General features: G+C 40.0%; 6 protein-coding genes and 1 long non-coding RNA gene across 27 annotated transcripts in view; 1 reads left to right on the top strand and 6 right to left on the bottom strand.

The window, feature by feature from the left end:
• shank3a (SH3 and multiple ankyrin repeat domains 3a) overlaps window positions 1-6,783 on the top strand; it is a 272,857-nt gene extending 266,074 nt beyond the window's left edge. For 13 of the 17 annotated variants that reach the window (XM_077515775.1, XM_077515776.1, XM_077515782.1 and 10 more), the window contains one exon: window positions 3,868-6,783. In XM_077515775.1, the coding sequence (XP_077371901.1) occupies window positions 3,868-4,420 (553 nt within the window). In that variant the 3' untranslated portion in view covers window positions 4,421-6,783. Of the gene's footprint in view, window positions 1-920; window positions 956-3,867 lie in introns of all 17 variants that reach the window. The other 4 variants (XR_013282775.1, XM_077515784.1, XM_077515786.1 and 1 more) reach the window with 4 other exon arrangements.
• A 9,469-nt stretch (window positions 6,784-16,252) lies between these two features.
• Window positions 16,253-26,712, bottom strand: rabl2 (RAB, member of RAS oncogene family-like 2). The gene is made up of 8 exons (XM_077515772.1): window positions 26,115-26,712; window positions 26,002-26,031; window positions 21,502-21,581; window positions 21,334-21,413; window positions 19,710-19,821; window positions 19,527-19,624; window positions 18,697-18,780; window positions 16,253-18,273 (listed from the first exon to the last, which is right to left on the bottom strand). The coding sequence occupies exons 1-8, from the start codon at window positions 26,222-26,224 to the stop codon at window positions 18,190-18,192; spliced, it is 678 nt and encodes a 225-aa protein (XP_077371898.1). The 5' UTR covers window positions 26,225-26,712; the 3' UTR covers window positions 16,253-18,189.
• LOC144015624 (uncharacterized) lies at window positions 21,844-25,954 on the bottom strand. Its single transcript, XR_013282774.1, has 3 exons — window positions 25,518-25,954; window positions 24,873-25,103; window positions 21,844-24,600 (listed from the first exon to the last, which is right to left on the bottom strand). It is a non-coding gene; the product is annotated as an uncharacterized LOC144015624 (long non-coding RNA).
• Window positions 26,713-27,628: 916 nt separating the features above from the next.
• On the bottom strand, window positions 27,629-31,076 carry LOC144015517 (ciliary microtubule associated protein 1B-like). The gene is made up of 7 exons (XM_077515573.1): window positions 31,006-31,076; window positions 30,198-30,273; window positions 29,609-29,812; window positions 29,394-29,501; window positions 28,505-28,626; window positions 28,292-28,432; window positions 27,629-27,745 (listed from the first exon to the last, which is right to left on the bottom strand). Exons 2-7 carry the CDS (start codon window positions 30,268-30,270, stop codon window positions 27,629-27,631), a joined length of 765 nt encoding a protein of 254 aa, XP_077371699.1. The 5' UTR covers window positions 30,271-30,273; window positions 31,006-31,076.
• Window positions 31,077-39,080: 8,004 nt separating this feature from the next.
• Window positions 39,081-45,765, bottom strand: cimap1b (ciliary microtubule associated protein 1B). Of its 4 annotated transcripts, none has more exons than XM_077515768.1 (7): window positions 45,619-45,765; window positions 43,578-43,692; window positions 43,275-43,481; window positions 43,078-43,185; window positions 42,579-42,700; window positions 41,265-41,405; window positions 39,081-39,946 (listed from the first exon to the last, which is right to left on the bottom strand). In XM_077515768.1, exons 1-7 carry the CDS (start codon window positions 45,640-45,642, stop codon window positions 39,830-39,832), a joined length of 834 nt encoding a protein of 277 aa, XP_077371894.1. In that variant the 5' UTR covers window positions 45,643-45,765; the 3' UTR covers window positions 39,081-39,829. The 4 variants fall into 4 exon arrangements, with proteins under 4 accessions (XP_077371894.1, XP_077371895.1, XP_077371896.1 ...); XM_077515769.1 differs by lacking the exon at window positions 45,619-45,765 and adding an exon at window positions 45,283-45,599; XM_077515770.1 differs by lacking the exon at window positions 45,619-45,765 and adding an exon at window positions 44,898-45,083.
• A 591-nt stretch (window positions 45,766-46,356) lies between these two features.
• On the bottom strand, window positions 46,357-55,547 carry LOC144015619 (protein tyrosine phosphatase domain-containing protein 1). Of its 2 annotated transcripts, none has more exons than XM_077515767.1 (13): window positions 55,399-55,547; window positions 55,126-55,262; window positions 54,967-55,047; window positions 54,762-54,880; window positions 50,334-50,471; window positions 49,984-50,255; window positions 49,610-49,906; window positions 48,988-49,185; window positions 48,803-48,919; window positions 48,637-48,738; window positions 48,462-48,542; window positions 47,849-47,959; window positions 46,357-47,763 (listed from the first exon to the last, which is right to left on the bottom strand). In XM_077515767.1, exons 1-13 carry the CDS (start codon window positions 55,435-55,437, stop codon window positions 47,641-47,643), a joined length of 1,815 nt encoding a protein of 604 aa, XP_077371893.1. In that variant the 5' UTR covers window positions 55,438-55,547; the 3' UTR covers window positions 46,357-47,640. The 2 variants fall into 2 exon arrangements, with proteins under 2 accessions (XP_077371893.1, XP_077371892.1); XM_077515766.1 differs by having other exon boundaries at window positions 46,360-47,763; window positions 55,126-55,305.
• A 481-nt stretch (window positions 55,548-56,028) lies between these two features.
• Window positions 56,029-68,066, bottom strand: LOC144015618 (ADP-ribosylation factor 5-like). The gene is made up of 6 exons (XM_077515765.1): window positions 67,835-68,066; window positions 64,909-64,989; window positions 64,720-64,829; window positions 59,038-59,109; window positions 57,002-57,127; window positions 56,029-56,900 (listed from the first exon to the last, which is right to left on the bottom strand). The coding sequence occupies exons 1-6, from the start codon at window positions 67,899-67,901 to the stop codon at window positions 56,817-56,819; spliced, it is 540 nt and encodes a 179-aa protein (XP_077371891.1). The 5' UTR covers window positions 67,902-68,066; the 3' UTR covers window positions 56,029-56,816.
• Between the last annotated feature and the right edge of the window lie 2,597 nt (window positions 68,067-70,663).

The raw sequence follows: 70,663 nt of genomic DNA, 5'->3' as shown, positions 1-70,663 counted from the left end.
TAGATTGAGATAACAAATTAAGATTATTTAAAAAATACCAAATACTAGAGTAATTTTACTTTTAAGATAATAATAATAATAATAATAATGCATCGGTTTTATATAGCGCTTTTCTAGACACTTAGTGACACTTTACAATGGAATGCAGACATTATTCATGCACTCACACATTCACACTCTGGGGGCGGTAAACTACTTTAGTAGTCACAGCTGCCCAGGGGCAGGCTGATGGAAGCATGGCTGCCAGTGTCCGACCACCACCACCAACATAAAGTAGTGCATTCTCACTTTTAATTTACCTACAACAAACTAAGCACTTTACTAAAATAACAAGTCTAAATGTGGACAAGTTTCAAGTTTTGTTTTGTTTTGTTTTGTTTTTACTAATAGGTTTTTATTTATTATTACAATAAATATTAGTTACAATAAATCAATAAACCAGTCACTGAGTTGCATGAATAAAAATAATAAAAATGAATGCATGTATAGTCAGTTCATTTTAATCAAATAATGTATTCTCATTTACATATTATCATTGAAAATTCATTTAATGTAATAAACCATTTTTCAATGATCACTGACACAAACAGGCCTACTAAGCTTTTTTTTTTTTTAAACATCTAAATGAATGTAATAAATATAACCGAATTGAAAAACATGGCTGAAGTTAACCCAACCTACCAAGCAGCTCACTTATAACTGCAAACTATAGCAACATAAACCTAAACATGTTTATTAACCACGGTTCCTCAACACGCGCACATATCATGTCAAAGACAGCAGAGGAGGTGTCCGAGGCCGTGGACGTGTCTGCTTAGCGGGCCGCATCCCATGCGAGCGATGCTAACATTCTCTCCCATTGCTCTCTCTTTGCTCGCCTTGCATGTTCCGCCATTGCTGCTCTGATCTGATTGGTCTAGAACTGACTGTGCGCCCAGGAGGGCAGGACCACTGTGTAAGTGCGCATGGAGCTCATCTCATGTCCGTCGGCCCCCTAGTCTGATCCTTTTGATTTTGTTCGTTTTTTAATTCCGCCTTGGTTCCAGTGCACCCCTAGTAGCAGTGTTTCCCACCCTGATTGAGCCAAAGCACATATTTTATACGACAAAAGTCACAGCATGCCACCAAACAAAAACGTCACAAAATAATTGTGTGAAATCTGGGGCGGCTCATTTGACTACAAACTATTATTCTGGTGTTGTATAAACTGCAACAACATTCTACCTTTATCCATCTTGTGAAAGAGCATTTCATTATAAATATAAAAGTGAAAGTGGATAATGCGTGCGTGTCACACCTGATGATCACACTAATGGCACAGTGGTTGGGAATCACTGCCTTCATCTCACCCACCTTGTTGCTGGCCAATGAAAAGATGTATCCTCCAGTAAATTGTTGCCGACTATTATTTGTGTTTAAAGCGGAGATACATGATTTTCATTGGTGCGGTGAAGCTATGCATGCCAGAAACATCAGCACATGTAGTATGTCCACTCTGCTCCTCCCTGCTTGCAACAATCCAGATGAAAGCTTTCACACGACGACGGAACTGACAATTATTCAGTTCCAATCTGCCATCTTTCCATGTTCTACTTCATTTGTAGCATAATGGTGACATAACAGCCGTTAATCAACGCTAGTGTAACGTTAGGGCCTGATATGAAAAAGTATGCTTCCTTATACTGCAGATTGTATAGCTGAAGTGGGAGAGTGGTAATTATTTGAAACCACGTGACACATTTAATTACATGCACTGCTAATGTATACTGCATTCCAGAAAATAGGAAATTTATGAAAGGTTTCCGAGTAGAAGAATTTCCAGATTTACGAGGTACGAATTTAGAGACAGTTGATTATGATTACGATATCCACCACGGCTTCACCAGAGTGCATAATTAAAATATTAGCAAGACATTTACCTGTATTTATTTTTTTTTTCAGAGGGCGCCCGCACAAAAAATATAGATAAGTCATTTTTATTACTGTTGATTTTATACAGTAAATTCTGTGTAAATTTGACTTCATTTATAGTGGGATTCAATCGACTCACTTTTAGTGTAATATTTGCACTTGGAAGAGAGTAAAATAAAGAATTTGAAAAAAAATGGAAGTGACTCAAGGGCAGGGTTGCCAACTCTCCCGTATTATCGGGACGCCCCGTATTTTGGGCTACATTGTTTTGTCCCGTCCGAGACCTCAAAAGTCCCATAAAATAATTCTCAATTCTTACACGCAATGCAGCAAACGGCATCTTAGCCATTTTTGGACCACAGGAGCTCCCGTAGGTTGACAAGTAACAAGCAAGTTGTTCATAGCCAATAAAATGAGTCGCTGGGTGTGACGTTATGTGGAGATCTTGCAAGGTAAGAGAGGCAACTAGAGGCACTTCCTGGTTTTGTCTACACTCTAAACGCCGATCTTAATACGTTCGCTGCGAACGTATCAGCGGGAGCAATGCAAGATGTATTCTCGTACTATTCATGAACAAATACTGCGAGAATTTAGCTTTCTGGCAAGTTTCGCAATCAGAGCTTAACACAGCAAAATGCACTCTACAGGTCCTAGATCAGCAAAAACGGCAATGTCACGAAGCACGCCACCTGTCCGCCAATCACAGGCATCAGGCATCGTCACGTGCATTTGTTGTTGCGGCTTATAATGCTAAAGTGGCTAGAAAATAATAATAATAATAATAATAATAATAATAATAATAATAATAATAATAATAATAATAATAATAATAACGTGTCGTGTTATCCGGCCGGTTAGGAAGAGAGAATGGATAAAGCTGTAAGAAAGAAAAGAAAGAAATGTCTCCATGGAAAAGTAAATTTGGTGAGTCATGCTCCTCTTTTGCATTTTTTATTTTTTTTATTTTATTTATTTATTTATTTATTCTTTTTTTTTCTTTTTTTCTTTTTTTTAAAGAGGCAAATTGTGGTTTCTTTGAGGTTTTGTATGAGGTTACATAATGATGGCCTGCAGTAAGGATTAAAGGGAATGTACAAATTTTGTGCATTTCGAATCTAATCAGAATATACACTGATTTCACACATCATGCTCACACCACCATGGCACCGTGCCGTGCACCTGTCCCTTATTTCGGGATGAGAAAGTTGGTAACCCTACTCAAGGGTAGAGGAACAAACTCACGACCTTCAGCTTGAGTGACAGCCAATATTCTCCCTGAGCCACGCAGCTCCTGCTTTCTGTTCGCTCGTGTCAGCTGCAGCTGATTCCATGATTGCGTGGAATCTTCCTAACTCCAAGAGACCAAAAACGATGTCTTTGGAGATAAGTAAACAGTAGGAGGGGCATAGCTCAGGTGGTAGTGTGGCTCTCCCAAGCTGAAGGTCGTGAGTTCGTTCCTCAATCCTTGAGTGACTTTTCTTCTTTAAAAAATAAATAAATAAATAAATAAAGTACTCTCTTCCTACTGTAAATCTTATACTCCTGTAAAACTGAGTCTATTTGGCCCCTCTCAAAATAGAGTCAAATTTACTCTACAGAATTTACTGTGTACCTGGTGAAGTTCAAGTGGGGATTTTCTTGACTTTCGAACAGTCTGGAATGTAGCATACGTCACCTTCCGCTTTCACACTTGGATTAAACCAAGTGCAGTAAAAGCACTTGCAGTAAATCAGATTCTTCTTAAACGCTTAAGTGGTGCAATCAACCAAGTCAGCACTTTTTTTCTGTCAGGTTAAAGCTCAAGACTGAGTTTGATCGCTTTATAGGACTACTGTGATTTTCCCACAGTTCACCTCTGCCTTTGCACTAATCTCAATTTTTCCTGATGTAAAGATCAAGTTTGCACCAAGTGGTCCAATTTCTGCTTTTATGTCTGCTTCTGCTGGTCTCCTTCAGACTTTTCAGCAGCCTAGGTGAACTCCACACCATTTCTCAGAGAAGCTACGGCACCACGTACACCATCCGCCCCGGCAGCCGCTACCCCGTCATGCGGCGCACCCCCAGCCCGGGCTCCCCCGACCGGGCCGACCCCCTGGGACGCTACTTGGGCTACTCGCCGACCACGCCCCCTCAGACCATCCTCAAATCGTCCAGCCTCAGCCTACCGCAGGAGCCCAAGGAGGTCCGCTTCGTGATGCGGAGCTCCAGCGCCCGCTCCCGCTCGCGCTCGCCGTCCCCGTCGCCCTCGCACTCGCCCGGCCTGGGCTCGCCGCTGCTGGCGCTCAGACCTTTCCACCAGAAGCCCCTGCACCTGTGGAACAAGTACGACGTGGGGGACTGGCTGGAGAGCATCAACCTGGGCGAGCACCGCGCCGGCTTCCAGGAGCACGAGATCGAGGGCTCCCACCTGCCGGCGCTGACCAAGGACGACTTCGCCGAGCTGGGCGTGACGCGGGTGGGCCACCGCATGAACATCGAGCGGGCGCTCAAGCAGCTGCTGGAGAGCTGACCCCCGCCCTGAGACCACACCCACGACGGCAGCCGAGTGGATGGAAAAAGCAACAGTTCCTCTTTTACTCGCGGGGCGCCCGTGTTTGGCGTCGTGCACTGAAGAAGAGGAGCCGGCACCTTCGTCCACATTGGGCTCCACCGCATTACGTTAATCCGTGTATCATTCACGCTTTCCATTTTCAATTGGCAATCAAAAACTGGAAAAGTGGCTAATTTTGTTTTTTCATCAAACACAATGAACAAAAAAATGCCTGATAGTTCATATTTTTATTGGAAGCTCAGATCTAAAAGAGCAAAGTGCAAAATCAAACCACAAGACCGAATTCAAATTTAGTAATTGATCGGTCCAGTTTTCATGCTGAGTTTGGTAAGGAACATTAAGATACATTAGCTTGTTAGCAGACCACTATCCTTCAAAAAGTAATGAAATTAGGAATATATTACTTTGTTTATACAAAATTATCTCTGCAAGTACACAGGGATGTAACGATATCCAAATATCACGATACGATATCACAATATTGTGGGGAGGTATTGTATTGTAAAAAAAATGAGCTCATACTAAAAAAAAAAAAAAAAAGCACAATATTGTGCTTTTGTACATAACAGCAATACATATAAACAACCTACAATCTCTAATAACACTTCATATTGAGGCACTTACTCACCTAATGTAAGCCCACATTGAGTTCCTCCACATATTGACTCGCATGTTACGACGATCATCTAACGATTAGCATAGATTTTAAACACAGAAGGGCCAAAACATCCCTAATGAAAATTAAACTGTACTAAAAAAAACTAGCCGCCAGAGGGTGCTAGAACTGCACAAATGGAAAACAACCCGACTTTTTTAACAGATGTGTTGCATTTAAATATCGTGAACATGACGATGATGATATTGTGACAGTTTTAATATCATGATATTGCCATTATCGTTACATCCCTACAAGTACAGCAGAAAATTTTGACCTGGTAAAATAGCTAGCCTCAAAAACTCCCAACTGATGGGTTTATCCCATTTTACACAAGTTATTTTAACCTAAACTTACTAAATAGTAAATGTCTGGGTTACATAAATCTAACTAATTGGATACTAAAATCAAATTCCACTAAAATACCATCATTCTACAGGTAGTATAAATACACTCATTTTAGGACATCAATCTGGCTTTTTGAGACTAGCTATGTTTACTGGTCATGAGAAATCTAACCAAGTCAAGTTATCTTGATCTAGTTAGATATTTTTCCTTAAATGAAGTCATACTGTAATGTTTTATAACAGTTTTTCCAATGCATTAATGGATTATGATTGTGATCTGGACTGATTGCTAACAAGCCAATGTGTCGTTTCGTAAAGCTCCATACCAAAGTTGCAGTCATATAAACACGATTAAATATTCAAATAAAATTCATTCTTGTGGCCCTTTCTTCAATTTCCTGATTTTGATCAGAGACTAAAATTGAGAAAATTCTCACCATTTTTGTGTATGATTAAAAAAATAATAATAATCAAGGAGTCACTTTTTTTTTTCTTCGATTTATGATTTTCCAATTCAAAATGGAAAGAATCACACGGGTTGGCCTCCTCCCCTCTCTACCTCTAACCCCGCCATCCACCAGGCCAAGCCTTTTTGCGGTTTTCGAGTAAAGGAGGAACGAGTTCTCGCTCTAATCAAGAAAAAAAAAAAAGCTCAGTTGCCTTTCGACAATATTTCTACAGCGATCGACGACGGCGGCGGTGAACACAACAGACAACCACAACGTGTCTGCTCTGTATCTGCTGTTGTTTTTAAAGAAAGCCCCAACAGGCGCAGCTCCACAGACCACAGGAGAAGCCTTGCTATACCCAGACTGTGCTATCCAATCCTTTTGGAGAATGTTTAACCAACACTCGTGGCTTTTTTCATAATTATTTTGGTTTTCCAAAGGGAATATTTTATATATACAGTGGATATAAAAAGTCTACACACCCCTGTTCAAATGGCAAGTTTTTCTGATGTAAAAAAAATACAATAAATGAGACCAAGATAAATTACTTCAAGATATTTTCCACCATTAATGTGACCTATAACCTATACAACACAATTGAAAGAATAAAAATAGACAACTGAGGTAGCGGTAGTGCAAGTGTTTTATAACTAGGGATGTGACTGTGTTCAAAATTATTACATTCAAGATGGAAGCTATATTTCATCCTACCAAAAAAAAAAAAAAATGACCACTTATTTCTCATATCTTGGAAAAATGTGTTAAAGTCCAATGAACCCATGGCAGCAGCATCACCTTAGTCAAGGTGGGAGCAATTATTATCCAAATAGTCCGTGTTAGCAAACCTTCAGGTATCTGTTATAAATGGGGGGGGGGGGGGGGGGGGGGGGGGATCGAAATCAGGTAAAGCCTACTAGCACACCTGAAATTTATTTGCGGTAAATCAGAGGCACTTTAAATGGTGGCATGTGCTGACTCCCATTTTAACCTGATGTGTTGGTTAATTCAGAACAAAGCCACATCGTCACATTGTTAGAAAAAGTTTTGAAAAAATGTATCTTTGTTTTATATTTTTCTAAAAATGGCATTTGAAGAGGGGTGTGTAGACTTTTTAAGATCCAATGCATATATAAATAAGTATTATATAACAATATGAATATATGTCTATCTAATTATAGTTTTCAAAAGACAATTGTGGAAAGGGGAAATTGAATCTGCACCTGTTTTTTGGTTTTTACTATTGAAAACAGAGAAAATCTATTTCACCAATAGTTTACTCATTTCTCCCAAACACGTATATATTTAAAAGGGGAAGATAGTATATAAATATGGACATGATATTTGGGGGGAGGTTACCTCCTTATGTTCACATTTTTCTCAAACTGTAGCATGACGTCACATCATGGCTTGTGTTGTATTATTGATATTCTTTTCTTAATGTCTTCCTTTATACTAAAGGGCATCCCAAAATGTGAGGCAGAGAACACCCCCAAACCCCAGCAGCATCAACCCTGCCGCAACAGACGAAAAAAAAAAAAAAATCAATACAAGAGGTTATTGTACGATTGATTTTTAGAGCACAAGGTGGATTAATTAGCACTAGGGCTCACAATGGGATAATTTTTACAACGGTGGTCTTAGTCGACTATATGCACCACCCCACAACTGATTTGAAATGAAACGTGTTTGAATTGAGCAGCTCCATTGGGCATTTCTTAATATCAAGAACGCGGAGTACGATCTTGTGAACTCGCCTGTTATAGGGAGTCCTCGAGTTACGTCGGAGTTATGTACATTCCTACATTAGTGATGTAACCCGAATTTCCACTTAAGTCGAATTTCCCCATTAAAGTCAATATTTACCGTATTTTCCGCACTACAAGGCACACCTAAGAGCCTTCAATTTTTTCAAAAGCTGACCATGCACCTTATAATCCAGTGCGCCATATATATGGATCATTATTGAGCCGCAACAGGTCTCGCTGTCAAGACGCTATCGGTGACCCTGCACGATCGGTGACGCGCATGCGCAGAAGATCCCGCCATCTTGGATCGCTAGCTAATACTAATACTTTACCTCAGAGAAAATAACAAAACAGCTGTTTATTCATTTTAGGAGTGAATGGGGTTGTCAGAAAGCTGGTTTGTAATCTATTAATAAAGTTTGACTGACTTATCTGGCTGTTTTGTTGACATTCCCTTTAGCGCAGCACCATCTAATGGATGCATAACATAACCCCAGCCTCTACTGTAGCGCCTTACATATGGAAAAAGTTTTAAAATATGTCATTCATTGAAGGTGCGCCTTATAGTGTGGAAAAAGTTTTGAAATATGTTATTCACTGAAGGTGCGCCTTATAATGCGGTGCGCTTATAGTGCGGAAAATACGGTATGTCAAAATAATTGCTTTTCTTTTGGCTGGACAAATATTGATAGAAGTTGTAGCGTTCTTCTTCTTTGGGCCTTGATGTGGAAAAAAAAAAAAGAGAGAGGGTGAAAATGCCAAAGATACTCCCACAAGTGCACAGGTACTAGCATTAGCTAAGAGCTAAATAACGGACGAGGGGAAAAGACTGCGAGCTATATGGCGGATGAGGAGTCAAAATGGCGGACCGGGCGTAAGCGCTGTAAAGCCGAAATGCCTTAGGTCGAGTTCGCCTTAACTCGAGGACTCCCTGTATAGTCTTTCTGAAGTTGGAACAGTACTGCGACTGGTGATGTTTATTGAGATCACAAAGACATATAAGAATGGACAATAACGCAAAATGAGAAACAGACAAATTGTTTACAATTGAGGCATGGCAGCCATTTTAAGATTTTGCATGATATAAGAACCAAAGATTATTAGACTGGTAGCTAGCTAGCTACATGGCAATTTTTCAGTTACCAAGCACGAACCTTATTCGATAGCAGATATAAGTCAGTGACATTATCACTGGTATGTAAAATTCTATGAGGACATTTTTTGACAACTTACCTTTTGTGTTTTACACAATTTTAGCTACAGTATGAGAACCCTCAAAGATCCCTAATGATTTGCAACGGACTGATACCGAATATCTAATTCAAACAGCTGGTATGTTAGTGTTTTTTCCAAAATTGTGTTGCAACCAGTGACATCTCGTAAGCCCGATGCTCTTTGACGCGCTCCAGTGAAACTTCCATCTCAGATCGCCAATGCTGTGCCTCGCACCAGGCACATTTTTCCAATCTAAGCTCAATGAGCCAAACGCTGCGGGGACAGACGGGATGGTCTCTGCGAGGTCTTGATGAACAACCTGGCGGGCTTGAAGCATCGCAACTCGTCTGTATGTATCGCTGTTATCTACTTGGTAAGCGGGACACCGTAGTCAACTTTGATGGGTGACGAGAGCCAGGTTGTCCACAGAGACAAGGTTACAATCACGCTGAGGAACAGTGAGCCCGTTTGTTTTTGTTTGTTTGTTTTGTATGTGCCCACTCAAAAAGCATCTAAAACCGATACTTTTTTGTCCCCCATTCTCATTTAAAAAGCGTTTGTGGGTTGTAAGAGTAGCTAGCGCTCACTGTGACCTCACTCGCACTCAGTTTGAACAGCTTGTTATTTTTTCCTTCTTTGACACTGTGGCTAGATTTTTGTAGTATTTGAAACGATGAGAACAAAAAAACAAGACAAAAAGACATTTCCTGTCCATTCTAAACATTCAATACTTGTACAAACAAAAAAGAAAAAAAATGTGTTATTTTAATTCAGAAGCAATGTATATAGGATAGATTTCATATAAATTTTTTGGAAGAAAAACAATATATATAGATATATAGAGAGAGATATATATATATATATATATATATATATATATATGAATGTTTGGCATACAGTATATGCATAGTTAACCACCTGTGAAAAAGGTGAGCAGATTTTATTCTTTCTATGATCTTTTGAACTATGAACTTTAGGGGATGATTTGCACAAAACATAAAAGGTGACAAGGTGCTAACATAGAAGCCACCCATCGTCCAAGCGCATGCGTGCATCTGGAGCCCAACCCCTCAGACCCCCAACTTTGCGTGTCCGTGAGAGAGTGCAAATGTTTGCTTGCTGTTTACATCCATCGTTACAAAAAGTCCACTACAGCCTTACTGTATTCCCATCAGAGATTCCCACTGTATGGCTTCATTATTAGGAGTTGCTGTATTTGCTCAAAAAAAGACAAATGATGACTGCATTATATGGACAAATGTACTGGGACAAGAGGACACAAATTCTTAATATGCTTCAATTTGATTTCCCCTAATTATTATTATTATTATTTAATTACATTTGATCTTGCAGTTGTCACATAAAAATGCCACCGCTGGCATATTTGTTGAACGTGCATTTTGCATTCTCACAATCTTAAAATCCCTCATTTGAAATTTGAATGTGATAAACTAAATGTTCGAGGCTAACAAAATTAAATTGGTTAATGTTGGGGGGGGGGGGGGGGTTCAATTGGTAATAACGTAAACACAATTCATCTTTTCCTTTGTCTTCACGGAGCTCTGCATAGTGGCTGTGTGAAAAGACGTAGCTCTAGATTTCGGGCAAAAGGGCCGGGGAATAAAGAGCCCTTCCATTACGGTGACCAGGACAAAAAGCAGATTAACCCACTAAAGGGAGCTAATTACAACTCGATTACTACACATCAGACAGGAATCCTCGCTGGTAACAGTTGTCTTGGCAACCAACATCGTCACTCTAGTCCATAACAAAAGGTGCTTGAAAAACATTCATCATTTCAGTTATGGACGTTGCTTTGCGAATGCAAGAAAAAGCCCAAATTGTCCAAAACATGCCAAAGTGTGTCTCAAGACTTTGTCCAAATAGTGTGCCTGTGAGTATTGAGAACAAACATTAACACATCGTGAATATAATTCACCTTTTAGCTGATGGGTTTCACTGCTTTGTTCACCAGTTCCACTTCCTGTGTGCCCTTTATAACACCTCCGCTTTGAGTTGATCTGATATGGGACAAAAACAAAACAAAAATGTGCCAAAAAAAAAAAAGAGTATATTTGTCTTTAGGACTTAGTTGCAGCATTTTTGGAGCTGTTCAGACTCAATAATATGGTGCCATCTCCTGAAAATCTTGAGAACTGCATTTGACATTTGATAGCTCGCTCACTTCTTAACCACCTCACAGGACATGCAGTCATGACTGTCTGTCACTTATACGAAGTACAGATGCAGGCTTTATAACATCTGTGTGTATGTATATACATAAGTCCGGGCCTGTGTTTTATCTACCTTTTGACCTTTGCTTTTTTTTATTATTACTATTAAGTATTATCTGCAGTTTATAAACATGGAATTGTTTTGAGAACACATTTATGACACATCATTTGGGGCGAATCAGTTGAAGTGAGGGGGTTATCGTCGTCTTCTTTTCTAATCAACAAAGCACAATCTACATCGAGAAGGTGCGCTGTGACCTTTTTAAAAGCCCGTCGGAGATCGGGTCACCCACTGATTTATCATGGAAGGGTTTTCATTTTCTTTTCACCGTTGGGTTTTTTGTTGTTGTTTTTTTGTTTTTTTCTTCCTTTCCTTGTTTGCACTGTGAAGTTTTTCAATGGTAGGCGATATCCCTTGCAACATCTCAGCCTTGTCGCGTGGCACTGTTGATAACACATCAGCCCCGTGCGACAATAAGACAAATAAGCGGACACACGGCGAAGAGGGGCCGCGACGATTCCGAGACGCTGCAGGGGATATTGCCGCCGCAGACGTTTGTTATATTATGTAATACATTTATAATTAAAACATGAACTGCTAAGTCAGCGCCTCAGTACATTTATTCACACTTATCAACACTGACACTGTTGAAATAAAAAAGGGTTACATTCCTTGTCTTGCAGTATGAAAATGACAATGTTGATGACCGGTCCCGTCGCCATGGGCGGGCCTTGGGGGTCCGTGCCCGCCCTGTCAGTCAGCCGTGCCCGCCCTAGCAGGGATGACTCACCAACTATTCGTCCTATCAGTCACGTAAACTTGCGCCTTCTGGTTCAAGTAAAGTATGGCGTGCCAGCCAACCACATACCTCCTTTCAAGTTTGGCTTTGATTGACAACTAAGGCTAGCCAATTACAATCCGGATCACAAGGGCTGGGGTGGGGTGGGGGGGATGACGCGCGCTCTGCAGACGTGCCTTAGCCAAATCTACTTCCGGGTAGATAGTGCGCATTTGCCGGCTGGCGCTGGCATAAAGACTGAGCAGTGAGCACGTCGTGCGGCTTTAATGGGAGCTACCAAACGCCAAACCTTGATCCAGGATGACACAGTTGACATCATTGGGAATCCCGAGTCCACTGCTTACGTTTACAAGTGAGTGGCAAACTTTTATTTTAATTAGTCAAGCCACACAGCACGGATGAATACACAGTAATACACAATACACAGTATGCTGTTAACAGACCCAAGCAGTCACACATACACAACAACTAAGGAGCATAAAATTATTTATCACTAAAGCAGTTGCAGTACAATGTGAGTTGAATTCTCATTTTTTATTGCAAAGTTTGTTCATGTTGATGACTGTCACTAAGTTCTAATTTAAAAAAAACAGCACAATAACGCAAGATGTTCTTGTGTTTCAAGTACATGGGCCAGACATGGCCGTCAAAGAGGCCAGGGGGGTCTGGTGTAGTTCCTCGAGCCTATACAGTGGCATGAAAAAGTATCTGAACCTTTTGGAATTTCTCACATTTCTGCCTAAAATCACCATCAAACGTGATCTGATCTTTGTCAAAATCACACAGATGAAACAACAGTGTCTGCTTTAACTAAAACCACCCAAACATTTACAGGTTTTCATATTTTAACAAGGATAGCATGCAAACAATGACAGAAGGGGGGAAGAATAAGTAACTGAACCATCACATTTAATATTTTGTGGCCCCCCTTTGGCAGCAATAACTTCAACCGGACGCTTCCTGTAGCTGCAGATCAGTCTGGCACATCGATCAGGACTGATCTTGGCCCATTCTTCTTTACAAAACTGCTGTAGTTCAGTCAGATTCCTGGGATGTCTGGCATTTATCGCTGTCTTGAGGTCATGCCACAGCATCTCAATGGGGTTCAAGTCTGGACTTTGACTTGGCCACTCCAGAACCTGTATTTTGTTCTTCTGAAACCATTTTGAAGTCGATTTGCTTCTGTGTTTTGGATCATTGTCTTGTTGCAGCATCCATCCTCTTTTTAGCTTCAACTGTCTGACAGACGGCCTCAGGTTTTCCTGCAAAACATCCTGATAAACTTTTGAATTCATTTTTCCATTAATGATTGCAAGTTGTCCAGGCCCTGAGGAAGCAAAACAGCCCCAAACCATGATGCACCCTCCACCATGCTTCACGGTGGGGATGAGGTGTTGATGTTGGTGAGCTGTTCCATTTTTCCTCCACACATGACGTTGTGTGTTCCTCCCAAACAATTCAACTTTGGCTTCATCAGTCCACAAAATATTTTGCCAAAACTTCTGTAGAGTGCCCAAGTGCCTTTTTGCGAACATTAAACGAGCCACAATGTTTTTTTTAGACAGCAGTGGCTTCCTCCGTGGAGTCCTCCCATGAACACCATTCTTGGCCAATGTTTTACATATAGTTGATGCATGCACAGCGATATTGGACTGTGCCAGTGATTTCTGTAAGTCTTTAGCAGACACTCTAGGGTTCTTTTTTACCTCTCTGAGTGGTCTGCGCTGAACTCTTGGCGTCATCTTTGGTGGGCGGACACTCCTTGGGAGGGAAGCAACAGTGCCAAACTCTCTCCATTTGTACACAACTTCGCTGACTGTTGATTGATGAACATCCAGACTTTTAGAGATGGTTTTGTATCCTTTGCCAGTTTTATACAAACCAACAATTCTTGATAGCAGGTCTTCCGACAGCTCTTTTGAGTGAGTCATGGTGCACATCAGACAATGCTTCTCATCAAGACAATTCTGACCAGGTGTGTGTTTTATAGTGGGCAGGGCAGCTTTAAGCCACTCATCAGTGATTGGGCACACACCTGACTTAAATTGTTTGGTAAAAATTGGTTTCAATTGCTCTTTAAGTATCCTTAGGCAGAGGGTTCAATTACTTATTCCTCCCCCTTCTGTCATTGTTTGCATGCTATCCTCATTAAATTATGAAAACCTGTAAATGTTTGGGTGGTTTTAGTTAAAGCAGACACTGTTGTTTCATCTGTGTGTTTTTGACAAAGATCAGATCACGTTTGATGCTGATTTTATGCAGAAATGTGAGAAATTCCAAAAGGTTCAGATACTTTTTCATACCACTGTATATCAATATCAATATCCTTTTGGATAGATATTCTGCTTAGTTTTTTACTGAACCCATATGTTGTTTCTGTATATCATCGACATAACTCAATCTTATTTCTAAATCACTTTAAAACATCAATTGCTGCATACAAAGTGCTGTGCATGGAATAGAAATTAGTCTTTTAGTAGACACAAGTGAAATAAAATAACACAAAATAAAATTAATTAGAGTAAATCTAAGTAGATAAGTATACACGCAAATAAAATTAATACTAAAAAAGAAATCTGTATAAGTATAGAAATAAAATAACACAAAATACAGAAGGCACCATAAAAAAAGTAAAATGATGTGAAGTCTCATGCTGAGTCAAAGATCAAAGAATAGAGATGTCTGGCAAAAAAGATATCCATATCGTACAGCCCTATTCCAACACGCAAATGAAGGCAACTGCTAGCCAATTCCAGATAGAAGGGGCTGGGTTGCAGTCATTCATTCGGACAGAGTTGTTTATAGAAGTGAAGAGTGGATTTGTTTCAAATGAACTTTTGAGTTGAATAAATGCAAAATGAACTACACATTTTTTTCAGTTTGTCTTTTAGATTTCAGATTTCCGCTTTTAAGTGACAGAAAATATTTCTGAGCACTTTTGCAGTTGTCACAATGCCGCTGTTCAACCTGATGAACATTAGATTTAGGTTGATGAAGTGTGCCCCCCCCAAAAAAGGTAATTCCCCCCCCCCCACCACAATTTCTTTCTGGTGACGGGTCTGTTGATGACTCGTGTAAAAATGCCCGAGTCATTGTCCCCCCTTTTTTTTTTTTTTTTTTTTTTATTACACACTACATTGAGTTTTCAGCTAAAAGCTACTGCTGCTGGCAAACGGGCTGTGCAGCCTGAAACTAATGCAGCAACTCAGCCCCACAGCACACGACTAAACAACACAAAAAAAAAATCAACAAGGAAGTGGTTCACATTCTTATTGCTAAGGGTAAAAAAATATCAGGAAATTCCAATAAATCAGAGAATTTGGAAAATACAGGGTTGCTTTGATATACGACTGCCTTTTCTTTTAAGATAGGAGTCATCCCTTGAGATACAAGTGTGCTTCAGAACCCCACCACTAGATGGCGGCATTAGTCTGTTGGTGGCAGTAATGTGCCATTCAGACACCAATGGGTTATATGCCATGGAGGAGGCGGGACTTCCAGCTTCCTGGATTTCACACATCAACATTGTTTCCGTTTCCTGTTTGCGACTTGTGGGCGACATCCCAGTTCTTGGCTTCTGCCTTGGTACACCCTTAGTTGCGCGTTCCCATCGACGGGTGCGAGTGTGTAGTGTCTGTCTTAGTTGTCCAAAACATTTCAGAGAGCTGAGACGCCCTGAGCGCTCCCACTGATGGACGAGAGAGCACGGTTGGTTTGCGCAGGGGTGGAGGTGTGAGTGCTGAAGCGCAGCCATCAGTGGCCAGAAACAACGCTGAGGTGTGAAACCCGGAAGTCCGAGGCATCTACCCCATAGAACCCACAGAACAAGGAAGGACACTACATTAGCCACTCATCTAAATATATGACTGGATAGCCAATAGGCCCAAACTTTTGAAGTCGCTAGGCCGCCATACTGTTACTCCCAAGAACCGCTTCTCAGCATACCATCCTATACATTTACAGTATCGGAATTGGAGAACATTTGAGACAGTACTTACAGCATGGTTTATGCTTTAAATTTGTTAAACAGAAGTACTTCAGACATTCTACAGCCTGCCTTAAATAAGTGCTTCTCAATTATTTTATGTCATGTGAGTAGTTACACACACACACACACACACACACACACCACACAGAGGGAGATGAGATATTTAGCCACTGCACATACTTGTGCTACGTTGATTAATATGTGTTGTCCATTAAAAAAAAAAAAAAAAAAAAGAACATGACACCAGCAGGTACGAGTTAGTCGCTAGGACAACATGGGTAGCCCACGGGGTCTGTTCAAAAAAATATCTCACTAGTGATGGGACACTGTCATGCACTAAAAAGATTACAACAGAAGAAGACTTAATATTTCTTTATTTTAAATTAAATCTGTACACATTTCTTAACACATTAAATAGTGTATGTTTTGTTTTAGAAAAAAAATACACTGGGTTTCAAAGGGAACTTTTTTTTTAACCCAAATATTTCAATAAGGGCATTTTAGAACTGTAATGTTATACCTTGATACTGCATGAATTTTGCTCATGGTTATCATACCATCCCAATCTAATACCGGCCCATGTCTATTATGTCTACTATGATGATCATCTCAGATTCACACAAAATATATTTGGTGAGGTTTCGGTGGAAAATTTCCCAGGCAGAAGGTCTGTTTTGGAGAAAGTCAACTGTGTTACATGGTGAAGTGACATAATGTCAAGATGGGTAACAATATGGCACCCACACGTCATTATACAGACTTTTATATACAGTATACCACTTTTGCAAGGGTATCACAGTACATTAATTGCTAGCAGGGGCATTTCTGAAGCTGGCTCATACCTCAAATTTTGGCTTTCAATTCAAAGCATAAAATCAACGATGTACAGCTTCTAACTTGGAAAAAGGTTGGGGCATTCCTCAGTCAGGGTGCCACTATACTGTAGTTGCACATGAAATCTAGTTTGTTTTTGTCAGGATTATGCTAAAATATACAGTATGTATGTGCCCGGAGATTGGCTGGAGACAAGTATAGGGTATAGTCTCCTATACTCAGAAAACAAAAGGGCACTTTACCCTATATATTTAACATATAAACAACAAACATTTAATTCTATGATATATTATAAATTTTTAATACCCATAAATCCTTTTTAATTTCAATGGAAAGTTTCCACCTTTGAAAATTCCTGAAATGCAACCCCAGTAAGAAAATGCCTACTTTATACTGTAGCTCTTAAACATTCAATCTATTCTTCAAATAAGAAGCTGGTAAACAACGCACTGTTCTCAAGTCTTCCAGAAGGTAACCACGGTACAAATGACAAGGAGGAGTCCCCTTGGTTTACTACAGTCCCAACATGCACGGTTTCTAGGGTACGCATGGCACATGATGAACTAGCCGAGAAACATCTACAAATAAGATGGCTGCGTAATGCTGCCTCATAGCCGTAGCAGGAAGTTAAGTCACCAGCGACCATCTTGCGTTGCCACTCACTTAGCGTGCCTAACTTGAATGCAATGTTTTCTCTGCGGAATTTTCACATTATTTTCTGTCTCGATGGCGAAACTGACAGTATGGCATACGGTAGTACCAGTAAAAAGATTTGTCAGAATCATGTCAGAACCATTAACAATGAAATGAAAGCAAAGCTCGTCAGGGAAAGAAAAAAACAACAACAGCAAATTGATTGTATTTGCACATCAGTAATAGAAGACTGTCACTGTGAAATATACTCTGTAAATCATGAGTCATGATACTGAGGCAATGTACTCTAAATGGTCGATGCAAACAGTGAACTTTATTCCTCGCGAGGCTCTTATTATTCCATAAGGGAATCCTGACCCAAAACATGCACTCCTAACTGTTTTGAGTATTAACAAAAATAAATAAATAAAATAACATAAGTTGTAATAGTGGCAATGCAAGATGGCTGCCCTCTTACTTCAGCTGCGAGAGGCCACAGTAAATCCAGTTTTGTTTTGTTTTTTTTAACATGAGTGGTTTGCACAGCAGTGTAAAAATTTGTGGTCACGTGGCACAAGATTACAAGCTCAGCTACTGCCTTATTTGCTGCATTAGCATAGCCTAGTGACTGACAATGGCGCTTTAACTACCTGCTTAGAAATTCGTATTACACCGTAAAAACTGAATTCCATCGTAAACCGAAGACCCCTCTAAACGGAAGACCATGAACGTTGAAATCACATATCCGAATTTGAAATGTCATGCATCAGAGGTCATTCAACCTATCATCTTCAGGACACGGCAGGTTGGATGCATGAGGACTTTGGTCAGGGCAGCTCAGGGCTCTCCGCCCTCTCGATGTCACCGCTTTCCATGTCCGAATGAGCTTCTTTCTTCTCAAGCTCAAACTTCTACAAAAGACAACATACCATTATTGAGGTGAAACACAATGAATTCTTCATATAACTTGTTTTCCCAAAATAAACACAATCCTGTTTTGAGGTTTGTAACACAATATAACCAAGGACCCAGTATTACAATACATACAATGCTTTTTGCTTATTTTCCAAACTGCCACACTTTCTCTTGAGGCTCCAGCATAAAAATCAGCTTTATATCTGCCATTTCTGTATAATACGTCTTCTGTGACATATTTATATATAAAATAAAATAATGAAATATGTCATGCTGTTTTTATTGAACCTATATAGTGAGTTGTCATGGCAACTTAATACACAATTGTCTTACTGAATAAAAACTTATTATTTGAGGCAACATTCCATGAGACACTTTTTCGGCAAAAATATGTGGTGTTCTAGAAGGTATCAACTTGCCTCCAGTTCTTGCATGACTTCATCCATGAAGTCACTGGGATTTTTCTTGTATTCCACGGCTCGCTTGATCATCTCTCGGAACATCTGTCGAGCACAAATCAAAGATGCAAGGATACAAATCAAAGTAGCACCCATGCTGGGAAGGTGGAGAAGTCCAGACTAATCTCCACACTACTTTGCTCATCTAACTATCACAATAATGCTCATCGGGTGTATTTTGGAAATCAATTTATTTCCAAAGCGTGCAACGAAAATATGCAGCAATGAAGGCTTCAAGATTGCAAATTTGACCTTTAATTTGAGCTCATGTTTTTGTTTTTTTTTAATCTACTGTATATGTGCCCTGTGATTGACTGGCAAGTAGTCCAGGGTATGCCAATCTGCTGGGATTGGCTCTAGCCCATCCTTGTGGCTATTGAGGACCAGAAGTATTGAAGATGGTTGCATGCAAGAAAATGTGCTTAGCTTTACTTGAATAAAATTGTGTGGTCAGTTGGGAAAATGTGGGGCCCCAAATGGGACCATCCATCCATCCATCCATCCATCCATCTTCTTGACCACTTATTCCTCACAAGGGTCGCAGGGGGTGCTGGAGCCTATCTCAGCTGGCTTTGGGCAGTAGGCGAGGTACACCGTGGACTGGTTGCCAGCCAATGGCAGGGCACACAGTGACAAAACAATCATCCACACTTACAAGCAAAACTAGGGACAATTCGGAGCGGCCAATTAACCTGCCATGCATGTCTTTGGAATGTGGGAGGAGACCGGAGTCCTGACATTAAAAAAAATAAATAAATAAAATAAATAAATAAAAAAAGAGGCCCTCATACCTTGACAACATTTGTGCCATCGGCTGCAGATACAAAGTAAAAAGGGAGCCCTTTCTTCTTGGCAAAGTTGAAACTTCGCTGGGTCACCTTCATGTCAGCTGCAGATGGAAATAAATTGGTGAGGTCATCAAGCTTTTGCTGTCACTGTTAGTTACGTGGAGTTGGAAAACAACTGTGACCCACCATCGATCTTGTTGGCCACCACACAACAGGGAATCTCGGGTCTGTACTCTCTCAGCTCCTGGTACCAGTTGGCCAGATTCTTATAAGTGATCTTCCTCTGGATGTCGAAAACCTTACGCGTGGAACAAGACAAGAGAGATGTTATTTGGAATTAGCTGGAATTGGAATTAAACATGTAGTGTAAATCCAGCCAAGGTGTGCAGGCAATGTTTGAAGAAATATTTGAGTGTATGTTGGAACTATCTTAAATGATGCTCATTGGTCACCATTAGGGCTGTGCAATGAATCGAAATGTAATTACAATTTCAATTATTACGCTCCACAATTACAAAATCATCAAATTCGTTAAAAATAATAATAATAATAATTTTGTAGTTGTTTTAAATGTATACATTTACATCTTTTTTAAATTTTAAAATAACTAATTTAATAAATTTTGTTTGATCCAAAAGTAACTTGCATAATTGTGGTGTTTCAAATAATTTGATTTGTCTTAATATATATATATATATATATATATATATATTTTTTTTTTTTTTACGTTTAAACATTTTCTTGTTTTATACCAGAAAATAAATGATCATCTTACTACAACAATGCACATTCTGCACTCCAACTTCAAGTTTTTGGCAACATAAATAAATAAATAAATACATAAATAAATAAATAAATATTATGATAAATATATACTATTATAAATTCTGTTTGGTCCAAAATGAACTTACATATTTATAGTGTTTCTATTTTTTAATTGGTCTTAATATTTTTAAGTGTAAACATTTTCTTGTTTTGTACCAAAAAATAAATAATTGTCCTTCTACACAGTGCACAAGCTGCACTCCAATTTCAAGTTTTTGCCAACATAAATAAATAAACACATAAATATATATTATTATAAATTCTGTTTGGTCCAAAGGAACACACATAATTATAGTGTTTCTGTTTTCTTGTTGTTTTTTTTGTTTTTGTTTTGTTTTTTTAACTCACTGCCAATGACGACTATAGACGTCAAAAATCCAAGAAAATAGCCAGTGACAAATTTTGACAAGAAATTTGAATTTAGTTTTAGTTATTCATTGTTTTCATTCATAGTTATTAATCCCCATTGTTATTAATAACAACAATGACAACAATTTCATTGCTAAGTGCTACCGTCGTGCATAGTGATCGGTCTTGGTCTTACTGAGACCACAAACTGGGTCTCGACCTCCAGAAGTCAATTTAGTCGACTAAAATTGCTCCTTATTTTTGTTGACTAAAGTTGGATTAAAACTCAAATACAATCAGGTGACTAAGTTATGACTAAGGCTTTAATTATATTTAGTCAGAACACTATAACTAAAACTAAATTGAAATTTCTTTTTTTTAATAAAAATTTTAATTTAATTTTATTTTATTTTTTTCTAAATTAACACTGGCTGTTTGCTTGGATTTTTGACGTCTATAGTTGTCATTGGCAGTGAATGAGTTAATGGTCTGAATATTTTTAAATGCCTAAAACTTTTCTTATCTTGTGCCAAAAAATAATTGTTTGAATTATCATGATTTGAGTTATTGTCTAAATAATCATGATTATTATTTTTTCCATAATCTAGCAGCCCTACTCACCATGCATGTGTCTTACCATGATGCAAGCGTGTGCTTTGTGGTAGTATGAGGGATGCATGCTCTGAAACCGCTCCTGACCAGCCGTGTCCCAGAAATCTGTTGATCAGATCAACGTTAACTACAACCTGTCGAGACAAGGAAGGGTCACAAAAAGTGTGTGCGTGCGTGCGTGCGCGTTACATACCCACTGCCACCGTCCTGTTGGCCACAGTGGCTGTGTGTTTGTAAAGTGTCAAAGCATACGTTGACAACTGTTGCGGGCGACTGAAGGAAGAATTAAGGAATTTTGAAATGCTATGTTTCCCAAATAAATGGCACCGACTCAGCTTGCCTCATTTTGGACGGAAATTTAGGCTGGAGGAGTTTAACACTGCAGAGTCAAGAGAACATCTACTTAAATATAGATTGTGAGTTCTTTTGCCACCTCTTAATATTAGTAGCAATAAGTTGTAAGCAAAGTGCAGGAGCCCCCAGTACTTGTAATTTTACAGGCGTTTTTTTTTTTTTTTTTTTTTTTTTTTTTTTTTGTTATCTGTACTTATACCACTACTACTAAAGGATTAAACTACCACTAATTTCCACATCCACCAAAGTGGGGTGAAATTTGTTCTCCGCATTTGACCCATCCTCTGAGGGAGCGGTGAGCAGCAGGGGGGGGGCGCGCTCTGGAATCATTTAGTGATCTATCCCCCCAAATTCCAACCCTTAATGCTGAGTGTCAAGCAGGGAGGCATGGGTCCCATTTTTATAGTCTTTGGTATGACCCGGCCGGTGGATTGAACCTACAACCTCCCAGTCTCAGGGTGGACACGCTACCACTAGACCACTGAGCTACTACTACTAGACTAGACCACTGAGCTGCTGCTACTGCTACTACTACTACTACTACTACTACTACTCCTAAGTACTATTACCAACTACTATGACTAATGTATTTCCATTTTGCTTTCTTGTGCTTGCTATTTAAAAAACAAAGTGTATTTTTTATTATTTTTATTTATTTATTTATTTTTTTATCTTTATGTGTAGCTTCTCAGTCATCCACGTAAGAGTGATCAGAAAGGCTGAATCAAGGCAACTGGCCTCTTGTTTGCACTTCAAATCATGTTTGTCTTTTTTTTTTTTTTTTTTTCATGTTTTCTCAGAATGTTCAAAAATGTCAAAGGTTATTGTGTTATTTGGATTTGGCTAATGATATGGGTGTTGTGGGGCGGCACGGTGGTCGAGTGGTTAGCACATCCGTCTCCCAGTTCTGAGGTCTCCGGTTCGAGTCCAGGCTCCGGCCTTCCTGGGTGGAGTTTGCATGTTCTCCCCGTGCCTGCATTGGTCTTCTCCGGGTACTCCGGTCTCCTCCCACATTCCAAAGACATGCATGGCAGGTTAATTGGGCGCTCCGAATTGTCCCTAGGTGTGCTTGTGAGTGTGGATGGTTGTTCGTCTCTGTGTGCCCTGCGATTGGCTGGCAAACAGTCCAGGGTGTCCCCCGCCTATAGGTCGCTTGCACATCGTAATGCATCATGGGAGTTTTTCCTTCGGGCGCCATATTGGGTGTCCGCCGGTTCACAAGGTACACTCGCGAGTTACACGGTAGAGCTTATCAACCTGATGTAATTTTCGCAGTATTTTCACGATTTACCGAAAGATCAAAAACAACGATACAGGCAGAAGGTGTCTCTGTGTGGCGGGATTGATCCTAATTACGTCCTGACCAAGGGTGATTTTTTTTTTGACGGAGAAAGCTTGCTGGCCAAATGTGACATCTCTGGACATCTTTCCCTACCTCGTTTTGACAACATGCTCCATAACACGCCAACAAATCCCTGGAGGCTTACAATTATTTTGTAAGCGGGTGGATACAGAGTGTAAACTTTAACATCGCATCAGAAGAAACGGTTGCTGTTGCACGTAAGTAAACCACATGGTGTTGGTAATTCTGCACACAAAAATGTTGATTTGTTCTCAGGCTTCCTGTTATCATTGTGTTTACATGCACAGCTGGGTTTACCTGATGTGGTTTTTCTAACAATTTTATAACAGGCAAATATGGCAGAGCGTATAAGAATAAAAAGTAACTATGCACAGCCTCCCTGTGGCTTAATTAAATTTAATGCTACCCTTTCACTAGTTACATGTTACTTAATCAACTTATTCTAAATGGTTAAGGTTAACCACTCTCAGAGGACGTATTTTTAGTTTCAGTTTCCAGTACAATAAAACGTGTTCATGGTAACTACTGAGCATACTGACAGCTTTTCTTATGATCTCACGGTTAAGGAGGCTGTCACAACACCCAATTTCTGTCTGGTGCCGGATGGCAACAATTCCCATCACTTATCACGACAACACCAATATTATTACCAGGTATGTATTGCTTTACTTTTTGTAGTTTCTTATTTAATTCTATGTTTCATATTTTAATTACAATGTTTGTAATATTTTCAGATTCAGGCACAGATGAGTTTAACTGGACGGGACTTCTGCGACTTTGTGGTGTGGACAAAGTGTGATTGAGCGAGTCCACCCAGATCGCTCGTTTTGGCCAGTTGGAAAAGCCAGAGTTTTTTTTTTCCCAAAATCCCCTCCTTACCTGAACTGCTCGGGAGAGCATTTACTAGATCAGCAGTGGACTTCCAGTGTTCCTGCTCAGCCGCTGTCACCTACCACTTGCTCATGTACTTCAAAGATGCGGAATAAAGTAGTTTTTTGTGCTGCAGCAGATTGTAAAATCAAATGATATCACTTGAAGTGTGCCAATCTAGACTGCCAAAAGGACAGTGGTTTTGTGACAAGTGTGAAACAAGGATTATTGGGAAAACTGTAACACAGTACTGGTACTTGTCTTACATTAAACAAATTTAAAAGAGAGCAACTTTTTCCTCTGTACATAGCATAATGAAAGTCATTGCGTACCCCATCAACATTACATCATACCGTCATCTCAGGATGGTAGGCACCTGTGCTAAAATAAACTACATTAATTAACAGTTCAATTTTTAACCCTGAAATTACTACATCTAATCATTATTCACTTCATTTTTTTGTGCTTTTAGAAATAATAGAGATTTATGCCATTACTTTAAGAGGGACCATATTGCACATTGAGTCAAATCCTGTCATTTGTATTATGTATAGCTTTGTAAACAAACCCAACAATAGAATTTGTATAAACGCTGCCTTTATTAGCGCCAAACAAACAGTCGCATGTTGTCCTCCTCCAATGCTTTGATGCTCGCCTTCGTTTCCATCATGTCATTGGCAATCAAGTCGGTGTGGCATGAGATCCCTAAAGAAAAAAATAAAGAAAAAATCACAAAAAAATACGGTACCAGTAATAGGTTTAATATAGTAAAGTAGTATAGTTTTTTTTGTCAGTGTAAAAGAAATGTACACATTTTGTTGCATTTTTTAATGTATGAACATTGCTACAGGCAAATACTTATTTCTATAAACACTTCCAAATGTCTCTAAAATATAAGGTGCGTGTACATACACAAACAAACACATACATTCACTCATGCATACAATATATCATGTAATGAATTCTGAGTGGCATACCAGAGTCAATGATGTCAGCAGTACTTGAGGGTACAGGTTACTTGAGCCATCTGGCTGCATAACTGCAACAATCTCTGCCACTTCGAGTCGTCTTTTCTTTGCTTGTCTCTCCTGTGCACGTTCATATCTTGGCACCGACTGGGCTGAGACATAGATGTTGTAACTTGGGACCCAACTTTAATGTTGGAGCCCAGTCGGGATGATTGGACAGAAAAACGGGCGCAGGGCGACCTGTTAAAATAAACAAATATATAAACAAATAAAATATGGAAAGACTGGTTATTTTACTGCAGTAGGGTGGCCGTGAATAAGTTCTTTAGCATGATGTGTAGGCTACCGGGGGTCTGTTTTCTTGCATCACCCCCGGGGGTCTGTTTTCTTGCATCAGCCCCTTCTGTCTCTTTTTTTTCCAAGTTTACATTTTGCCACCAAAAAACATGTTATCGGCATTAAAAGCCCAAGACTAATCAATCCAATTTCAGCAGTAAACACTTTGCACTGGCACTACTTGGGTGAAAATGTTCGATGTTAGCTTTCGGCTAACGTCCGCTAGCCAGCTTGTACTACCGAACTTGCTTGCTCATGAATCCAAAACATAAGCAACGTTTTTAATCCTCATGCATTAAATAAAGGTAAACAACTTACCGCTCACAAAGTGATCGCTGCACACACGAGCCCAAAGTAACGACTTCCCTCCGGAGTCCGCACTCCTCTGTCTCCAGGCCCTGGTTCCTAATTATTTTCGGAATTCGGAAAAAAGACCGACCATTTTCCCCCTTGGCTTTGTTCGAACAGCCAACGATGCAGCAACAATGTACCATTTTAAACGCAGAAAACAAACGTGATAGATACGTGTTAGACCGAATCGCTACGTAAATGGAGGCCACCCAGCATGGCGACTACGAGAAATCCGAGGCGGAAGTGACATGTGCAAGCGACCTATTGCCCAGAGCCAGCTGAGATAGGCGCCAGCACCCCCCGCGACCCTTGTGAGGAATAAGCGGTCAAGAAAATGGATGGGTGTTGTGTGGTGGTCATTCACACACCATTGTGGTTGCAAAGGGGAATACGCCTTTGAGGGACGTTACAAGGCAATGTGATGGTAAACCAATACTTCCATGAAGGATACTATTCATCCAGGAGAAACCTCTCCATCAGCCTGAAGAAGAGTAAAAAAAAAAACTTTCAAAACATGTTCACAACGACACAATTGTTGTATTTTTATATTTTTTAACAACTTACTTGGATTTACCAACGGCACTATCTCCCAGACAGATGATTTTCACTTGTTCGTCCGCATCGTAATTCTTTTGGTCCAGCTCTGGGATGTTGTCACCATCGTCGGCGGCCATTTCCTCGCCTCCTTGTGTTTTTATTCACCTCCACACCGAGTTAACGATTTCGACATTGCGAAATAGCTTCCCAAGCTAACGAAGAGGAGCTGGCCGCGTCCGCCGGCCGGTTAGTAGAATCTAATGAGCGCGTGAGTTGTTTTCGCTTCTGAACATTATACTTGTTAGTCGAGTTAGTTTTCAGCTCAAGCGAAATCAAACGGGCTGAGGAAACATTATGTCGAAATAAAACGGGCAGATTTTGTACGTAGTCTCACTTGCTAACTGGCTTGCGCCGAGTAACCGAATTCACGGAGTTAGGACGGATATTAAGTTACGTTTAACAACCACGTCATGACTATTTATCACGTATAATATTGAATAGTTTTTACCGTTGTAAAAAGTATAGCACACGTTAGCTTTCCGTTTGTGACTGCACAAATCCGTGTTGGCGGTTTCTATGCAACGGGGACGCCCAAAGGACCCCTTCCGTCTTAGACTTAGATGTTCTTACTAGTGCCGGTCAGAAAGTCCTTGGAAATGGGGCGGTCCTAGTGTTACCATGGCAACGTTTTTTTGTAAGCCTAAGAAAAAGTGGCAAAAAAGATTTTTTTTTTTTTTAAATAAAGCGTTTGAAAATTCTTAGATTGTTTTAAGAAATTTTTCAATTTTTATTGCATTGTTCAGCCACATTCATCACCTTAAAAGTTTCCATGTTATTTCATACTCATTTTACTCATTATTTACTCATATTAATTTACTTTCATACATCTTTTGTTTCAACAGGTTTGTTTGTTTTGTCTTTTTGCACAAATTATCTTTGCAACAAGACACTACAGTGGAACTAATGGGCTAACTTAACGCCTTTGTCATTTTGTATATTGATAGTTTTATGGCTGCATTAAAATCTTGGGGGTGGGGTAGTTTGGTGATTTATATGGCATGAATACTTCCATATTTATTTTTGCAGAAATTGTGGTTTTCCCAAGATTTTTGCATTTTTTTCCAAACAATGATTGTGAAAATCCACAAATATACGGAATATTTTCCTGTAATTTTTTATTTCAAAATATTCTAGAGCAGATTCCCAAAACAGGTATGAGATTAAAGTGGCAGTGTGGTATGTGATTTTCTTTCTTTAAAAAAAAAAAATATATATATATATTTTATGCAACACGGAAAAATAACCAATTAGATTAAAAAAAAATAAACACACACATAAAATGCATGGTTACATTGTGGCATGTCCGCCTAACATTTCTGGAGTTCTGGACTGGAATCTGGACTCGGGCCTCCCTGTGTGGTGTTTTGCATGATTGCCCATGCCGTGTGCCGGCTTCTCTCCCAAAGTCAGCTGAAATAGGCACTAGCTCGCCCTCGACCCTAATGAGGACAAGCGCTTTTACCACTTTTATCAGGGTGATGTTAAATTAGCGTTAATGAGCGCTGACAACGATCCACATCCGTAATAGGGATGATGGTTTGTTCTGAGTGATGTCTTCCAAAGCTGAAGGATGGGGCTTTTAGATGTGAGGAGGTGACCTAGAACAACAACAACAAAAAAACAAAAAAATCAGTCAAATAATATAACATTGATAGCAGTGTGTGTCAATTACTTCAATGCAACATACTTTATTCTTAGTCTATAGGCTACTAGCAGAGTTGCCCAATATAAAAAAAATCTTAATTATATGTATAATGTCATCTGTAGGCCTACATGTGGTTAAAAAGGAAAGTGTGTATCTGTCACAGAAATGCACAGGCGCAGTCACAGTGAAATTGATCTTCCAAAAAAAGCAATTCTACAAAAAAATGTTTGAACCTTTCATACTAAACACTTCGTCACTACTAAGGCAGTCAAAAGACATCTTACACACCTGTTAACTGATGAGCACATGCAATTTGGCTCCTACACCTTTTAAAACCAGAATATTGGCAATTATTACAGATTTGAATGCCATTAAACATATGCAAATTCCGTATATTCTCTTATTCGGGAATAAGACCCATGGGTCACCCCTTTTCTAACCTGAATTCTTGTTCATATAAACACATTTGGCAAGTCTCTTCAAAAAAAAAAAACTTTACCCTTTCAGGACAGTAGACTCCAGGTGCTGGCGTCCTTGTAATGCTTGGGGGTAGGAATTTGCGGGCTGGCATGCTGTACTCTGGAGACTTCTTTAGGTAAGTTTTGAGGTCCACAGCTTGATAAGCTGCAGGGCCTGGAGTCTGAAGGAGGACGTATCAATTAAACCAAGATGGATTTATTTATATATATAATGGGGTCTTATATATGTCTACCTTTGCCAAATCATTACAAAAGTTGCCCATTTTGGTGCGACCACAGATTGTGTGTGAGGGGACTGTAGGTATGTTCACAGTTTTTGATCCCAGAACAGGAGGTAGCATGTTGGATGCTGGACCTGCAGTGAAGACAAAATATGAAATATCACATATATTGTATCAGTGTTAAAGATAAATATCACATTTCACTGTCACTGTATCAATATTCAAGATCAGTTGCCACCCCACCATTCATGGTGGTCACATTACTTGAAAAAAAAAAAAAAAAAAAAAAGAGTAGCGAAGTAGTAAAATAAAGATGTTAAAAATAGATATTTTTCCATGATCAGGATAACATTTAATATCCTGTAAATAAAATTATTTTTTGTTTGTTTGTTAAAAATAAATAAAATAAAAATCAAGGTGGAGTATTATACAGGGGTTTTAATCAGAATTCAGTTTGTGAGGGTGCCTCATTAAAACACATTGAATAACAAAACTGAGAAACAATCGCTGAGAAGTCCCAAAGAGCATTCCTGGGTGACAGCAGAGTCACTCCTAAGTCAGTAATCATTGCCTGCGAGCTGGCAAATAAGCTACAACACAATAGTTCTCATAAAAGGATGACAAGGAAAGATGGAGAAGCCATGCTAATCGGTAAGCTAACCAAAGGTTGACATGTAATCATGAGACATCAGAATTAAGAGCTTGGGTGATAGTGTAAACTCTTCGCAGAAGTCTGCCTGGTAAAGTGGAGCCTATTAAATTTTGTATAGCAACATAGCAGGCAAGTGCCTAGTCTAAGTGTCTAGTCACTGGAGAGAAAAAAATTAGAACACAACATACAAATGCAGCAGCTGCCATTGATAAGGATTATCTATTAGTAAAATGTTAGAAACATCGTTACCGGGGGTGAATAGGTAGCTTGGTGCTACTTGTTTCCACCTTGTTGACAACGTATACGCAGGAGAAGAATGAAATGTGACCTTCTCTGCATTGGCAATGTGGTAGCAGTCTAAAAAAGAAAAAGAAAGAAAGAAAGCACAAGAAAAGTATACAATTGCTGCAAGCGTGTTTAATGTATATCATTTTCACAGTTCAACATTCATGTGTTTTGCTCACTGGGCCCAGGGAATTCGTCACGTGCCCGCTCCTTTCGACGTCTGCCGAATGAAAATGCCGGTGTTCCATCGCGGCCAGTTTTGGTGATGTTGGAGGGGATAAAGTGGGCGGGTCCTGGTGAGACGTGTGGTTTGCTAAGATGACATGTTTTGCCAAACGTGTAACTTGGCGCTTTGGATTTTGTCGGATCGTGGTTATTAGCGCCTAGATGGAACGGGAAGACAGATGTTATGCTACCACTAATCAGAATATCAGCAAAATCATATTGCTTATAACGATAATAATGACGATAATAGTAGTAGTAATAATAATACTACTACTACTACTACTACTACTAATAATAATAATAATAACAATAATAATAATAATAATAATAATAATAATAATAATAATAATAATAAGAAGAAGAAGAAGAAGAAGAAGAAGAAGAAGAAGAAGAAGAAGAATATTGTAAGAGATTTTACACTGTTGCAAAGCCAGAGAGTATCAAGAGTTTATTTGAAGTGGGCCTTGGCACGTGTAGAGTGTAAATACTGATAATCAGGAGAGTGTACTCCCTATTTAAGGAAATACACTACTTGTGTTTTACCTGTGAGTGAAGGAAGGGCATACAGTGATCTGGTGGGCCTCGCCACCACAACATTAGGCTTTTCACCAGGCATGAGCTAAATGAAGATAGTAGACACATGATTTGATAGTAGTACCCAGTATACATTTTTTTTTCACTGTACAGTACATTAACTGTTAATGTACAGGAGGTTAACATGAGCACATGGATCATATACCATCCTAAGTAGTGATCGCCAAGCTAAATGGATGGATATTATGTGAGCAACATTTCATCTAAGCCTGAGATGAAATGTTGCTCACATTAAAAAACAAAAACAAAAAAACCTTAGATTGTAAGGTATTTTTTTAATCTACACCACATAATGCACAAATTAAGCGGTTTACAAAGGCTCACATTCATGCACACATTCATACATCAATGGCGGGCTACTGCCATGTCCAGTGGGAGCAAATTGGGGTTCTGTATCTTGCTCAACAAAACTTAGACATGGGCAAGGTTGAGGACTGAACCCAGAACTTTCAGGTTGGGAGATGACCACTTTACTCAGCCATGATTCTTTCTAAAGGAATTACAACTCACTGGAATTAAATACAAATTCACTCGATCAAAAATAAATCTAAATGTTTATTGGGTGTATTCAGGAGTGTTGATTTTGTTATTTGATTTGATACTGTACATTTTCAATTATTCATATTAACATTTCATATATAAATAAATTATTGGATGATAATTTTTATAATATAATAAAACGATAAACAACTTGTAAAGTAAATTAAATAAACTTTTAACATGACAAACATGGAGCACCTTTGAGCATGCAACTAACCTGTCACGGGGTTCCCTTGGACTTCCGGTGAAATTGGAGCACGTCGAATGCTATTACATGCTAACCAGATGCTATCATGCATTTAATGCATTCTGACGCCGCCCCTTGCGTTAGACGTAATTAGAGGCCAAATGTGATGATGTATTTTGAATTAGGGTGGCGTGTGCGCGAAACACAGCACATAAAATTGCTGTAAGTAGCGATGACGTCATGGCTCCGTCCCTCCAAGGCCAGGCTGCGACTGTGTAGACTGGGCCGAGCCGAGTTTTATTCACCAGTTATCCAGCAGATGGCGCTATGATGAAAGCAAAGACAACGTTACTTTTATTGACCCATTTTGATTTTTGACTCATTTTGATTTTTGAATGCACGGGTGTTCATGCGACTTGTGTCGCCGCCAGTGGTTTAGTAGTAGTAGTAGTAGTAGTAGTAGTAGTAGTGGTAGTAGTAGTAGTAGTAGTAGTAATCGTAGCAGCAAGAGGAGCAGCAGCTGTAGTAACAGTAGTAGAACGTGCATTAAAAACGTCTGTTTAAAAAAAACAAAAAAAAACGATAACACAAAAATGGACTTGCTTGTTCAAATACAGAATGTACTGTGTTCATGAGTTCCAGCCATGCATTACTACTGTTCCTGTGTCTCCTGTGTCTTCTTAGGACCAGTGTTGGGTCAAAGGGCCAACTGGCCAAATATAGTAACGAAAGTGTAGTTTAGTTTCAATCAATCAATCAAACTTTATTTATATAGCACCTTTCCCTTTCGTTCATGGAAATGCAACTCAAGGTGCTGAACAATTAAAACATCCATAGTACAATAAAAACAAATACCCACCCCGCCCCCAACATCCCCATTATCACACACACAAAACACAACAATAATAACAACAACAACATGGCGAGGCACGGAGAAACCATGTGAGGAAAGGCACCAAGGAGGAGCTCATCCACACTGAGGGATGATGGACCACCACCACAGGAACCTGTGTGATCCCAGAGACCAGATTGACCACGGCGCCCCACACAGAGTGAAGAGCACCACATTCCCCAGGGGCCTCCAGGACGACTGTCCCACCCGCAGGAGAAGGCCAGCCACCTCTCATTTCATGAGTAATAGCAACACTGTACTTTTGCTGTACTCAAAGAAGGTAAATACAAATAATAATGATAGCAATACATACATATAATTAAAACAGGGTGGCACTGTGGTGACTGGTTAGCACGTCCGCCTCCCAGTTCTGAGGACATGAGATCGAGTCCGGGCTTCGGCCTTCCTGGGTGGAGTTTGCATGTTGTCCCCGTGCCTGTGTGGGTTTTCTCCGGGTACTCCGCTTGCCTCTCACATTCCAAAGATACGCATGGCATGTTAATTGACCACTCCGAATTGTCCCTAGGTGTGCTTGTGAGTGTGGATGGTTGTTCGTCTCTGTGTTCCCTGCAATTGGCTGGTCACCAGTCTAGGGTGTAACCCCCCACCCCCCAATTGCCCGAAGCCATGACCCTTGAGAGGTTAAGAAATTGGATGGATGGATGGATGGATGGGTGGATGGATAGATGGATGGATGGATGGATGGATGGACAATTAAAACAGATGAGCCTTGCTGCTCGACATTAATTATATGGAGATAAACTACATCACCGGGCCCTGTTACGGGGCCCGTGTCTGTAAGTTTTAATTCACAACGTTTAATATACGACGTTTTTAAATCCTTTAACACGCCAAAGTTCTGCCATCACCGTGCTCACTGTGCTTGTTTGCCTGTTCCACCGTCGCTGCCGTTCGGCGGGCCGGAGCTTATGGTTCCACCGTCGAAACTGCTAGCCGGGCTTACATGCCGGAACAACCGTTGCCGCTGCTCAGGGGCCTGTTCCACCAGTTCCGCTGTCGCCAGCCTGTTTCGCCGTCGCTGCCGTTTCGGCGGGCCGGGGTCTCTGGTTGCAGCTGCCTGCCGGGTTCGTCGGCTGGATTGACGGTCGATGCTTCTCGACGCGGCGCCTGACCAGCTCTGCCATCATCGCTACGCACCGGGGCTTGCCTGGTGAATCGACCGCCGCAGCTACTCGACGCCGGGCCTGCCCAGTTCCGCCGTCGTCGTTGCGCACCGGACTTGCCTGATCGTCTCTCAGTTGCTGCTACTCGGCGGGCTTGCCTGTTTTGCTCACCGGGCTTGCCTGCATCGTTGTTTTTCGCCATTTACACGTGACTGCAGTACGGCGAGGGGGAAGAGAAGGAGGGGGAACCCTCAATCTCAGGATACTTTGGACAACAACATGCCACCAAAACAGAAACAGGACTCAAAACCGGAGGAGGACTACTTAACGCTCACACAGGTAAACAAAATGCTACAACAACAAAACGAACTTTTCAATACACTCCTAAATCAACAACAGGAACAATTTAAAGGATTTGTTAAAATAATACTGGATTCAACTAATGCACGCATTGACAATATCACCAGAGAACTACAAGAAGTGAAGGGGAGTCTGCAATATACGCAAAAGGAGGTGGATGATCTTAAAACAACTCAAAGTAATCACATTGAAAACGGTAAAACCATGCAAACTGAAATGTACAAAATATGTGACAGTTTAATTATTTTAAATGATAAAATGGAATATTTAGAAGGACAGTGTAAAAGAAACAATCTGATTATTGATGGAATTGAAGAATCACCAGGAGAAACATGGACTGACACCGAAGATAAAGTAATGAAACTATTCAGAGATAAATTACAATTTCAGGAGAAGATAGAATTGGAGCGTGTGTATCGGACTGGCAAACGGGAAACTGGGAGGACCAGACCCAGGACAATTACAGTTAAATTTGAAAAATACAAAGATAAAACAAAAATTCTACAAAAAACAAAACATCTTAAGGGCACAAAAATATACATAAATGAGGATTTTACTGATATTGTTCGAAAAAAACGGAAAGAACTTATACCAGAAATGAAAGCAGCACGGGAAAGAGGAGAGATTGCCTACCTAAAATACGACAAGCTTATAATTCATCCCCGTACAAGCACACCCAGACACTTGCACCAACACAACTCATCAATAAAATGAAGGAAGACACAATACACTTGATGACGAAAAGTTGACAAATACTAGAATGGAAAATCTATACCCAAACACAAAAAAATTACAAATATTTGATTATACGGAACATAAGACATCTGATCCAGAAAATGGCATTGACCCAGATAAATTTTTATGTAGTAACAACTATGACCTTGCCTGCAAGTACCACACTAATGAGCAATTCAATGTAAATGTAAGTAAGGATTTTCGTGCATTCTCAATCATACATTTTAATAGTAGAAGTCTATATAAAAACTTTACAGAAATTAAAAAATTCTTGAGTAAAATAAATAAATTCCAAATTATAGCCATATCAGAGACATGGCTTGATAATGAGAAAATAAGCGATATAGAAATGGAAGGATATGAATTGTTTACAATGAATAGGGAAAACAGAAGGGGAGGAGGAGTTGCAATATATGTTGATAAGGTTTTCAAATGTAGTAAAATTGAACATCTAACTACTACTGTGGATAATGTAATGGAATGTGTAACTATTGAAGTTCACATAAAAAATATATCAAACGTAATTATAAGTTGTATATATAGGACACCAGGATCATGTCTTGATACATTTAACGATAAGTTAACAGATATCCTTAGTTATACAAATGATAAAAAATTGCGAATATTGTGTGGTGATTTTAACATTGATTTATTAAATCCTAATGGACATCAGAAAACAACTGATTTTATAAATATGATGTATAGTAATAGTTTATTTCCTGTTATTATAAAACCTAGTAGAATAACAATCGATACAGCTACACTAATTGATAATATATTCACAAATAAAATTGACCTTAAAATAGAAAGTGGACTACTTATTAATGATATAAGTGATCACCTCCCGATTTTTGCAATTTTTTATGATTATTTTGATAAAAAAATGAAGCCGATTACTTACACATTTGAAACTAGAGCAAGAACAACATGCTCCATGGCTGCCTTTAAGTTGGATTTAGAGAAACACAACTGGTCTGAGGTTTATTCAAATAACGATCCTGATATTGCATATAGTGAATTTCAGTCAACCATTATTTCTTTATATAATAAACATTGTCCATCAATTAAGATTACAAGAAAGTATAAAGGTCCAAATAAGACATGGATGACGAAAGGAATACAGAATGCATGTAAAAAGAAAAATGATTTATATAAAAGATTTATTAAATTGAGAACTGTGGAAGCTGAAACAAAGTATAAGATCTATAAAAATAAATTAGCAAATATTATTCGAATAAGAAAGAAAGATTATTACTATGAATTATTAGAACAGAATAAAAGCAATACACAAGAAATATGGAAAACACTAAATCATGTAATTAAAAAAAGTTCTAAACAAACAAATTTTCCACAATATTTTATAAAAGATAACGATATGGTAATTGATGAAATTTCTGACATAGCTAATAATTTTAATGAATATTTAGTTAACGTGGGCAGCAACTTGGCAAATAAAATCCCAGAGCCAAGAAACAAACATGAAATAGATAAGAACATCGTAAATAATTCATCCACTATGTTCCTTAATGGTGTTAATGATATTGAAGTATTAAATGTTGTGAAAACATTAAAAAATAAAAAGTCTACTGACTGTCTTAACATTGATATGACATTAGTAAAAAGTATTATAGAATATATTGTACAACCTTTTACATATATTTGTAATTTATCATTTAAAACTGGTATATTTCCATCAAAAATGAAGATAGCCAAAGTCATTCCTGTTCATAAAAGTGGAGAAAGACACACGTTTAATAACTACAGACCAATATCATTGTTGCCACAGTTCTCAAAAATTCTAGAAAAATTATTTTCATATAGATTGGATAATTTTATTGAGAAACATAAGCTCTTAAGTGAAACCCAATATGGGTTTAGAGAAAAACGGACCACCTCAATGGCAGTCATGGAGCTTGTAGAAGCAATATCTACCGAAATAGATAATAAAAAATTTACTGTTGGGATTTTTATGGATTTAAAAAAAGCTTTTGATACTATAGATCATTCTATATTAATGAATAAATTAAAGAAATATGGAATAAGAGGTTTAGCTTATAAGTGGATGAAAAGTTATTTGGAAAATAGATATCAGTATGTGCAGTTTAATAATGTACAATCAGAACACATGAAGCTCACTCATGGAGTTCCCCAAGGGTCTGTGCTCGGCCCTAAATTATTTATACTGTATATAAATGATATTTGCTGTGTCTCAAAAACATTGAAAAGTGTCTTATTTGCTGATGATACAACTTTCTATTGTTCAGGAGAAAACCTGAAGCAGCTTCTGACTACTGTGGAGTATGAATTGAATATATTAAAAAAATGGTTTGATGTAAATAAATTATCATTGAATTTAAATAAAACCAAGTTCATAGTTTTTGGCACTAGACAAATCACTCATCAAGTCAAAATTATGGTGGATTCAATTGAAATAGAAAGGGTGAATGAAAATAAATTCCTTGGAGTTATTATCGATGATAAATTATGTTGGAAGCCACACATAGAAACTGTTAAAAGGAAAATGTCAAAAATCATAGGGATACTCTATAAAAGTAAGGATGTTTTAAACATGAAATCATTATATATATTATATAGTTCATTATTATTACCATATTTGACCTATTGTGTGGAATTATGGGGAATGGCATATAAAACAAATACTAACACCGTTTTCAAATTGCAAAAGAAAGCTATAAGAATTATTAATGGATCAAAGTATACAGAGCCAACACATCCACTATTTATTAAATTAAATGCAATGAAATTTTATGACTTGGTGGATTTTAAAATAGCACAAATAATGTATAAAGTTTATAACAATTCACTCTGCCACAGTACTCAGAAGTTATTTGAAATTAGACACAGTCCTTATGATATAAGGGGTACAAGTGTGTACAAAAAACCCAAAACAAGAACAAATATTAAGCAAAGGTGTGTATCTGTAAAAGGTGTTGATCTGTGGAATCATTTGGGGATTGATCTGAAAAATTGTGACTCAATGCTGGAGTTTAAAAAAATGTTTAAAAGTAAAGTTCAAAAAAATTATCTATGTCAGACCAGTATATGAAAAATGTACATGTGAGTATGTGTAAGTGATCTGGATAGGTATTATGGTATATGTTTAGTAAATTTATGTATATATGTTTTTGGTAAATGTGAATATGTTAAGTGCACTTGTGTATATATATGTGTATATATATATATAACTATATATATATAACTTGGGTTATATATATCATTTATTATTTTATTATTATTTTTAATAATTAGTAAATTAAAATTGTATTAATAATGAAATAAGTTTAAATATATTTAGTAAAAGGGGTAGGACTAGATAAGTTTTTAACTTCTTCCTACTCCCTTTTGAACATGTAAGTTATGATTAATTGAATGATTATGTTATTGGGATTTTCTTCTATTTTGATTGTTGTTGTTTTTTGTTTTATCTCTGCTGTTCATCTGTTTATATGTTCAAAAAATAATAAAAGGAAAGGAAATGAGTAGGCTATTAGTTCAACAGGTGTGCATGGATGGATGGATGGATGGATGGATGGATGGATGGATGGATGGATGGATGGATGGATAATTAAAACATGAGTAGGCTATTTAGTTCAACAGGTGTTCAAGGCAGGTGACTTTACCCCAACAGAGAAAACAGATATCGCTACAGTGACGCACAAACAATTTTATTTTTTTCATTACTTTTTTGTAACAATGACTGTGCCCTTGCAGTTTATGACACTGTTTTAATTTAATTGAATCACACACAAAACGCAATTTCTGCCCCGACAACACACAGCTATACATCATGTAAAGTTAACCGGGAGAAACTAGTTTTTTTGCTTAAATAAAAAAAAAATCATTTATTTATGTTTCTACTGTTATGAGTTGTTCAGGTGTTCTCTTCAGGCTGCTATTGACAATTCCAAGATGACATCACAGGAACAGCGGTCAATTCAGTAAAAAAATAAAAAAATAAATCTCTCCGCTCACTGAAAAGCATTAGATTTTGGATTGTTGTAATTTGATTTGTAAGGATTATTTTGATTGTAAAATGTGATGAGATGTCGTTTGTTAGCATGTGCCGTTTGTTTTCACCGTAGGAAGCATTTGCACTGTGTTGCATTGAGGAAGTATCAGAAATGCCAGGATGTTCGGAATTGTCAATTGGGTCAAACATGGATACTTCCAAACATCCGGGCATTTCTGATATGTCCTCAATGCAAACGCACCTTACACGGTGAAAAACGGCATATTGGTATTGTATTTGCCACTGACTGCAAACTAGTAGATTGTTATAGTAGCCAAATGACGTTTCATCGCATTTTGAAATCAAAATAATCCTGACACATCAAATTACAACCATCCGAAGTCCAATGCTTTTCAATGAGCTGAGAGCTTTCTTTCACCGAGTACGATGGAAAGCTCAGAAATGTCCATCGCATCCATACAGACAAATTTTCTTCAATACTAAAAATTTTCGAACTTCATTGTTTCATGATGGCATGGTGCCCGAGTGGTTAGCACGTCCGCCTCCCAGTTCTGAGGACTCCGGTTCGAGTCCAGGCTCCGGCGTTCCTGGGTGGAGTTTGCATGTTCTCCCCGTGCCCGCGTGAGTCTTCTCCGGGTACTCCGGTCTCCTCCCACATTCCAAAGACATGCATGGCAGGTTAATTGGGCGCTCCAAATTGTCCCTAGGTGTGCTTGTGAGTGTGGATGGTTGTTTGTCTCTGTGTGCCCTGTGATTGCCTGGCAACCAGTCCAGGGCGTCCCCCGCCTGCTGCCCAGAGCCAGCTGAGATAGGCGCCAGCAACCCCCGCGACCCTTGTGAGGAATAAGCGGTCAAGAAAATGGATGGATGGATTGTTTCATGATACATTCGTTGTAAATTCTGACCAAATAAGAAATCTGAAAAATATACAGTAACTCGGCTTTACTGGCATGTGCTGTCCTAGCATGTCCCGAGATGTCATAAAATGACATCACCACGTGGACTCATTTGAAATGTTTATTCAGAATTCTCCACATGAATCATCTGTACATGACACTATATATAAATATCTATACGTATGCATATACAATATAAATTGTTTACATGTTTTATTTGTACAATCCAATATACATAAAGGACAATTTCGGTTATGTCAATACAGTACTTATACAACTAAGCCCAAAGCGACTTTTTAATAGTGAAATGGATGTATTTTGACATGAGTTGACAAGGGGCAAGACTATTTGCCATTCCCCCCCGCATGTTCTCAATGGGCTATTTTGAATGTCTTGTGCACCATTCTGAAGGAACCTACTAAATTGCTTTAGAAACGTGTCTGAAAATAGTGTGTTTAATTTTGGACACACACACAAAAAAAGAAAACATTATTGCCAAAATAGAAGTCAAATAAAAATGACTAGCCAGTGAATGAATTTTTACCTTACTGTAACTGCACTGTTTTACAAGCTAAAGAACAATTACTTGCAGTATTTTTTTTTATTAAAAAAAAATATAGTAGAACACAATGTACCTGTAGTTAATTTCCCTGACATAATTGAGTTCACAAGTGCTACCTGCAGGGTATATTTCTTGGAATTTTAGTAAGCCTTAATTGAGGAGCAACAGTAGAATTGCAATTGTGGACAACATTCACAGATGAGACAAAGTATTGCAAATGCTGAACTGTGATATCAACAAATCTCATCCGCTGACTTTGACCACTTTGCTTCTTCTGCTGCCACTGTGTCCGGTTCAAAGAAAGGAGAGTGACTGTTGGTATCGATCTGCATCCATGATGGGGCATACGGTGTATTGCGAGTGACGCAGTCCAAAGGTGTAGGCTGGCGCTTTGGAATGTGTGGTGGTGACCTGGACAAAAATAAGAACATTTGCTTTAACCTCCAAAAAATGAATTTTTAATTGTGAAACCAAGTGCCTACTTCTATCAAGTGTGAAATGAAATAAGAAAAACTATAAATTTTGTTGTATGGTCAGGATTCATTTGCAGTCTGGACATGGAAGATGATGAATGTCAGAAACCTGTTATTGACTCAAGAGTTCCCCATATTTAACATTTAGCACCAAACCGACCAAAAGTGTATGCTTTCTTATTTGACTAGGAAAAAAAAAACTAGTTTCATTTCATATTTTTTTCAAACTTTAGTAAGTTGGTTTCACCAAAAACATAATGGCTTCTGACCAAAAAGCGGAGGAAACTATTAGGAAAAGCCGAACAGTGACAGTGATGAAAACACCACCATCTACAGGCGTCTGTTAGCCATTACAGTGGTTTATAATTTACAAACCTGAATTTCACAGACAGACAATCTGGGTGAAACTCTTCCACACCTTTACATTGAAAAACATACTTGAATATATTCAGCGGTGGCTTTAAACTGTTGGATTTTAGCATGTCTACCTTTTGTGGCATTTTCAGTGTCGTACAGTGTGCTGTGAGATTTTGTTTTTGATATGTAAAATATGTGCCTTGTCTCAGTGAAGGCTGGGAATCAATGTTTTAAAAGTGGAAGTCAACGCAAAAATATTTTTTACAAAAATATATTCTATGTTCCCCCACTAGTGTAAACTAGTGTTGTTCCAATACCAATACTGGTATCGGCAGAGGCGCCGGCACTGCACTAAAACAGTGGTATCGGTATCGGTGACTACTCACAAGTAACATGCCGATACCATTAATTCCAACGCTAATATAGGGTTTTGGATGCAGCATCTTGTCTCTTGCTCGTGCACGACATTTACTGATATGTGACATGTTCACTGTATGCCGGCCTAAGATATCCTATTGGCCCTTGAATGCTCTGAACCAATGGCAGGACAGCTTTTTCATGTTGAGGAAAAAAAAACTTAGGTATCGGTATAGTATCGGTATCGGCAAAGCTGTGTATCGGTATCAATATCGGGGGCCAAAAAACGGTATCAGAACAACACTGGTGTAAACCCGACATTATGATTTTGCATTGGTGGATCATGAACTAAGCAGCAAAAAAACAACTATCAACACCCCCCCCTCTCATCTCAGGGGGCGGCCATTTTTCCAATTGCTGTCGACTGAAAATGACATCGCAGTTGCTCAGGACTCGTTGACCTTCGCAAGCAGATCTAAACTGTTTTTCATTGTGGGAAAAAATGCATAATTTGCTCCAAGAAGACACAAGACATCCCCCACCTTCTCAGGGCGGTAGACTCCAGGCGCTGGCGTCCTCGTAGCGCCTTCAGGGATGAACTTGCGACCTGGCATGCTGTACTGAGGGGATTTGTTTAGGTAAATTTGGGGATCCACAGCTTGATAGGCTGCAGGGCCTGGAGACTGAAAGGGAAAGTACAAGAAGCTTAAAGGGGAACTTTGTTATTTGAAGAACATCAACAATCTATCACACTTAGCACTTTTACTTGACAGCAGCACTAATATTTTTAACCGTTTGTTGGTGTTCTGCATGTCATTTAACTCATTCAAACCCAAAAATGTATATATACATTTTTTAATACTTTGGCCTGCACGTCCAAAAATATATTTATACATTTTGTTTTTTATGCTAGAGCATACAGAAGGCTTTGATACAGCTTCTGGCATGAAGAGGTCACTTAAAGCAATGGTAGTTATTACAAAAAAAAAAAAGGTGGTGGCAGCAGAGTATAAGAGATCAGCCAGGGCCATGTTGCAAGAAGCTCTTCCCAGTGTTTTCAACAGGTTTATGAATAATGATGAAGCTTAGCTATATTCTAATGCTAACTGCTGCAAAACGGAAAACAGATACAAATATACTTTCTTTCCTGATGAAAGGAGAGACTCATCGTTCTTTTGGTCGGTTCCATGTTTTTATAGCAATAGAACAGAATATTTTGTGGACCTTGCAATGTCAGTCAAAATTATGTAAAAAACAAAAAACAGAAAAAACAAAACAAAGGAAATGCAATTAACGTTGCTCCATATGCCTTTTGAATTTCCCCAGGGATAGAGGGTGTGACTGACAAGGTATCAACCATTAGCTGTACACTCATGAGCTAACTCCCACAATCTTGTACTGAGCTTGGCTTTCGGAGGTTTTCTGAATTTTTTTTTTGATTTTTTTTTGGGGGGGGGGGGGATAATAAAACTACCCTTTGCCAGAGGTGTCAAATGGAGGTCCAGAAAGTTAAAATATTGCCGCAGTTTGGTTTTAGCCAAAGGTACTTCCACTCAGCCGCTCATTTGTGGCTAAAGCCAAACTGTGGCAGGGATTTTAACATTCTGGATGTGAATGTGACACATTGGCACAAGACTGTCAAACAGAAGTAGAGCAACGCGACTACAGGCACAATCGAGATACTTGGAGCCTGAAAACCTTGTTCCCTGATCAGAACACCAGGAATTGCTGTTTTTCCGCTGAAGTGAGTTACTATGTGTGCGAGGGACAATCGTCACGTGCGAGTCTGAGTAAATTGTGATCATCCGTGTCCCTTTGGTGTCTCGTCAGTGTTGTAAGCAACATACTGTATTTACCTTTGTGTAGTCTTCCATGAAGTTGCCATTTTTACCACGACCGTAGAGCGAATGTGCGGGTGCTGCGCGTATGTTCACAGTTTTGGGCCCAAACACAGGAGGTAGACTGTTGGATGCTGGACCTGCGGGACATTGGACAAAACTGTTAGATAATTTAAGTTTTTTCTTTTTCTTTTATCCCTTCCGATCAACGGAACATGCATCATGGTTACATTGTGGCTCCTTTTGATTTGTGACTTGGCCACTAGGGGGCAATACAAAGTCATGCAAACATAAATGAGGCAAAAGTTTTTGAAACTCAATAAGCTGCAATAATATTAGAGGTTGCGTAGATGCTAATTATGACTGTGACTTTTTTTATTTTGTCTATCTGATGCACATTTGTGTTCCAATATCCTACACATGCTGATTTAAAAAAAAAATCATTTAAGATGGTAAAAGTTAATACGCGTCTATCCTGTGTAAGAAGTGTAAGAAATGTCAAGAAGAGAAAAGTTACCGGGTGTAGTCTGGTTGCTATGTACAACTTGTTTCCCCCTCCCGGACAACGTATATGAAGGAGAGGAGTGATAAGCGACCTTGTCTGAACTTTCAAGGTGGTATTGGTCTAAAAATAGTCAAAGAAAATGAGATTATTATCAAGGTAGCCAAGCTTTAAAAAAAACAACAAAAAAAAACAACATGCATCATGCTCACTGGGTGCAGGGATGTGGAAGCGCGCCAGGTCCTTGGGGCGACTTCCGAACGAAAACGCTGGTGTCCCATCACGACCAGTTTTGGTGATATTGGACGGGATGAGGTGTTTAGGTCCGGGTGAGATTTCTTGCGTGCTTGTGTCATAGTGTTTGTCCCGAAAGCTATAACTGGGGGCTTTGAATTTTGTCGGATCATGTAACGTAGATCCTGTTGAAGGGAGAAAAGAGAAAAAAGAACACTCAATATCTTATGATACAACAAATCTTAACACTGGTAGGGGAGAAAAAGAAAAAGGTATTGTACCTGTCAATGAAGGTAGTGCATACTTTGGCCCTGGGCTGCTATAGAGAGCAGCTATGGGCCCTCGTGGTCTGTGGGGCCTCCATGGTCCAATCCAAGGCACTTCATCAGGCATTATCTGTAACAAAGGCTCAAATTTTGCTTTGCATTCAGTGGGCCGTGTGAAAACAAACAGCTGACCTCCACTTTAAGAATTAGCCAATACTAATTGATAGGGGTGTTAAAAAAAAAAAATCGATTCGGCGATATATCGCGATACTACAACGCGATTCTCGAATCGATTTTTTTTTTTTTTTTTTTTTTGGATTCACACCTTGAGCATGGAAGAATGTTATATGAACGGAACATTAAGCCTTAATATTTTATTTTAATGCTGTTCAAACATGAAACAGATTACAACCTCTATAAGACTGAAATTTCAGATAAATAAATAATACATTTTCATATAAATCTTACACTCTACAAGCTTACTGATTAGTATTTTCTAAATTTGAATGAAAAAAAATCGCAACAATCGACTTATAAATTCGTATCGGGATTAATTGGTATCGAATCGAATCGTGACCTGTGATTCGTGATACGAATCGAATCGTCAGGTACTAGGCAATTCACACCCCTACTAATTGAGCAGTCCAGGTACATCCCGGACTAGTCACCAGTCACCTGCAGGGCATATACAGCTGATATTTAAAATTAAAAAAAAAAAAAAGAAAAGAAAAGGAAAGGAAAGAAAGGCTAAAAACCCCTGTTCCTGTTGTTTGCGTGATAGAAAGAAGTGAGACAGATAAATAATAGAAGAAATAGAAGCAAGGATTTCTGAAAGAACAACCGTTTTAATATTACTTTTTTTTTTTTAATGGACAGGGCAGCTGAAGACGACAGGAAGAGAGGGAGGGAATAATATAATGCAGGGAAGATGCGATTGGCACGGGATTCGAACCATGTCACCTCCTCCACGAACGAACCTCAACATATGAGGCGGAGCCGAGACTAGTATCGATTTAGTCCTCAATCGAACATGTTTTTCGGAATGTAGGAGGAAATTGGAGTACGGGTACCAGCAGAAAACTCCCGCACCCCGCAAGCATGGGGAGAACGTAAACTCCGCACAGGAACCAAGAATCTGTGTACTGAGGCAGAGACGCTCAGTTCCGCCTGGCAGTATGCCAATCACCTGTAAATATTACACTAAAGCAGCGCAACTCTAAGCTGCGCCTGTGTTACTCAATAACAAAACTGTCTCCCAGTAAGAAAGGGTTAATTCACGTTCATTTTTAATTCGAAAAGGCGCGGGGTGATTTTAAAATGGTTGAAAAAGTTTACCTTGGGAAATTCTAATTCCCTCTCCCTCTGTAGTCTTCATGTGATCCGGAAATCAGCGTGTTCATTGAACTACAACACAAATTGTTTCAGAGCCGGCCCACTTCACTATGACAATGTTGCCAGGGAGATGGCGGAACATGCTGCTCGTGTTGTGTTCGGAACACTCAAGCAAGTAAAGGATTTTTTAAGACTGAGCATGTTGTGAAAACATTTGCAACGTTGGATCATTCCAAATCCGTGTTTCTTGAATGCAACACACGCCTACTATTATTGTTTGCATTGTAGTAGCTTTAAGTATTTAGGTATTAGTTGTTTGGGTTCTTTATTTAAAATAAGCGATTGATAAAATAGACGGATGGATAATTTTGTTACCCACACGACTTACCTGTCAGGACGACCCTTTATTTTCTTGTCGAAGTTTATCGCGTTGGACAAAAAATGCTATCGAGTATTTTAGCATCCTGACGCCGCCCCCGCGTCCCGGCTGGAAGATGACATAATTACAGCCTGAATGTCATGACGTGTCACCCGGCGGTCCATTTGTACTCGGGTGGCGTGTGCGAGAAACACAGCACAAAAGTGCTTATGCACAAAACGGATTTGTTGGTTTACAGTATGCGCGCACGTCGCTCAAACACCTCGTTTGAAAGTCGTGACAAACACGGATCGAAACATGGCAGTTTGACAACAGGTGAAGCAAACGTTCGCACGGTGAACTCACGGAAAGTTTGATCCAAAGTTTCATTGGAGCGTGAAACGGATCGATTAGCCGGGCGGATGCGCACGCAGATAAATGAGTGATAAGATGTGCTTTTCTGACAAATTGACGCTCACGTCCGCAGTTCCAGTATTGAGCAAGCGTTTTGGGTGTGTAATTGACACCAAGCTGGTGTCTTTTGACGGCACTTCGGGTTTTCTAGGAAACATAGCAGAGTGCATGTGCAGAGGACAGTTAGGACCCAGGTGGCTGGAAGATTATTGTGCAAAGAGGAATTGGTCTAAGATCCCTCTTTCTGTATTCTCATTTTGTGAATTATAAAGGAGATTATGTGCTGTTTTACTGGCAAAAGGTCAAGAGTGCCAGAGTTGATGTAAATTATAATTATTGTGGGAACCCCCACCAATTTAATAAATAGCTCCCATTGAAATAAAGGTTGGATTTTCCTCTTTTTTTTTTTTTCTTTTAAATTTTGGTCCTGCAGAAAGAGTTTATTAGAAGTAAAAGAAAATATCCAGGGGTGCCAATAATTATGAAGGAAGGGCGCTGAAAATCTGACTGGATTTCCACCGTTTTAACCAACTTAGCTGTTGAAATGTAAACTGCAGCCTGTGTTCGGCCCTTGGATGCAGTTGACCTCACTTAGCACCTTTTTGACTGTCACTTCACACCTACACTGCTCGGTCGGCTAAAATCACCTTTCCAGCTATTTCCCCTGTCTCAATTGCTCTACTTTGATCAAATAACTTGGAATACTAGTGGTGCAACTGGAGTTTTAGCCACCCACCCAGATATACATATCTAGTAATAGTGGAAAAATAGAATTAGAGAAGCCATCCATTTTCTGAACCGCTTGTTCTTCACAAGGTTCACAGGGGGTGCTGGAGCCTATCCCAGCTGGTTATGAGCAGTAGGCGGGGTACACCCTGAACTGGTTGCCAGCCAGTTACAGTATTAAAGAGAAGCAAATGTGTAAAAGATTTCAAATAGCCATGGTTCAATGTGATTTGTTTAAAGGGGAAAGCAACCTATTTTTTTTTCTTTACAATATATTGTATGTGCCTTCACTAGCACTTCACTAGTGCCTTCACATGTAATTTTGACAAGCTGAGCTGTTATTGGTCATTCCCCAAGCCCTGAGCAACGGTGATGTTATCAGTCAATAGCAAGTGGCTAAATGGCCGTCCCCTGAGATGGATAAAAACTGGTGGATTTTACTGCTGTCATGTTTCAGTTTGATTTGGGTTTTGTTTTATTTTGGTGAGACTTGGTTGTCTGGTGTTCTTGTGTGTTTTTCCCCAGTCTCGCTATCTTTAACCTTGTCCACCTGCGTGCGTCTTCCCTTCCCCGTGTGTTGCTGATGGGTTCCCCCTGCCTGCTGTGTCTCCCAGGTGTGTCCTGTTAGTGTCTCATTAGTGTTGGTCAAAGAGAGTGGTGTTAGTTTCACGTGGGTGTGGGAGCATTGTATGTTGTATTGCAGTGTAGTGTCTTTTCTAGTTAGTAATGCACGCCAAGCCAAGCCACCCACGCCAAGTCTCCATGCCATACCAAGTCTGCTCCACGTAATGTCACGCCAGTCCACGTTCAATATAGTCAATAAGGTAATTCTCATTCCTGTTTGTCTCCCTGCCGTATTTCTCCACCTTTGGGTCCACCCATTACACCCCCAACGTGACAGCTGCCTCCACAATACAGTTTGCACATTATTGGTTGATACAAGTTATATAGATTTTTCTTGCTTTATTGTGATTTTGGAATAATCAAGATTTTAAAACAAAAATAATTTCAATGAGTCCTTGGTTTACATTCCTATATTTCTTTAGCTCCATTAATATATGACATTTAACATAAATCAGAACACACCATTATCTATCATTAATCTATGCTAATGCAGTAGTTAAATCACAATTACAGAAAATATTTGTATGAAAAATAATTCTGGGTCACAATCAAATGAAAAAGTGCAATTGCCCTAATCATACAAAAAAAACCCAACTAATTTTGGAATGATTGAAGTGGTTCAATTCAAAGCGTAGTGTCACAGCTGTAGGCTCTCTGGATGTAGCTGCTTTTGTGAAAGGTCTCCCTCAAATGGGCCCTCATGAGATTTAGTAAATTTGCAAGGCTTCCAATGTCCTCTTGAGACCGCTGTTGAGTGAAAAAGGTAAATACGTCTATGTTGTCATGCTTTCCTCACCAAGGAAGAAGAACACTGCATTGTTTATTTGCTGACCTTTGTCAGTGCTCGTATCAGTCGCTGCAGCACGACGTCTTCTCTGTGTGGACACAGGCTGGTCACCGTGTTGACACAGCTCAACAGACAATAGATGGTGTGCTTCTGTGACTGAAAGGACATTATGATTACTATTGTAACTATTTGCACCAGAAATTTCTGGATTTGAAAATGCAGCAGGATCAGACATCAGTTCCACTTGAATCACGTTTTTTTTTTTTTTCATGGCCATGAATAAAATAGACTGATACACCACCACAGTTTACCATTGTGTCTAAATAAGTAGCCAAAGGAACACAATCCACAATTTATATTTATTACAAGTAGCAGAAGTGAAGATATGGTAATCATAACCACCATTCAGCCCCTTAAAGCTGTGAGAAGCAGTGTGTTGACATGACTGAATGTGTTGTAATTGCTACAATTGCCACTAAAGAATCCTAAAATTTCAGAACTAGGAGCTCTTGCCTCTCGAACGGGTCTCCATCAATACTCGCCCAAAATCAGAACCGATCTTTTGAGATACAGCTTATCAAGAGACGAAAGAGCGAGTAGTTTAGTAGCTAGTTTGATTAGCATTAACACAATTTATCAAGATGCTTGAGTAGCTTACCTTCTTGAGCACACCAAGAGGCTTCCGCTTGCGTCCCACACAACTCAACCTTACTATATCCTCGGCACCAAGAACAGGCTCCTGTGTAAAGATAGATCAAATATGTTGGAATATTAGATTGGATGAATTGTAAATGTCAACATCATTGTGTTTTGCTTGAAGTACACGGACTGACTTTTAACTTCTCTAGCCAGGTCCACAGCAGACACGTCAGAACCTGAGGATCCGTCTCGGTGACCAAAAGAGCCCAGCCACATTCACTGCTGTTCAGCTCCTCCTGTTAGGAAGCTGAGTGGTTGACTTTGGAATATTGTATGAAAATGTGCACGTGTGTTTCGCACCTGCAGAAGAGATGATCGCTGTAGGACGGTTTCTTCCGGCGGACCTTGGTCCGCCATTGCCTTAGCAATGGCGCGAGCCACTGAGGTTGGGCGCACATTGTGTGTGCTCTTACACAACTGGTGAGGAATAATCACGAGTCGGCATTCATCAGTCAGCACACATTTTGTAATAGTCTTACCCTTACCTCTATGTTGGAGCTGTACTTGGATTGAGTCTTTTTGACCGTACACTTTCTAGCAGGGTTGTCGCTTGGCTGTATAATGCATGCATGGGTGTGGTTATTGGTGATCAGGTGTGGTGAAAGTGGGGCGGTCTTGGAGGTCCGTGGTCTCAGTTTGGATCCTATCGCATCCCATTCACACCAGGGACTCATCTCCAGTTCCTAAAGGATAAGATCCAATGGAATGACAATGGCTGACTTGGTCCACATTTACAACTCATAAGGAATTATGGAAATGGAACCAGAGAAAAACCAATAGCCATAATATTTATGTCTGGGCAGTATTGACAGTGATCAACAACATTGAAGTGTGTACACTTTTTTTTATTTTTTTTTTATTATTATTATTATTGTAGATTGTGACGAGTAATCAGGAAGGAAACCTGTGTTCCACTTAGTTCTAGTTCCTGAGCTAGGGTCATTTTCCTCTTTGCCATCTGTGTTGTGTGATGTCAAAAAATAAAATCCAAAGGAAATGCAAACTACTTCTTGTTAATAATCTTAAGATGTTGACTGAATTGAAGACTTCGGACAAGATGGTGGTTTGGGGGCTCTGGATTTCTGAGTGTGTGAAATTCAGCCTCACCGCCATCTTGGAGAGGTCAGAGTCACTGTAGCTGCGCTTGTCCAAAAGCAAGTCCTTCCTCTTCCTCTCCAAGGATCCCAGCTGCTCATCCCATGAGGACACGGAGCCCGTGCTCACCCGTACGATGTTGTGATGTTCCCTCAGCAAGGGCAGGAACTGTTTGGACAACAGGGTTTCCTTCACCACTCTGGTCAGGATCCTCAGTGCTGACCTCTTCTCCAGTTCTGCGTTTATCTCCGGAGCCGCAGGTAGTCCCATCGACAAGCAGGAGAGGTGCACACACAAGAGGTACACCACCTGATGAGATGATAAGTGGAAGATCAGGATCACTGACGCTGTACGGTGAGCGACGCGGGTGAGGATCAAGTCCTGACCTTGGGAATGTATCTGAGCGTGCGGGCCTCTTGCCCGTGCAGCAGGAGCGCCTGGCGGTTGAGGAAGTGCTGCAGGGTGACGGGGCATCCGTGTCGCAGGCTGAGGTCTGGGTACTGAACCAACTGCGTACTGAGGAGCCGAGCAAAGTCGAACACCTGGCTGATCTGCGCTCGAGTTTGGATGGAGCGCGGCCTCTTGATACGCACGTAATGGACGGCCTCGTTTGGACTGATGCGTAAAGTGTAGATTAAGTAGCAGGCTATCAGGACACCTGTGGAGCAGTCACAGTGCAAAGTTGTATATTGCGTGCTGTCATGCTTGCGGGGATACTACTGATGGAAACCCGAACCTGTTCTTCCGAGGCCTGCGTGGCAGTGCACAGCAACCCTGCCTTCCCCCACTGCAAAGGCCAGCACCTTTACCCCATCTATTATGCTGACCAGGGAAGACACGCGGAAGTCTGGCATCCCAAAGTTGTAAAAGTAAACTGCAAAATGAATACACATGCACATAAAATCCTTTGGATAGTCTGTTGAGGAGAATCATGCAGTAATTGGCCTCAACACTAGGTAATCAATGAGATCCAATCCAGCTGCAGTACAAAAACACTCATTGAACTACAAATGGATGAAAATGTGTTGTTCTCTTGGAACTGCACTCGTTGGAATAGTTTTCATATGAATTTGAAGTTTGTCTGGTATAATATAGTTTCCACACAGTTGGAAGAATAATATTGTCCAAAACGACCAATTTAGCGTAACCAAATGTCCTCTTCTGTCCGGGCATGTTATAACGCGTGATGGGCACTACTGGATAGCCAAATAAGGAGAAAAATTGGCTGAATGTCCACATGTAACTCACTTTATCAAAAGACAAAAAAAAAAAGAAAAGATATTTGGAACACATTGTTCGACAATGTGTAATTTTATTTATTTGCAATTGACTAATATTTGTTTTGTGAATTATTTATTTTGGTATTGTATTTTAGTTTCACACGCAGAAGTGTTTGTGTGCTGCGCATGTTATGAGCGCAAGTAAGAGACTGAGGTCAAGCCAGCCGCCACTCGAAAAGACGAAGTCAAGCCAGCCGCCCCAACGATTGTTAATACTGTGCATTACGGTAACATGTCGACGTGCCCCTGCGTTGGCCAAAATAAAAGCTGTTCAACACCTGGTTTAGGGTTTAAAATAAAGAATCATAAAAAAATAACGGTTTGTTATTCCAGAACCAGACCAGTTCTGAGGGACACTACAGCACCCCAGGTATCCAGCCAAACTACTTTGAACAAAATCTGATGTTGCATTTCAAAATAAAACTGTTTTGAAAATTGAAATCTCGACTATAATCCCTGATTTCAAAAAATCATTAAAAATTCCTGTTTTGTTATCCCAGGACCAGACCAGTTCTGAGGGACACTACACCACCCCAGGTATCCAACCAAAGTACTTTAAACAAAATCTGATGTTGCATTTCAAAATAAAACTCATTTGAAAATTTTAATCTCGACTATTATTGCTGATTTCAAAAAATCATTAAAAATTCATGGTTTGTTATCCCAGGACCAGACCAGTTCTAAGGGACACTACACTATCAAATGTGTGGACTCTTTTGCCTGAGCGTCACATGATGTTTTGTTGCACACACATCCAAACAAAAAAATAAATAAATAAATACATAATAATAATTAAATAATCTTAATTGGTTCAGATTTTTTATTTAATAAAACACGTTTTGAAATAACAGTGCTTACCCTTGCTGTCTCTGATACATATTTGCTAATAAATCACTGACAGTGGTAATGAATAGGCAATTACTGTAGCTGCTGTCTGTTTCGAGGCAAACTAATGACTGACGTTCTCAGATACAGTTGCAGAGTTTCACTTACCTCAACATGGGGGTGTGGCTTGGTCTCCAACAAAGGTTTCAAATTTCATCAGTGTTTTATTATTCTGTCAACACTTGTCTTTGTATAAGTTAGTATTTTCAAAATCATTGATTTATGCTCAAGATAACTGTTGTATATAAATATACTAAGAGATAAAAATAAAATTCAACCAGATGGATGGATGGATGGATGGATGGATGGATGGATGGATGGACAGATGGACTGAACATTGATTTCAGGCAGTGGTTAATATAAACAATACAACCAAATCAATACTCAATTAAAACCGAGGCACGCAGTGGGAAGAAGAAAAAAAGAAGTACAACCCACATTCACATTAATATTAAGCTGAGAAAAAATATTTAGATTAATGTCGAGATTTCAATTTTCAATTGAGTTTTATTTTGAAATGCTACATCAGATTTCATTACCACTGACAGTGATTTATTAGCAAATATGTATCAGAGACAGCAAGGGTAAGCACTGTTATTTCAAAACGTGTTTCATTAAATAAAAAATCTGAACCAATTAAGATTATTTAATTATTATTATGTATTTATTTATTAATTTTTTTTGTTTGGATGTGTGTGCAATAAAAAACATCATGATGTGACGCTCAGGCAAAAGAGTCCGCACATTTGATGGTGTAGTGTCCCTTAGAACTGGTCTGGTCCTGGGATAACAAACCATGAATTTTTAATGATTTTTTTAAATCAGCAATAATAGTCGAGATTTAAATTTCAAATGAGTTTTATTTTGAAATGCAACATCAGATTTTGTTCAAAGTAGTTTGGCTGGATACCTGGGATGGTGTAGTGTCCCTTAGAACTGGTCTGGTCCTGGGATAACAAACCATGAATTTTTAATGATTTTTTAAAATTAGCAATAATAGTCGAGATTTAATTTTTCAAATGAGTTTTATTTTGAAATGCAACATCAGATTTTGTTCAAAGTAGTTTGGCTGGATACCTGGGGTGCTGTAGTGTCCCTTAGAACTGGTCTGGTCCTGGGATAACAAACCATGAATTTTTAATGATTTTTTGAAATCAGCAATAATAGTCGAGATTTCAATTTTCAAATGAGTTTTATTTTGAAATGCAACATCAGGTTTGTTGAAAGTACTTTGGTTGGATACCTGGGATGCTGTAGTGTCCCTCAGAATTGGTCTGGTTCTGGAATAACAAACCGTTATTTTTTTATGATTCTTTATTTTAAACCATACACCAGGTGTTGCGCAGCTTTTATTTTGAAGGTGGCCAACGCAGGGGCACGTCGGCACGTTACCGTAATACACAGTATTAACAATCGTTGAGGCGGCTGGCTTGACTTCGTCTTTTCGAGTGGCGGCTGGCCTGACCGCAGTAGAAAGAGAGAGGCGCAACCGAGTGAGCCTCGTTGAGAAAGAGTTGAATAAAAAAGAAACAATCTTGAAATCCTGTCCTGCCGGATTTGGTTTATTTAGCAGGGAAGACGTCAGACACGACAGAAACTTCAAACTATTTATAACCCGCCTTTTACCAGCCTCCTGAAACAAGAACATCATCGGGCTAAACCACTGACCTGAATACTTGTATAATAGGCGACGGGCCAAGACTTTTGAAGTCGTGAGGCCACTTTATTGCTCCTCCCAAACAACGCTTTTCGGCATACGCTCCTATTTCCATTTCCAGTATCGAAACAGGAGAACATTTGAGACAGTACTTAAGTAGAAAGCATGATCTATGATGTTTTAAATTTGTTAAACATAAACAAGAGGACTTAAGACATTTTACAACGTACCTTAAATACATGTATAAAGTATATGCTTAATGTTTACAGGTGGAAACATATTTTTTTTAAATTAAAGAATTATAACTGTAATTCAACAAAATATGCCTCTGTCAAATTCACATTGTAATATTGGGGTCTAAGGAACTGAGCGATACAAGAAAAAGGGGGTCTTCAAAGCAGCACATACCGGCATACTTGTTAATTTTTTCGTTTTATTTTATTTTTTACTTATTAAAAAATAGTGACCAAACCGCCACAAACACCCCCACACTAACTGCCTACGAGCTATATGTCTCATCTATACGTAAGTATACGTTTACAGTATGCTCGCGAAGTCGGAGGATCAAGATGGCCGCCCTGTGACTTCCAAGTCCCATAGGCATACGAAAACAAAGAGGCGCCACCATGTGGCGTGGTGCCATACTACAGAATGTTACATCATGTCTGGGTGTCTGTTTTTGTTTTTGTTTTTTGTTTTTTTAAATAATAATAAATTCAGGAAAATGTCCATTGTTTCATTGCGAGACAAATGGAAGGCGCAATTCACCATGTTACATCCGCTGGCTAACCATAGTTTGATTGTTGGCTGTTGTTTTTGTTATATATTAAAAAAAATATTTTATTTGTTAAAGACAAAAAAAAAGCATCAGCTCTTTACTTACCTAACGTTCCAAGCGTTGAAATACAGTCCTATAGCTTAATCAGCGGCCCAGAATTTTGTCTCACTGGTAAGCGCTCTGGCCTCGCAAACCGGAGACATGGTCGTGTCACGGGTTCGATCCCTTTATGTACTATAATTGCACATGAGTAGAAGGAAATCTATAGTGGGCTTACCCACCTCTCCTTCCACTCAATTATCTGGAATAGAGTACGTCTCTGCCTTTTTCCCCCCTAAAGTCATCAATGATCACAGCTCAGCCACAACTCTGAACAGAATAAATGGTGTAGAAAAGGGATGGATGAGTATAGTGGTAGTCTCTGATCAGACGTGAGTGTCCTTTTGGATGCAGCTTTGGTATTGACTGGCTCATTTGTTGTTTATACAGTCAAGTGTTTTGAGTGTCTGCACTACAACATAGCCAACATACACATCGTGTACTACAAACTACCAAGTGTCTCACTGTCATTCTCCATGAAGATCTGCGGCGAGTACGTGAAGCCACTTTCAGGGTCTAGCGGGGGTCCACAGTGAGCGTGCTCGCCTGGCATTTGCGTGTTTATGATTGATCTGATGTTTAATCTAAGCCAGAAGTCACATATGAGAAGAACACAATGTCATCACCCATCTGTTGTGTACATTGGATAGATACAAAGTCAAGGCAATACCGTTGGAATTGCTCAATGATGTTATACTTGTCAATCAAGCTTTTGGACGGCCGTGCCATGGCGATGATGTCATCAGTCACCCTGTGATTTTCAGTAAGAATAGATTGTATAAACCAAACGCCTCATGTTCCTGATAAGGAGACAATCATATCATCCTACCATGATGAGAAAATGCCACGTATAACCTGCTGGTTTGCATTCCAGCAGTCTGGTCCTTCGTAACGGCAGTCCACTCCACCACAGGCCAGCAGGCACAGCAGCTTGGGCGGTATCGCCTTTACCAGGTTCTCCCGGGCCTGGGAGTAAGCGGGTCGTGGAACTGGAACATGGGTCTGCATCCTACACCAGGGAGGAGGCGTAATACCCCCACCCAACTTCAGCCTGCACTAACTCTCTAAGGGTCTGGTTAGTCAAGGTTCACTCAACACTTACCTTTGGCGATATGTTGGACAGACTTGCTATAATTCCCATTAATCGTATTTAGTAACAATCCGGAGTGTGTAATGGTTTAAAAAAAAAAAAAAAAAAAAAGGAACAGGACACACGTGTTGTTCAACTCTGACCGACTCGGCTGCTTACTGACAGGCAGACAGAGAGCTGACCCTTCTTTGTTAAGCCAGATTAGCTGTCATAAATGCATTAAGACCAATTAAATAGTGCTTAAACATCCACTTACAAACACTGTGTATCCATGTCCTAATTCACACAAAAAAAGCCCTCTTAGATGAATGGCACCCATTACAATAATTGTTGTGGTCCTACTTAGCCACTGACAGGTGTTTATATTTTCATCATACAGTAATACTAATTCCTCAGCATTACAGTATTACACAATAAATATGAAACTAACTCATTAGTAATTGTGTCGATTAAAAGGAACATTATCTTGGACTGGCTCACACTACAGATAAATGCTTGTTTTCTTGGATAAGATTTGGTAACAAGAGAATTAATTAATTTTATTTTTTTTTGTCTGGCAAGCAAGTTCAGGTTGTACCCTGCCTACCACTCCTTCATGCTGGTGGCCATTGTGAGTTTAAGTGGTTCAAAAAAGGATGGACGGATTTTTAAATCTTTATTGTGAACCTATTTGTAAAACACTTTAAAGCAAATTTGTGTTATCAACAATCACACATTTTAGGGTCTGCAAATATATACCGGAATGTACACCGCGGCCTGTTGTTTTTTAATTTAAGTATACAAGGGATAGTACTAAATATAAAGTATGAAAGTATTTGCTCGCAAACAGTAAAACAATCTTTTATGTCATGCAAACAGTTCGAGGAATAAGTACACAATGAATCCTTCTCTGTAGTCCAATAATTGTTAGATAACAATTGCAAGTGCAGACTTTGGTTGTTTAGTGAAAAAAAGTTTGCAATGAAGCAGCAGCACACAAAAAGACAAGGAGAAAAAAACAAAGTATTTTGTCTTTTTTTAAAGTAACAAAAGCATATTAGCAGGGAGTGAGCAGTAAGCATGAAATAAAGAGTCTGGAAGGCAAGGCACAGTGTTCCTTTTTAGATCAGCGGGAGGCAACGCGGTGGAAGAATACTTCAAAGAAAAATCACTGCAATCCTGGTCGACATCCGTTGACCAGAACATCACAAACTTATTTAAGTGGTCAAATTGCATTGTTTTCATGATGAGTCTCACAGATTATTGGTCATACAACGGAATGAAAGTAGGAGAACAAGACACCCCCCTCCCCGCCCATCCCTCTTCCCATGTCAAAAAACAAACAAAAAAAACATACTGGCCACCAGCCATGTCCTCCATCCGCAGCTGGAGGCTCAAATGTTGAATGTCCGTGTAAAGTAAATGCTTTCATCTACCCGGTTGATCCGCGTCTACTTGGACAGCTCAGTTGAAAGCCAGTCGAGCCCATCGTACAAGCCACTGCCCTGGATGGCGCAGGTCGCCTGAATGTGCCACTGCAAACAGCAAGCAAGACAATGACAGGCGGTCGGTCATACGCAACCTGTTTTTCAACCGCTTTTCTTTGGGAAAATGTCCGCTTTTTTGAGTGACTTACCTCTTTATTCCTCAGCCTGTTGAGACCCAATTTTTCTGTGAGCTCGGTGATTGTTAGGGCATTGGGGAGGTCCTGTTTGTTGGCAAACACCAACAACACGGCATCTTTCAACTCCTGCTCGCCCAACTGCAAGCACATACACCAAAGACTTGAACCACATGTGTCCAAACATGACCAGTTTCAATTGGTATTTTTTTTAAACAAATTATTAACCAATATAAAGTGTTGAAAATAGGTCTATTAATAAGTCTATTAATTCTTAGACACGCAAACTGACCGAGAAGTGTCATAAAACACCACCTCTTCTTGACTCTGCAGGGATGCACATTATAACGCAACAACACAATACAGAAGACAAAAAGAACCACAGTCACAGTTAATAATGAATGACTAAGTTGTTTTCATTTTTAGATATTTTTTTTTACACTTTTGCTTGGCAGCACACTATTTTCCTCTCTAGAAACATTTGTGAGATTTTAGATAAATCTCGTGATTGAATACAGCACATTCCAACAAATCGAGGACCTCACTGACAAAATGCATTAAATTCCAATACAAAGACAATGCTCCCATTTTGATAGTCGCAGACACTGTCAGAATGGTATTAATACCATTCAGGCTTCATGATTCAAGCACCATTAATGCCCACAAGGGGTGGGTGATATAGCCTAAAAATAATATCACGATATTTTTATTTTTTTTGGCAGCCAGTAGGGGTGTTAAAAAAAAATCGATTCGGCGATATATCGCGATACTACATCGCGCGATTCTCGAATCGATTCAATTAAAAAAAAATCGATTTTTTTTTTTTTTTTTTTTTAAATGGAAAAATATTCAACAAAACGTCTGACTTCGGGTTAGGATTCACACCTTGAGCATGGAAGAATGTTATATGAACGGAACATTAAGCCTTAATATTTTATTTTAATGCTCTTCAAACATGAAACAGATTACAACCTCTATAAGATAAATAAATAATACATTTTCATATAAATCTTACACTCTACAAGCTTACTGATTAGTATTTTCTAAATTTGAATGAAAAAAAATCGCAACAATCGACTTATAAATTCGTATCGGGATTAATCGGTATCGAATCGAATCGTGACCTGTGAATCGTGATACGAATCGAATCGTCAGGTACTAGGCAATTCACACCCCGAGCAGCCAGTTTGTGGCGTCATGCTTTATGCATCGCAGGCATTGTTGAAAAATGTTTTTCCCCTGCGATTGTTTAGGCAGTGATTATTTTGTCATAACTGGCAGCCCTCCTGCGAGCGTTATTTTGCCGTGAATGTCTCTGATTGGTTAATCAGAGGAGCGAGAAAATGCCATGATTGCTTGTAGACATAACTAGCGACGATGAATAACACAAACGTACACTTTTAGGGCACTGCGCAACGTGCACGCCGTCTAGTCGAGAGCACATTGGCTTAGCGGCCGGTTAGCATCATAAAGTCACGACAACTAGGCGGTGACTTACCAGTCACGGTAAAATAGCCACCGCGGATTCTTTATCTTGGCCAAAAAATACGCGACAGATTCAGTATTATCCAACCACCGTCTGCTTTTTATTTCTCATAAGGTGTGTGTTTAATCAAGAGTGCTCCAGCAATGAACTTTTGTTCACTTTTTATTTACTCCGAACAAGACGAGCTGTTTCTATTTCCTCCTCGCGTGTCTTTAAGCTGTGCATCATAATAACTTTCATGCCATCAGTTTTCCTTCACACTTTGCAAACGATTGTATTTTTCGCCTCATATCTGACTTTTTGTAACCAAACAGCCTCCACGTGATGTAGGCAGCTCACTCTCACTTTGCCGATGAAGATGCGACAGAACTGGCTGCTCACAGCTACACGCTCGGGCATTGATTTTATGCAGCAGCACGACACGTTTGCGTCCAAATGAACATGACGTATGATGTTACGGATTACGTCACCATGTCAATTTCGCGATATTTCAAATTTGTCTCACCCCAAAAAACACACCGGTACTATCGTAGAAGGTATGATATGGAACACCCCTAATACCCACCATCTTCGAGAGCTCATCTGCAGCCTCAGTCACTCTTTCTCGGTCATTGCTGTCCACTACGAAGATGAGGCCCTGCAAGATGAAAGCAAATTTGATGACCATTTGACACCACGGGAACAACACAGTCCTGGTGGATTTATAAGCCTTTAGATCCTTCCTTGTTGTTAAAAATGAAACCGGAAGTTATCAAGACACCCGTTCTTTTTCGACCTATTAAAAAAATGTCATATTCAAAACGGTGAAGGTAGGTAGGTGTCATGACTATTTGTATTTATGTTGCTTTGCCTGCCTCTGCAGGCGGTTTTTTCTTAACCATATTTCTGTTCATTCCAACCTGCAACTTCGGCTAAACAACACTAGGCTTATGTGATTACAGTCATTCTACAGCTTTAGTGGTGTCACAACTCTTCCACTTGCTGTTTGTGCCTGAGAAGAACATCACTTATTTATTTTATTTACTATTCTGTCAATTTGTGTTCAGACACACACTGAAGAATTTAAATAGAAGAATTTAAAAGGCTTACAAATTCACCAGGATCGTGGATACTTTAACGTAAATAGCTATCCTCGGCTGCTGCCGTGGCCACTTTTTTTTTTTTTAAACGAACCGACTTTAGGTTGTGTGTAAAATAGTGACATAGATGGCAATTTCTTGTACAACTTAAGGCCGTTTATCATCAACAAAAATGTGACTAACACCAACTGCATGTAGCGTTGGCCTGATTGTGACACCGCGGAAAAAAATTCCCGAAATACACAACGCCGACTATTAAGTACCATCTGTGCATGCGTGAGAAGTATTCCCCCACCTTACCATCAGCGGCGGTAATCACTATTCCTCATTGTTAGAAAAAGGCAACCGGAAACCTCTTTGTGGGGGTGGAATATAAAAATGTAAACAAAGCAAATTTCTGTCTTTTTCAGAGACGATGTAATCTCATGCAAAGCACACCCTCGGGGTCTTTACAGATAGGGCTGGGTATCTATTCAGATTTCCAGAATCGATTCGATTCACAAGGGCCTGATTCGAATCGATTCGCGATTCAAAACAATTTTCGATTCCGTTGAGGAATTCACGCAGTAGCTATTTTAGAGAGTCAAAATTACCAATGCTGCAAATAGTAGAAACTACTTACTCTAATTTAATGCATTAGTAAAAATATGAATATTTACATTAAGAATTTAATCCATTGCAGTTACACTAATAATCTGTTTTATTTAAAGGGGCTGTCTGCCGGATTCACTCAGGAAAATGCACTTTTTAATTACAGGCTGTAGACACTTTAACTTTCTCTCAGTCTACACATCTGTGTTTATGTTAATCTTTGGTGGTGATTTTGTCCGCCCTGCGATTGGCTGGCAACCAGTCCAGGGTGTCCCCCGCCTCCTTCCCAGAGTCAGCTGAGATAGGCGCCAGCACCCCCCGCGAAGCAGCACGGTGGTCAAGTGGTTAGCATGTCCGCCTCCCAGTTCTTAGGACTCCGGTTTGAGTCCAGGCTCCGGCCTTCCTGGGTGGAGTTTGCATGTTCTCCCCGTGCCCGCGTGGGTCTTCTCCGGGTACTGCGGTCTCCTCCCACATTCCAAAGACATGCATGGCAGGTTAATTGGTCGCTCCGAATTGTCCCTAGGTGTGCATGTGAGTGTGGATGGTTGTTCGTCTCTGTGTGCCCTGCGATTGGCTGGCAACCAGTCCAGGGTGTATCCTGCCTACAGCCCAGAGCCGGCTGGAATAGGCGCCCGCGACCTTTGTGAGGAATAAGCGGTCAAGATGAATGAATGAATGAATGAATGAATGAATGAATGGATGGATGATTTCGTCCTAAACCCCACCCCCCCCAAGCCTGTATTTTGCCATTTAGTGTTTGTTTTGTAAACAGCGTGACGTTTCTGTGGAAAGGCATCGTTTACACCCCTCCAGCCAATCACAGAGCGGGGTGGGGTTGTTATGTCGCAAACGGGGCCGGCGAACGTGTCAGCTGCGTGACGTCACTCCCGCGGCAAAATGAAAGCACGCACGGATTATTATTTTTTTTCACTCACTCACTCACTCGCTCACTCATTTACACACGTAAGTTCTGTGAGTGAGTGAGTGAGTGAGTGAGTGAGTGAAGAAAAAAAATCTGTGCGTGCTTTCAAATTGCCGCGGGAGTGACGTCACGCAGCTGACACGTTCGCCCGACCCCGTTTGCGACACGCCACCCCCTGCTCTGCGATTGGCTGGAGGGGTGTAAACACTGTCTTTCCACAGAAACGTCCCGCTGTTTACAAAACAAACACAAAGTGGCAAAATACAGGCTGTGGGGGTTTAGGACGAAATTACCACCAAAGATTAACATAAATACAGATGTGTAGTGTGTACGTCCTGTATTTAAAAAGTGCATTTTCCTGAGTGAATCCAGCACACTGCGCCTTTAACATGGCCTTATAAAAACAAATAATAATTTAAATCAATTACAACCACAGTATAGGCTGTGTAAATAATGTGACAAAAAAAAAAAACTGACACTCACAACGTTCACATTGTTGTGACATCCATCCATCCATCCATCCATCCATTTTCTTAAACGCTTTTCCTCACAAGTGTTGCGGGGGTGCTGGAGCCTATCCCAGCGTAGCGATATATCAATACATGGTTTTATGTATTGATTTTGGGTAGAGATAGACCGATATGCTTTTTTCAGGGCCGATACCGATTCCGATTATCGGTAGTCAAGGAGGCAGATAACCGATATTTAAAGCCGATATTCATTTGCAGTAAAAGTTAAAATGTTGGCACCAAATTTTGGAATAATGCAAACCCTAACAGTTCTTTACAATGGATTCTCACACTGCACTTTTCATTTTACATCCTTCTATCTGCAATAAGACGTTGGTGGCGGGGGGAGTTAAATGTGGGGCCAATGTGACATTACCTTTTATAGCATTTGGGATACTTGTAGTTTTATTCTATAAATGTTATATTTTTATATTTTGAAGTAATAGGAGGAACCCTGTCATTCAAAATGTGCATCAGCTGTGGCATTACTTATTACTACAGCAAAAAAAATTAAAAAATTCCATGAGAAAAACTATTCATCCCTGAACACCATACAGTTCTTGTAGACCTTATTATGATTATTGTTATTGTTACCATATAGACAGTTTTGATAAGCTGAGGATCTTAAATCGAGAACAGCAATATCATGCTACTCCTCTCTACAAGAGAACTGTCAAAAGACACTTCATCATGTAGTTTACTGCCACTTAGGATGCCCCAATCAACGCAGAAAAAGGTAGAGTAAAATAACTTGGTTATAATAATAGTAAGAATAACTTGGTTAAACAGACATTGTTGCGGTGGACCGCTGCCAGTTTCTGCTGTTTAATGTGTTTTACACTTATAGACACGTGTGTGTATATGGGCACACTATTCTCTCACTACTGTACTGTACTGTATCACTTAATGGCACAGATGTACTTGTCTAAATAATAACTTGGCTGCAACATTGCTAATTCACATTAACAAGCACTATCTTAGCTGTCCACATGAATAGTTACTAACACACGAGAAAGTTATACAACACACCAAACATGAGCTCATTATTCAAAGTATGATGCACGTAACGAAATTACATCACTGAACATTAATTGCAGCCGTGTACGGCCGTAGATGTTACATATTAGTGGCATCCATTGAGAGGATAATGTCCCAACTGACGGCAGACATGACGTGAAAAGAGAGACAAAACGAGCAAATAAGCACACTATACTTTAGTGCACTTCTCTACTAATGCCAAACATATGGAAGAGAACACGTTCATGTAGTTAAACGGTGTTTGAGACACTTAATTTGTTACGGAGCGGACTTTAACGAGGTGCACAACGAGCTGTCAATCAAATCGACGTCGAAGCTTAAGGCACACAATGGCAAACCAGTGCGACAAATAAACACAATATAAAGTAACTAAACGCTATTTAGTGTCACTGTGGCATCTAACTGCATAATAACCGCTATGCAACAAGTAGTGGACGTGACCCAGAATGCAATGTGTGCGTCACGAGAGGTAAATATAATGACATTACTCTACTCTTAACATGGAACTAGACAATATAATAATGACAACTGTTAATATTTGGAACCTTTCTAACAAACATTATTTACTTAATTAAGTGAAAATGTGTGTGATTCCCTCCCCGAGTAGTTCAAGTAGCGAATTAGCTACTGGGTGTTAGCCTCCATGCTAAGCTGAACACACCACTGTTAGCTAGCGGGGATTCAATGCAAGGCAATGCAGCTCCATTCATATAGTGCATTTAATGCACAACATAATTCAATGTGTTTAGCTTATCATGGTGAAAAGTTCAGCGGAGTCTCTTCTCTTTTAACTTACCTTCGAAGCATGTGTCTCGCGTTGTGGGTGCGTGTGTGACCGGCTACTGTGATACACGGCATACGCTACTGATTGGTTCTGGCTCTTGCACGGCTAACCAATCAAATGCTGCTATGGGCGTTACGTTGCTGGAGTTGGACTCCATAACAGACAGAGACGCTCTGGGCTGCATTCGAAGCGAAAAGACGGAGTTTTAAATGGATCGCTCATATCGGCCGTCAGATTAATAAAACAGACCGATACCGATATGTACCAATATGTCAAATATCGGCCCCGATTATCGGCCCGGCCGATTATCGGTCTATCTCTAATTTTGGGATATGAAAAGGCGTATCAATATAATATCAATATATCGATATTTTGAACCCAGCCTTATTTACAGAGTAGCGGGTAATATAAAAAGTAGTGCTGTCAAACGATTAAAATTTTTAATCTGATTAATCACACTTTTAAATTTTGATTAGTCACGATTAATCAGCTAAATTACTCGCGTATTTGCGTAATATAAACTAAATACAAAATACCGTAATATTTTGACATAAACACATTTTATTATATGAATGTCATTCGCAAACATTGATTAAATGCATGTACGCAATTGCATGCATGCGTGTATTGCTCAAAACGTAACAGCATCATATCAATTGGGTGCAATTCAGCAATTAATTAAACGCAAATTACTTTTGTTTTATCTAAAGTCCCGTCGGGGTGTTTTTGAAAGCGAAATTTACCACCCAGCACACCAACTGGAGTCACCCCGCTCATCTTGGAACAACAGGCATAGGAAATGCCGTGCATTGACCTCATCACTGACCTGCGCAGCCTTCAATGTAACCATCCGCGGTTACGTTCAAGGCTCAACTGCGGTCCAAAAAAATAGTGCGATTAATCTGCGTTAATATGTGATTAATTTAACTTTTTTCTGTGATTAATTAATCTATTAACGCTTTAACTTTGACAGCCCTAATAAAAAGTAAATCCTACCTGGTTTAGCCAGTTGCCTCACCATGTCTTGCCATAGTCTGGCTTTCATCATTCTATAATTTGATAATCAATTACTTAGACTGAGACTTAGACTTGACTTTATTGATCCCTTTGGGATAGCTCTGTCGAGTAAACAAATTATGACACCTCAAGTTAGTTAAATATATAACCTTAGCCTTTATGCATTTAATTGAGATTAAAGGCAAGACTAATCTGAAGCGTTTCACACTTTTACTCACATGAAAGACAAGCGGACAGGTGTGTGTATTGTATCGGCAGCACTCCCTAATTCATTGTTTCATCTTTGGCCCAATGCGAATCTTCATACCTGTGTATTCTGGAAGTAATGTCGCCAAAGGGGTCTGATCTTGTCCTGGCCACCCACATCCCACACTGTGAAACTGATGTTCTTGTATTCCACTGTCTCCACGTTGAAACCTGACGGCGAGGAGAGAAAATAACAACAGACCTTAGCACAAAATGACTAACAGAACGGCTTATTAAATCTGTCTTTTACCTATCGTTGGGATGGTAGTTACAATTTCACCAAGCTTCAGCTTGTACAGGATGGTCGTTTTTCCAGCAGCGTCCAGACCAACTACGGGACAAAGTTGTGAAATGATGCAGGTTACAACCAATGGCGGAGCCAGAGGGGGGGCCGGGGTGGCACGTGCCCCTGCTGAAATGTGATTGTACCCAGCAGACGCCAAATGATTGACATATCACGGCACCGGCGCAGTGACGTCGCACGCCTTGCCGATGCAGCCTGCCAGCATTTTTTTCAAGCAGACGCCTACTAATTGTTATGCCCCTCCTGAACAGTGGCTGGCGCTACTTACGACAAGGCATTATAATCCACCTCACTAGGAGTCTGGAGAAGGAGAATCATCTGTTTTAAGGAGCAGTCTCCTGAGTACCGAGAATGCATGTTGGCGTTTGGCTATATCATGTTTGTTTGCCTGTGAGACGTGAGTGACTGTTTAAAATAACTTTTATGTTCAGATTATGGGTGTCAAAATTGTCACGTTATTATCTCGTTACCTTAAAGTGTCTTTAACGGCACTATTTTTTTTTAACGCTCGATTAACGACCGCTCCTTATTTGGAAAGCCTCTACTCAGGGAATTCTAGTCACCACGCAGTAGAAACGTCCACGTCAAAACTACCCAATAGAAAAGCACTGGAGCTAAAATACAGTGTTTAAGGGGCAGAATATAGGTGGAGGAGCCATTTGGACTGTGTCTCACCACTACCACCCGTGCCTTGCTTTGAAAGAACGCACTCGGTTAGCCGTTGCGTTCGCACCGAGCACCAAGAGGCATCCATGGGCACTCTGAAACCCCTGTGAGAGTAAAGAGCCGAATGGACGCCGTCTTGACAGTTGGAGTGAGCACAAGCCTATTTATCTTTAAATGTGAGGCGTATTTTATTCAGCATCTCCACAAAATATCTCATCAAGGTGAAAGTGAAACTACCGATGTGTTCGCTGTAACAGTAGAGCGGCCTCAGCTGCGTCTCGCATCCGAGAACTTAACAAAATAAAAGCATCCGACATCATAAAAAGGAGTCACTATAACACAATTTAGCAGTAATAAATTAAATGATACTGCCTAATGTGTGGGGATTGGCGTCAAGTTGTATTTTACAATTTTAAAATGTGCAGAAACTCGCAAGTTACTTATTGTTTAAAATTACAGAGCTATTAATATGAAAAGAACACATCGGTCGTTTCTGGTTCCTATGCAGTAAAAATTCGTCATTTTACAATGCACATCCTATTTCACTTAACAAAATAAAAGCCTAGCGCGAATGCATATATTTGTGGGGATTGTGTTGTATTTTACAGTTTTAAAAATGTGCATAATTTCACAAGTTACTTCATGTTAAAAATTAGGCAGCTCCTAATATGAAAAGAGAAATGCATTGAGCTTTCACTATTGTCTTACAAATGCAATTATACCATGTTGTAGTGATAGAAAAATGACCAAAACAAACCAGTCACGCTTTGGTTTGGTTTTACAGTACAGCACATATTTTATTTTTATTTTTTTTTAACTTTTTTTTCTTGAATTGTTATGAAATTACTCTATCAATGAATTTTTATTTTTTTTAATTGAATTGTTATGAAATTACTCTATCAATGACTAAAAAAAAAAAAAAACATATTGAAATTGTACATTTTATTGTAAATGTAGGTATAAATTGAGATACAAAATGTGCAATTAATGTGTGATTAATAGTCAGTTAATTATTGAAGTAATGCGATTAATTATGATTACAAATTTGAATCCACTGACACCTCTAGTTCAGATAGATTATTTTGGACGGACATCAATAAGCAATGTAGTTTTGTGCAAGCTAAAAATAAGTATGTTGTTGTTGTTGTGCAATACAATAGCACCCTCCAATGGTTGAAAGTTCAAACAGACACTAACTGACGTTTGCATTTACAGGTAGAAGTGGAGGATTTATTAACATTATTATTAATTAATCACATTAATAAATTATGTGGTTGTAAATAAAGTAGTAGTTGGAGTAATAAATTTATTTTTCATAGGGTGTGTGGAAAACGAAACGACACTTAGACAGGATCTTTAGTCATACTGTAATACAAATTTGCATTATGTTCATATTATAATGTTATGTTGATAAAAGTACTGTAATTGCATGGATACAGTATCTGCGTGTGCGTGCAAGTTCATTCAAGTTAAACAGTGCTGAATTATTTTTTTTGTACATTTTATACATTCTTAATAAACGGCACATTATGTGCAAAAATCTCCCCTGTGCTTAATATGTACTTAAATATATTTGAACTTCGATAGAGACTCCGATTTAAATAAATTTTCATGAAAACAAATTTGGCATCATCTTTGGATGAAGTATCCTTGACCCCCCCCCCCCCCCCCTATTTATAAAAGTCTGGCTCCGCCACTGGTTACAACAGCTGCATAACGGCAACATATCAGTCGTTACATAACAGAACAAGCCTAGGTAGCAGAACGTGCCAGTTGGCTTCAGTTAAGAGAAGGCTATTTATTCAGTTGTTAAAAATAAAAAATAAAAGTCAGAATTAAACCATTTGGAAGGGCGTGTCTGAACGCAAGGAAAAAAAATCGGGGGAAAATGCTTAAATTGTACAGGTAATGTAAATAAAGTTCAGCCAAACTAAATAAGTCGATAGAATATCAAGATTGCATCAACTTATTTCCTCGAGAAAGCCAAACACTGGCATGCCTTTGAAAACAACCTGTACAGTACTTATTTACAAACCAACGATGGCGTCATTTCCCCGCACTTTTCGTATCAGTGAACGGACATGGTCTTTCAATTCGGCCACCTCTATACATATCTGAACTTCGAATTTGAAAACTGCTGGTAGAGCGCCTTTGAGATTAGCTTAGCGAGCGGGTAGCCGTCAAGTAGCACTGTTTTGTTACTCACCCATTAAAATTCTCATTTGTTTTTTGCCAAACAGTCGAGTGAAGACACCTGATATGGTCAACCCCATGACTGCTATGGTATTTTGGATTCCTTCGCGAATACCCGAAGCCTTTTCAAGCGGCAAAGGTGTCGGAAATGTTCGTTTTGCTTCTTCACTTGAGTCAGACTCCGAAGCGACTGCCACGTCCGGGCCAACGTGGAACGCGTGACGTCATCGTCGCCATTGTCTCCTTCTTCTATGGTGTTTAAAGCAAGATTAATAGTGCATTACTGTCACCAACCGGATTGGAGTGTGACAATTTGCGCAGGAAATAAAAATACAAAACAGGGCGCGCACGCATACACACACAAACAACAAAAAGAGAAGAATAAAATGAACGAAATCCTACCACACAAACAATGTTTGGGGAAGTCAATTATTATGCAGTGTAAAACCTTGCATGCTTTTTTCTTCAACAGATATGATATGGGTTGTCGCGTGAAGAAAAAAACAAATTGCTGTAGTGATTAGAACATAATTCACCCACGGAACGTTGGGACGAAGGGGGAGTTTGTTGGGATGAAAGGATGAAAGGATGAAAGGATGAAAGGATAAAAGAACAAAATGTTGGTAGGTCTGTGAGCCTCGCGCAGAGTGAGTTGTTGTTGCTGTTAAACGCTGAGAAGCTGATATCAATAAACCGCCGGTCTTTGGCTCCGGACTTCAACACTCTGCCTCCGACTCCCGTCACTGCTCGCTACATTGGTGACCCCGACATCCGCCTCGTTGACGTTTCCGAGGCTGAGAATTTGATCGAATTGAGCGACATGGCGAACTCCGCTGATCTCAAGTTACCGGAGTTTTGGGAGTCGGCCGCGGCGACGTGGTTTGTACAAGCTGAAGCTCAGTTTGCCATCCGGGGAATTACGGACGATTCCACGCGCTACTACCACGTCGGGGCCGCGCTCGGGAGCTCCACGGCGGCCAGAGCTACGGCGCTTGCGAACACTACCATCTCCGAGCCACGTGCTCTGGCGGAGGAAGCTGACCGTTTTTTCCTGGCCACCCAGCGTCACAACCACGAGGTCTTGGCCTCTGCACGCGCCTTCCCGGTCCCGGCGGCCGCAACGGCACCTCATAAGGTACGCGCTGCCGTGGATGGCCGATCAGCCCCTGGCTTATGCTATTTTCACGCACGTTTTGGTACCAAGGCGAAGAGGTGCCGCGCCCCTTGCTCCTTTGTTGCGTCGGGAAACGGCGACGCCTCCACTCAGTTGCAGCTGTGAGTGGGGGCGCAGAGTGCCGGCTGCTGTTTATCATGGACACCCTCTCCAGACTCAAGTTCCTCTGTGACTCCGGCGCCCGCAGAAGAGTGTTGCCTGCCTCGGCTGAAGATGCTGCCGGGGGCACACGGCCCGCACCTGTCAGCGGCCAACGATGCACCGATCCGGACCTACGGCACTAAGACAGAATGTGTCTTTGGTGTGCCCTCCATCCAATACCTCGGCCACCTCATCAACGAGGACGGCGCCACCCCGCTCCCGGCAAAAGTGGAAGCTGTTGCCGCTTTTCCTCGACCCCGGACGGCCCAGGGTCTTCGGGAGTTCCTCGGGATGGTGACTTTTTACCACAGGTTCTTCCGCCTCTTCCGCTTCATCCTGGAGGGCCGTGAGTTCACGGTCTTCGCCGATCACATGCCGCTCGCCTTCTCCATGTCGAAGTTGTCCGAGCCGTGGTCCGCGCGGCAACAGCGACAGTTGCCGTTCATATCTGGATACACCACGGACATCCGACATATCGCTGGCAAGGACGACGTGGTCGCGGATTGTCTGTCCAGGGCAGCCGTCAACACGATACAGCTGGGCCTCGACTTTTCCCGGATGGCGGCCGACCAGGCTTCCGACCGTGACACCCAGTCACTTCGGGGCTCCGACACCGGGTTGCAAGTTAAACCAGCTCATGTTGACCTGGCCGGACCCTTGGACGTGCCCCGCGCCCCCCGCCGCGGCCGCCCCCCTGGGCTGCGCCTTGTGGCCCGTGTGGGGTCCCTTCCAGTTGTTCCTGCATCCCCGCCAGTTGGTGCGCAGGACTGTTCTGGTGTTTCTGCTATGTCCCTCCCGCCCTCGCTCCCTGGGTCCTGTACCCGCAGGGGTCGGGCAGTTTTGCCGCCCCGTCATCCGGAGTTTGATTGTGGGTGAATTCTGGGGGGGCTTGTGTAGTGATTAGAACATAATTCACCCACGGAACGTTGGGACGAAGGGGGAGTTTGTTGGGATGAAAGGATGAAAGGATAAAAGAACAAAATGTTGGTAGGTCTGTGAGCCTCGCGCAGAGTGAGTTGTTGTTGCTGTTAAACGATGAGAAGCTGATATCAATAAACCGCCGGTCTTTGGCTCCGGACTTCAACACTCTGCCTCCGACTCCCGTCACTGCTCGCTACATTGCCTTGACTTTAAAGAATATTGTTCCACGAAGAAAAGTGCTTGAAAAACCCTTTAAAATGACATTGAGATTACATAGGATGTGCGATACCACTTCTTTTTCATATTGGTATCAGTACGAGTACTCATCTCTTGGTTGGTCAATGTATACCAACACCAAGTATCGAGACACGATACCTTTAGTATAGTTCCATGAAATCCACCCCCCGAAAAGAAAAGACAGACCTTACTGAGGGTTGCATTCGTGCTGGAGCCTATTCTAATTGTCTTTGGGTAATATTCGGGTACACCCTGAACTGGTTGCCAGCCAATGGTAGGGCACACACACAGACAAACAATCATTCAAACTAGTACTCACTATCACTGTATCATACCGACAGACAAGTCATGGTGTTCAATTAACCTACC

The sequence above is a fragment of the Festucalex cinctus genome, chromosome 3 (genome assembly GCF_051991245.1).
Source record: "Festucalex cinctus isolate MCC-2025b chromosome 3, RoL_Fcin_1.0, whole genome shotgun sequence".
NCBI classification, from domain to species: domain Eukaryota; kingdom Metazoa; phylum Chordata; class Actinopteri; order Syngnathiformes; family Syngnathidae; genus Festucalex; species Festucalex cinctus.
Note: the sequence above shows the minus strand (reverse complement) of the source record. Positions and strands in the feature narration are given on the sequence as shown.

Excerpts from the sequence above, each read along its gene's own strand:
- rabl2 (XM_077515772.1), bottom strand. The coding sequence starts at position 26,224 with ATGGCCGCCGACGATGGTGACAACATCCCAGAGCTGGACCAAAAGAAT. Across the intron at positions 21,414-21,501 it reads CAACAGGACGGTGGCAGTGG|ATTTCTGGGACACGGCTGGT; the intron begins GTATGTAACGCG and ends TCTGATCAACAG. Across the intron at positions 19,822-21,333 it reads AAGCACACGCTTGCATCATG|GTTTTCGACATCCAGAGGAA; the intron begins GTAAGACACATG and ends TCCACGCGTAAG.
- cimap1b (XM_077515768.1), bottom strand. The coding sequence starts at position 45,642 with ATGAAACTTTGGATCAAACTTTCC. Across the intron at positions 43,186-43,274 it reads CTTCCACATCCCTGCACCCA|ACCAATACCACCTTGAAAGT; the intron begins GTGAGCATGATG and ends GACTATTTTTAG. Across the intron at positions 41,406-42,578 it reads TCATGGAAGACTACACAAAG|TCTCCAGGCCCTGCAGCCTA; the intron begins GTAAATACAGTA and ends TTTCCCTTTCAG.
- LOC144015619 (XM_077515766.1), bottom strand. The coding sequence starts at position 55,304 with ATGCAGACCCATGTTCCAGTTCCACGACCCGCTTACTCCCAGGCCCGG. Across the intron at positions 49,186-49,609 it reads CTGACCTCTCCAAGATGGCG|GAACTGGAGATGAGTCCCTG; the intron begins GTGAGGCTGAAT and ends CTTATCCTTTAG. Across the intron at positions 48,543-48,636 it reads CCTGGCTAGAGAAGTTAAAA|GAGCCTGTTCTTGGTGCCGA; the intron begins GTCAGTCCGTGT and ends ATCTTTACACAG.
- LOC144015618 (XM_077515765.1), bottom strand. The coding sequence starts at position 67,901 with ATGGGGTTGACCATATCAGGTGTCTTCACTCGACTGTTTGGCAAAAAA. Across the intron at positions 64,990-67,834 it reads ACAAATGAGAATTTTAATGG|TTGGTCTGGACGCTGCTGGA; the intron begins GTGAGTAACAAA and ends TTTGTCCCGTAG. Across the intron at positions 64,830-64,908 it reads AACTACCATCCCAACGATAG|GTTTCAACGTGGAGACAGTG; the intron begins GTAAAAGACAGA and ends CCTCGCCGTCAG.
- LOC144015517 (XM_077515573.1), bottom strand. The coding sequence starts at position 30,270 with ATGCCTGGTGAAAAGCCTAATGTTGTGGTGGCGAGGCCCACCAGATCA. Across the intron at positions 29,813-30,197 it reads TGCCCTTCCTTCACTCACAG|GCGCTAATAACCACGATCCG; the intron begins GTAAAACACAAG and ends CGTTCCATCTAG. Across the intron at positions 28,627-29,393 it reads AAGCTACCTATTCACCCCCG|GTCCAGCATCCAACATGCTA; the intron begins GTAACGATGTTT and ends TCTTCACTGCAG.